General features: G+C 34.6%; 6 protein-coding genes across 8 annotated transcripts; 3 read left to right on the top strand and 3 right to left on the bottom strand.

The window, feature by feature from the left end:
- The first annotated feature begins 3,745 nt into the window (after positions 1 to 3,745).
- Positions 3,746 to 6,235, top strand: LOC140872577 (cytochrome P450 CYP749A22-like). 2 transcript variants are annotated; one of them, XM_073275460.1, is made up of 5 exons: positions 3,746 to 4,169; positions 4,291 to 4,514; positions 4,912 to 5,093; positions 5,246 to 5,624; positions 5,699 to 6,235. In XM_073275460.1, exons 1-5 carry the CDS (start codon positions 3,905 to 3,907, stop codon positions 6,125 to 6,127), a joined length of 1,479 nt encoding a protein of 492 aa, XP_073131561.1. In that variant the 5' UTR covers positions 3,746 to 3,904; the 3' UTR covers positions 6,128 to 6,235. The 2 variants fall into 2 exon arrangements, with proteins under 2 accessions (XP_073131561.1, XP_073131560.1); XM_073275459.1 differs by having other exon boundaries at positions 3,747 to 4,169; positions 4,912 to 5,144.
- A 1,332-nt stretch (positions 6,236 to 7,567) lies between these two features.
- On the top strand, positions 7,568 to 10,113 carry LOC140872571 (heat shock cognate 70 kDa protein-like). Its single transcript, XM_073275440.1, has 2 exons — positions 7,568 to 7,841; positions 8,336 to 10,113. The coding sequence occupies exons 1-2, from the start codon at positions 7,628 to 7,630 to the stop codon at positions 9,970 to 9,972; spliced, it is 1,851 nt and encodes a 616-aa protein (XP_073131541.1). The 5' UTR covers positions 7,568 to 7,627; the 3' UTR covers positions 9,973 to 10,113.
- An 800-nt stretch (positions 10,114 to 10,913) lies between these two features.
- LOC140872589 (cytochrome P450 CYP749A22-like) lies at positions 10,914 to 13,449 on the bottom strand. The gene is made up of 5 exons (XM_073275479.1): positions 13,170 to 13,449; positions 12,843 to 13,066; positions 12,194 to 12,426; positions 11,720 to 12,098; positions 10,914 to 11,594 (listed from the first exon to the last, which is right to left on the bottom strand). Exons 1-5 carry the CDS (start codon positions 13,429 to 13,431, stop codon positions 11,166 to 11,168), a joined length of 1,527 nt encoding a protein of 508 aa, XP_073131580.1. The 5' UTR covers positions 13,432 to 13,449; the 3' UTR covers positions 10,914 to 11,165.
- Positions 13,450 to 20,083: 6,634 nt separating this feature from the next.
- On the top strand, positions 20,084 to 22,554 carry LOC140872516 (cytochrome P450 CYP749A22-like). Of its 2 annotated transcripts, none has more exons than XM_073275365.1 (5): positions 20,084 to 20,508; positions 20,660 to 20,832; positions 20,938 to 21,170; positions 21,263 to 21,641; positions 21,899 to 22,554. In XM_073275365.1, the coding sequence occupies exons 1-5, from the start codon at positions 20,244 to 20,246 to the stop codon at positions 22,325 to 22,327; spliced, it is 1,479 nt and encodes a 492-aa protein (XP_073131466.1). In that variant the 5' UTR covers positions 20,084 to 20,243; the 3' UTR covers positions 22,328 to 22,554. The 2 variants fall into 2 exon arrangements, with proteins under 2 accessions (XP_073131466.1, XP_073131465.1); XM_073275364.1 differs by having other exon boundaries at positions 20,609 to 20,832.
- Positions 22,201 to 29,177, bottom strand: LOC140872515 (uncharacterized). The gene is made up of 11 exons (XM_073275363.1): positions 28,736 to 29,177; positions 28,349 to 28,512; positions 27,161 to 27,383; positions 26,633 to 27,086; positions 25,878 to 26,012; positions 25,309 to 25,437; positions 24,303 to 24,721; positions 23,539 to 23,755; positions 23,238 to 23,431; positions 22,822 to 23,067; positions 22,201 to 22,335 (listed from the first exon to the last, which is right to left on the bottom strand). Exons 1-10 carry the CDS (start codon positions 29,128 to 29,130, stop codon positions 22,881 to 22,883), a joined length of 2,517 nt encoding a protein of 838 aa, XP_073131464.1. The 5' UTR covers positions 29,131 to 29,177; the 3' UTR covers positions 22,201 to 22,335; positions 22,822 to 22,880.
- A 14,968-nt stretch (positions 29,178 to 44,145) lies between these two features.
- On the bottom strand, positions 44,146 to 47,748 carry LOC140872602 (uncharacterized). The gene is made up of 5 exons (XM_073275494.1): positions 47,611 to 47,748; positions 47,428 to 47,518; positions 45,368 to 46,066; positions 44,576 to 45,252; positions 44,146 to 44,498 (listed from the first exon to the last, which is right to left on the bottom strand). Exons 3-5 carry the CDS (start codon positions 46,004 to 46,006, stop codon positions 44,390 to 44,392), a joined length of 1,425 nt encoding a protein of 474 aa, XP_073131595.1. The 5' UTR covers positions 46,007 to 46,066; positions 47,428 to 47,518; positions 47,611 to 47,748; the 3' UTR covers positions 44,146 to 44,389.
- Positions 47,749 to 71,670: the final 23,922 nt, after the last annotated feature.

Here is a 71,670-nt window from a genome sequence, read left to right as displayed (position 1 = left end):
ACGCCCAAAATTATTTAATTTTGATCCGAGAATATTTAATTTGGGAATATTTGGAGTTTTGATTTAAATTCTAATATTCTTAAATTATTTAGGATTGAAATTGAATAAATTGAGAAATTGAGGACTGAATTGCAATTATTGAATAGTTAAGGGGCTAAAGTGAAATTTCTAATGAACTTATCAGAAATTGGATGTATTGCTCAGCATGCACGTGTATTCCATCAGACTTACTCAGCAAAAGAAAAAGAGAAGAAACCGATTGAGAGCAAAAGAGAATTCCAAGTTTCATCTTCATCTTTCAATCCACGTATCTTGAGCTACGGATATCCGATTTCGATTCTGAAAGATGTTTTGGAATCCTCTCGACAAGACCTTCGATTTGATGTAAGTTTCTTCTTTGTTCATCAGTGTTTGGTCATTTGAAAATGGCAGATATCAGATGTTGTATATGATTTGTGATTGTTGAGCTTCTATCTATGATAATCTTGAAGTTGGGTTGAAGATTGATTTGTATCTCATGTTCTTATGAATTCCCAACTATAATTTGATCCTTATACCTGCTGATATGTTGGTTGTGAAGCTTCAACAGCTGATATACATGTTAGAAATGTGGTAGATATGTTCGGAATCGCCGAGTTATACCGATATGCCGTCGAACTCTTGATTTGAAGCAATTTGCTATTGTTCTTGAACTTAGATGTTGCTGGATTATTAGCTGATGCTTCCTTTGGTTGTATGCTATGTTTTCAGCGCATAAACAGGGCATGTAAACTCGAGAACATCGCCTCTGAAACCGATTGAAGATAGAACAAGGTTGGTAGAGTTTGCCTTGAAGTCTTGTTGAAGTTTGGATTGAATTTGAGCAGATTTTGAGATGAGTTTTTGGTGATTGATCTTGTACAGACTTTGACAAGTTCGAAGACATCCTAAACACCATATTTGAAAGGTAAAAGTGGACTACTAATTGATTGGGAATACAACTCGAGATGGTTTGTATCGAGTTCCCCTAAATCACATATTTGTTTGCTTAATTGCTCTTATGTGTTTTCATTTGAGTTGTTGAATAATTTGTTGATGTTATGAATGCCTTGATGATGATATATGTTGCATTCATCTTGAAGACTTATTCCTTGATTTTGAAATGAACGGAAACGTTCGAATAGACGATTTGTGGAATCGTATATGTATGGCCTGGGTGGTTGTTTTAGCCTGGCGTCTGATTTGCATATATGATTGCTTCAAAGTCTAGAGAAGAAAGATAAGTAACCCCACCTCGATCGGGAGAGTCGGTGGATTAGTTATGATATCTACTTCTCGGGATCCCAAATGACGAAGGACGAAATGAACCTTGTTTTGAAAACATGCATTGTATTTATCTTTATATCATGATCTTGATATATGTTTGTTATGCATGTTTAGTCGCTTTTACTGGGAAATCTACTTCTCACCGGAGTTATCCGGCTATTGTTTTGTTGTATGTGTCATTGCAATAGGAGGGAGTGGAACCGGGCAAAGGCGTACTTGAAGAACAAGGGAATGAGATGAACATAACGTGATGATCCGAGTTAGATGAGTTGAGTGAGCTGTCATGATGTAGAGTTGAATTCTAAACATGAGCATATTTTAGATACTTGTACCAAGACTTGTAGATGATTTAGTTGTTGTCTTGTTGATGTTTATAGGAATTGAGATGTGATGTAAATCCTTAAAACAACATGATGTATCTTGATATTGCTATAGAGCAATGTGTCTTGCATATTTTGGAAAGTCTTGATTTATGATTATAAGGCTTGTTATGATCTAATTGTATCCATTGTATAGCATGTTAGAATGCATGTTAGATGTTGCTATGGATTAGATCATGAATAAATCCTTGTTTGAGTTGATCTTGGATGGAAATGCATGAAGAACCATTTTTGACAGCAGCTGAGCATTTTTTTTCTGGTGCAGTGGCCTGCGCACGGGCGAGCAAGTACTCGCGCGCGCGCGAGCTAGCCCTTGAGACTTCGGGCACATTGGCCGGCGCACGCGCGAGGGGCGATACCCGCGCGTGCGCAGGGCAATCCATTTTAAAAAAAAAAAAATTTATTTATTCTTTTGTTTAGACATTGATTATTGTCTATTATTGTTGATTAATGTTTATTGAGAGATTAGAACTCGGGTCGTCACATAATCAAAAATATCTTTTACAAAATATTTGGATTTCCTTTTAATTGGGAAAAGAATTAATATTAACTTTTGATATTATAAATATTTATTTTTTAAAAAAATTGTATTCATGTTATTGAAAATTATAGAAACATATAATAATTATTTTCATCATTTTATATGCGAACACGGTCCCCGCGAACATGGAGTCCTGGATCCGCCCCTATTCCCACAATATATATTTTCTAATCACAACTTGTCTGAATATGCTTCATTACCAACCGACAGACCATTTTGTTTGTTTATTTATTTTTTGATTTTTTGATTTTTAATTTTTGAAAAACCAACTACAATTTCTCTTAAATATTTGATTTTTTTTATGACTTTGATCAACTATTTTATCGAATTTCAGTTTTAGTCCCATACAGGGGCGGCCCTGGCCCCGGGGAGCCAGGGCACGTGCCCAGGGCCCCACCCATGTGTGGGGCCCCAAAATTTTTTTTTTTAAAAATTATTATATATATATATTTATTTATATATAAATATTATATATTATTTTCTCACATAAAATTCATTCACATAAAAAAAGGGTATGAGTTTTTAATTTTGAGAGTTTCGATAATACTTTGCTCTTTTGTTAGTTTGTGGTTGCGTGCGATTACGTGAATTGACTATCAATAGTTTAAAAATTCAGAAAATAGAGAAGTACAAAATTTACGAAAATACACAAACGTTGAAACGCATTCAACAAAATGATCCATGGTATGAATTACAAGACTCCTGTTCAATTTTATTTTATTTTTGAATTTTGATATATTGTTTAATCTTATTTTGATTTAATGTTTTTGTTCACATATTTTGGTTTAAGGTAAGATGTTAATATTTGTTGTAATTTCACATAGATTCTGAAAATTCGAGGATTACAGGTCTGAAAATGAATATTTTTCCTATGATCGTGGTTGCGTATCAAATTTTATTGATTATTCCTGTGACTGTACATCAGTTGAGAAAAGTTTTTTCAAGTTAAAATTATTGAAATCTTATTTGAGAACCACAATGAGTCAATAAAAACTGAATGATTTGGCGATCATCTGCATAAAAAAAACATATTGGAATATATATATATATCTTATGACGACACAATTAATGATTTTGTTTCAAAAAACATAAGAAGAGCCAATTTTAAATAATATTTTTTGTTGATTAAATTATTTTAAAGAATTATGCAAACCTTATTTCATTTGTGTACTTTATTGATTTATGTATTTTGGTTTATTTTAATTATGTTATTTGAATTTATATATATATATATATAAGTTTTCAAGTTAATACGAAAGGGTCCATAGTTTAAATTTTGCTCAGGATCTCATTTTTCTTAGGACCGCCCCTGGTCCCATACCGCCTTATTTTTTGCAATTTCGATTATTTTCATTAAAAATGCTCATGTAACACGACAAATGTCAGTGTCACATCAATGTCTAATTGATCACATCAGCATAACATAGATTAAAATTGCACAAAAAATAAATAAAACAAAAATAAGAGAAGTTAACCTAAAATTTAACAAGGGAACCAAAATCGCAAAAAGAGGAACGTGGCATTCAATGTGTGTGTAGAGTTTAGAACAACCGATGAATTATTATAAACGAAAAACAGATAAAAAGTCAAGGTGATGGATGATATATATAAGCTCCCTTCATAAAGAACAGCATCAAGTCACTTCCATTCTTTCAAACAGAAATTCTTGATCGGAGAAATGATTATCCTTTTGTTTATCTGTCTATCATCCCTTTTACTATCAATCCCTTTAATTATCCTGTACAAGTTGTGGTTGATTCCATTCCGTATTCAGCTTGAACTTGAATCCCAAGGAATCAAAGGGCCCCCATACAAGTTCATCTATGGAAACACCAAGGAAATCATCCAAATGAAGAAGCAAATAAGCAGCACGCCCATGGATCTGTCACACGACATATTTCCAAGATTGCAGCCTCACTTGTATTCCTGGTCTAAGATTTATGGTAAAAATAAAAAAAAATAAAATCATTTCTCTCGATTCGTTTCGGGTATCTTTCGATATGTCACATGTTATTTCGTGATTCCACATGTTATTGATCATGTCGGGGAATTTTATTGAATCAGGCGACGTTTTCGTATTCTGGATGGGAGCTAAACCTTTCGTTGTGGTTATGGAAGATCGGATGATTAAAGAAATACTTAGTAATAAAGAAGGCAAGTGTACGAAGCTTAAAATTGAAGGGTACTTGCAGAAACTAGTGGGAGATGGGATTGTGGTGGCAGAAGGTGAAAAATGGTCAAAGCTTAGGAGATTGGCTAATCACGCTTTCCATGGAGACTGCTTAAAGGTCAAAATCATACATGTTTTTCTCACATGTAATTGTTTTTTTCAAAAAAAAAAGTATCTATGCTACCTGCCTTGTGATTAAAAAAAAAACAGGGGAGAACAAACTTTTTGTTCATGCAATTCAACTTGCACATTTTAAATTTTTGATCTATTTTTAATCGGTTGTTGATGTGACATTGTAAAATGATGACGTGACAAACAAATATATATTGCTGACATATCTGTCATGTCTGCATTCCATTGAAAAAAAGGACTAAAGTTGAAAAAATAGTGCTAGTTGATGGATGAAAATCATGATTTGAGCGATAACATGACAAAATGACAATTGTGTAAGTTATAGGATGAATGATGCTGTTTTCCCAAAAGCCCGAAATCGTAACAATAGATTCTGGGTTCAGGATATGGTTCCGGAAATGATCTCCAGCGCGAGAACAATGGTGGATAGGTGGATGAATTATGAAGGAAAGGAGATTGAAGTGTGCGAGCAATTCAGGCTTTTGACCTCGGAAGTGATCTCCAGGACGGCTTTCGGAAGCAGTTACTTGGAAGGGATAATGATATTCGAAACACTCACAAAGTTGTATGCCTTGATCTCCAGACACTCGTTTAAGATCAGATTTTATGGCTCTAAGTATGTGGTTAATTGTTATTAATTTATGCATGGATTTTCAAAATATGAGACCCTCAGTTCCAGATTACTCAATGCTTATAAGTTATATACTAATTCTGCAGAAAGCTTATTCAGACTGAAGATGACATTGAAGCCGACCGGATTGAGAAACAGCTACGTGTTTCTATCCTGGAAATCGTCAAGAAACGAGAAGCCGAAGCTAGCAAAGGGCAAGTTAATGATTTTGGAAGTGACTTTTTGGGATCTCTCCTTAAAGTTCACCATGACATGGATCCCAAAAATCGGGTGTCGGTCGATGAAATCATCGATGAATGCAAGACCTTCTATTTCGGTGGACAAGAAACTACTTACAGCTTACTATGTTGGAGCATTCTCCTGCTTGGAATCCACACGGATTGGCAAGAAGAAGCAAGAAAAGAACTGATTCAACTGTTTGGCCAAGAGAATCCTAACTCAGAAGGCATTGCTAGATTGAAGACTGTGAGTATGAACTTGATATCAGCTGAAATTTTTAAATCACAACTCGCACACATGATTTCTTTCTTGAAATGTAGGTAACCATGATCATCTATGAAACTCTGAGGCTATACAGTCCTGTGACGACTATTACACGAAGAACAGAGAGAAAAACTAAACTAGGGAAGTATCAGTTACCGGCAAACGTCAATCTGTTGATTCTTCCTCAAGCATTGCATCGAAATCCTGAAACATGGGGACAGGATGCCCACTTGTTCAAACCAGAGAGATTTTCCGAAGGATTGGCGAAATCAACAAATGGGAATTCCGTGGCATTCCTGCCCTTCGGTTCTGGACCTCGGATGTGTGTTGGCATGAATTTTGCATTTAACGAAGCTAAGATAGCGCTATCAATGATCCTTCAACGGTACAAGTTCACTATATCACCAAACTACGTTCACTCGCCGAATATAGTCCTCACTATGCAGCCTCAACATGGAGTTCAAATCTTACTGCAGCGGCTTTAAGCATAAGCCCGCATCATCAGTTGTCTTTAACATTGAAACAGAACTGCTATTGCTATTATCTCGAGTCAAAAATAGAAACAGAAATTTTTCATTTGACTGTTGGATCCATCCCTGATCACAAAAAGATTACAAATTCTATGAAACCGAAATACATGAAGCAAATTGTTGTCCAATATATGTTGCCACAAATAACGAATTCACATCTCCCAGCAGGGAGAGTATGCTCCTCCAGGAGCTATACTCCCCCCTTCTTTATTTGTTGACATGTGTCTCATTTCATTTGTTTATTACTTTTTCTTGTTTATTTTATATCTTCTTTCTTGCTTTCCACCCATTCTTTTGGTTGTTTTCTTTCTTATTTTCTCTTCCTTTTACTAATGTTTTTTTTAAAAAAAATTATATTTCATTATTTTATTTTTATTTCTAAGTTCTAACCATTGGTCAATTGGTCATTCATACCATCATCAAAAAAATACATCATCATAATAAGTTTTAAAACTTATGATGAATTTATATTTAGTAGAAATTTTTTTTAACTTCTTATCAATATTATAATCATCCACAAACAAATCATCATTGCGTCTTTCAATTATTTGTAATGTTTTTGTTAAATTTTAAAATTTTAAAGTAAGATAGTTTAACATTAAAAATAATTATAAATTATATTCGTCATTTAATAAAACTAAAAATTTAACTAATGCTAAAATTACACCAGAATGTATATTTATTTTTAACTTCAAATTCATGTAGTTTTTTGTTTGTTTTTTTTAACACAAATTTTAATTTTTTTTGTAACTTGTAACTGTGCGAAAAAATTAATTATATGTTAAAATTTCTCCACCTAGTTTAAAGGAGTCTAGTTAATAATAATTTTTAAAATTATTTAAAATAATGTGTCGTTATACTTTTATTTTATTTATTCATATTTTTTTTATAATTTAGCTTAGATAATAATAAATAAACTGCATAAATAAAAAATTTATGTATTATTTTTAGTAAACTTTGTGTGTAAAAACAATATTTTACAAAGAGTTATTTTTTAATAAATGAAAATTCCTCGTAATTTTTAAATTTATATGTTCTATCAAATAAATTTATCATTTAAATTTATTATTCAAAATCAAATCTTTATTTTTTTAGGATATCTTGTTTATAAATATTTATGTTTAAAAAAAATTATAAGAATGATATGGTTATAAGTAAAACTGTAAAAGTGAATAAATAAAATAAAAAAATTAGCAAAAGAAGAAACAAAATAATAACCGAATGGAGAAAAAATAAGAGAAGAAAACAAAGAAGATAATTGATGGAAAAAGGGAGAGAGAACTGGAAAGAGTAAAGAAAAAGAAATAAAGTGCACACGTGTCAACATATGGAGAGGGAGTGTACTCCTCCAGGAGTAGCATAGACTCTCCCCATTTTCAAGAAAGTCCTTTCAGTGCTAACTCAGCCGATTTCAGCGCTTTTTCAATTTCACTTTCCCATTAATATTATTCTACAATGGCGGGAGAATTCGAAGGGCCGGCGATTGGGATCGATCTGGGCACCACTTACTCATGCGTGGCGGTGTGGCGGGACGATCGCTTGCAGATTATACCCAATGATCAGGGCAACCGAGTCACGCCTTCTTATGTAGCTTTCAATGAAACCGAACGCCTCATCGGCGATGCTGCCAAGAATGTCGTCGCCTTGAACCCCACCAACACTGTTTTTGGTGAGGCATTATGATTCCCAGTTTCATCCTTAGTTCACCTCTGTATCTTGCCTTGTTTCATGGGTTTCATCTTGTTAATCAGTGCTATTTCTAACTGTTCATCAATGCTCTAATATGTATTTTTTTTCCCTAGAATAAGCTCAATCTGCAAGTATATGTGATTTAAAATTGGTGTTCCGAATAGAACTAAATTGTGCTCTTTGTTTTATCTTAGATTCTGGTTTTCTCTCTCTAAAAGCATATGTGATTTTGAAAGGATTCAGTATGACAATGAATTGGACTCTTAGACCTTTGGTCGATCTCGGGATTATGTTGAGTTAAGATGTTATCGGGTGTTGCTTCTGTTTGTATTTATGTGTGCGGTAATGATAGCAATAGCAGAACTTAGGAATTCTTACTGAACAAAAAACTCTAGTCATTTGATGCATTTGGATCATAGTCTTGTTATACTGAAAAAGAAATATGATGCTTCCACAATAAAATTTACTTGGCAGATGCAAAGAGACTTATTGGTAGGAGATTTAGCGACCCTTTTGTACAAAAAGATTTGATGCTTTGGCCATTCAAGGTCGTTTCTGGTCGTAACGATAAGCCAATGATTGTGGTTACCTACAAAGGTAAAGAGAGAGAATTTGCTGCTGAAGAGATTTCTTCAATGGTCCTCATCAAGATGAAGGAGATTGCAGAAGCTTATCTTGGATGTAAAGTGAAAAATGCAGTTATTACTGTACCTGCATACTTCAATGATTCCCAACGGCGAGCAACCAGGGATGCCGGAATCATTTCTGGGTTAAATGTCTTGCGTATCATTGTCGAACCAACTGCTGCGGCCATTGCCTACAGTCTCGACCAGAAGTCTAGCAGTGAAAAAATTGTTCTTATTTTTGACCTTGGTGGTGGTACTTTTGATGTTTCTCTTCTCACGATGGCGGATAGCATCGTTAAAGTTAAGTCAGTTGCGGGTGACACCCACCTTGGAGGAGAGGATTTTGACAACAGAATGTTGAACCATTTCGTTGAAGAGTTCAAGAGGAAGCACAAAAAGGACATAAGAGACAACTCGCGAGCATTGAGAAGATTGAGGACAGCTTGTGAGAGGGCAAAGAGGAATCTGTCTTTTATGACACATACAACTATTGGAATTGATTGTTTGTACGACGCAATTGATTTTGACTCTAAAATAACACGTGCCAAATTTGAGGAGCTCAACATGGACTTGTTTGAGGAATGCATTGGCCACGTCCAAAAATGTTTGAAGGATGCCGAGATGGACAAGAAAAGTATCCAAGATGTGGTGCTTGTTGGTGGGTCAACTAGAATACCGAAAGTGCAACAATTGCTTCAAAATTTCTTTGATGGTAAGGATTTGTGCAAAAACATTCACCCCGATGAGGCCGTAGCCTCTGGTGCAGCAGTTCAAGCGGCGAGTTTGACTGGCCAAGGTACAATCAAGATTCGAGATCTGGTGTTGTGGGATGTCACCCCTCTCTCTCTTGGTGTGGAGATTAATGAGGATGAAATGTATGTAGTAGTCCCCAAGAACACCACAGTTCCTACCAAGAAGAGCAGAGGGGTAACGACCACTTATGATAACCAAACCAGAGTGACCTTCCAAGTGTGCGAGGGTGAAAGGCCTAGAACGAGCGACAACATTCTGTTGGGTAACTTTACTTTGTCTGGCATTCCTCCTGCTCCGAGGTGTGTCCCTGATATTAGTATTTGCTTTGAAATTGATTCTAATGGCATCTTAACTGTGTCTGCGGAAGATAAAAAAACTGGTAATACAAACAGCATCACAATTAGCAATATCAAGGGCATGTTGTCTGAGGATGAGATTGAAAGAATGTTGGAGGAAGCCGAAAGGTTGAAGTTAGAAGATGAGGAGCATAAAAAGAAATTTGAGGCAAAGAATTCTTTGGAAGATTATGTTTATGAGACCAGATCTATGACCAGAAAACTTGCCTCAAAATCATCGGCCAACGATGCCGAAAAACTAGAAGACGAGATCAAGTCTGCCATAGGGTGGTTGAATGAACACAAAGATGCGCAAACACACGAATTTGACAATAAAAGAAAGGAGTTGAGCATCATGTGGGATCCTATCATTACAAAATTGAAGGCTCACGATTGAATACTGCTAGTAGTGGGAGACTCGTTAGATGCTGGTTTCGAACTTTGGAGTATTATGCATGATTTGAACATTTTGTTTCTTTGTCGAGGCCATGTATAATGATTTTACTGACCCAAAAATTATTTAAATCGAGGCCATGTGAAAATTATGAAAATGAAAAGGTAAATATTGATGTTTTAATGAGCTATATAAAACGTAGTGTGGCCGCATATCAAATTGAGATATGGACAATTGAACAAAAACTTTTATAACTAATTTATTACTCCCTAGTCAAATATAAGAATGTGTTTAGCTCGGGATATATAGGGAAATGGACTTGGTCAAACATTTTTTTAAAAATTAACCTCCCCCAATGATTTGAATTACACTACAGAATTAAGATCAATTTTTTTAAAAAAATGTTTGATCAATGTTAGAAAACAAAATACCAATAAATTTAGCGATTAATTTATATTAATATAATTGTCTGGCGTATTAAAAAATCTTATATATGGATTAAGTATATCTACTGACATTTACAATTTTAATTTTTTAACTTGTATTTTAGTTTCATTTTTGGTCTTGTTACGTCTTATGATCTCGAATCGTCTCATTTTCTTCTTAATATTATTTATGGGCTTATTTTAAAATGAGCTCATGAATTAACATATATATTAATTATTTTTTTAAAAAAAAAAAAAATTTTGGTGCCCCACTTTTTTGGCATGAGGCACTTGCCTCATTTTTTATATTACGGTCCGGCCCTGGGAGGAGGAATCAACCGATTGATATTTTGCTGGCGACTGGTACTTCCCTTGTATGCTTTTTCTCTTTGATTTTGTTTTTCTTGTAATTTTGAAAAAATTTGAACATGATAGCAATTCCCGCAGACAAATATGAATTTGTCTGGGCGACATTTTCGTGACGGTGGTGGTTTTGCTCATTATTTGGAAAGTAGAAACAAACAGCTTGCGAAAATCAAACGAAATATATACATTGATTATTTATTCTTAATTTTGTTATTACTAGTTTTGACTCCTGATGTCTGGGGCTCTTTCAGGGAACCACCCATCCCATCATGCATGATAATCACTCTCAATGACTAAACAAGATAGATCTATTGGTATGACTCCAAATAATAGCAATAGCATTATTGTTTCCTGATTCTTGATTCCAACATTGTTCATAGCAACTGATGATGCAGGCTTATATGCTTAAAGTGGCTGCAGCAAGATTTGAACTCCATGTTGAGGCTGCATAGTGAGAACTATATGTGGCGAGTGGACGTAGTTTGGTGATATTGTGAACTTGTAGCGTTGAAGGATCATTGATAGCGCTATCTTAGCTTCGTTGAATGCAAAGTTCATGCCAACACACATTCGAGTTCCAGAACCAAAGGGCAGGAATGCCATGGAATTGCCATTTGTTGATTTCGCCAATCCTTGGGAAAATCTCTCTGGTTTGAACAGGTGGGCATCTTGTCCCCATGTTTCAGGATTTCGATGCAATGCTTGAGGAGGAATCAACAGATTGACGTTTGCTGGTAATTCATACTTCCCTAGTTTAGTTTTTCTCTCTGTTCTTCGTGTAATAGTCGTCACAGGACTGTATAGCCTCAGAGTTTCATAGATGATCATGGTTACCTACATTTCAAGAAAAAAAATCATGTGTGTTATGCATAGTGAATAACAATGTTTCGTCTAGTGGTCAATTTGTAGCCCTATATATGTAAAGATAAAATATCTACGAAACATGATTAATTACTTACAGTTTTCAATCTAGTGAGGCCTTCTGAGTTAGGATTTTCTTGGCCAAATAGTTGAATCACTTCTTTTCTTGCCTTTTCTTGCCAATCCGTGTGGATACCAAGCAGGAGAATGCTCCAACATAGCGAACTGTAAGTAGTGTCATGACCCGCGAAATAGAAGGTCTTGCATTCATCGATGATTTCATCGACCGACACTTGACTTTTTGGATCCATGTGATGGTGGACTTTCAGGAGAGATCCCAAAAAATCATTTCCAAAATCGTTAACTTGCCCTTTACTAGCTTCGGCTTCTCGTTTCTTTACAATTTCCAGGATAGAATCATGGAGCTGTTGCTCCATTCGGTCTGCCTCAGTGTCATCTTTACTCTGAATAAGCTTTCTGCTACAATTAATCTCTAAGCATTGAATAATCTGGAATTGAGGTCTATATATATTATATTATTGGGAGAAAGAACTATAGGAAAGAGCACATACTTGGAGCCGTAAAATCTTATCTTAAACGCATTTCTGGAGATCAAGGCATTCAACTTTATGAGTGTTTCGAAGACCGTTATCCCTTCCAAGTAACTGCTTCCGAAAGCCGTCCTGGAAATCACTTCCGAGGTAAGCAGCCTGAATTGCTCGCACACTTCCATCTCCTTCCCTTGGTAATTCTTCCACCTATCCACCATGCTTCTGGCACTTGAGATCATTTCCGGAACCATAACCTGATTCACATATGCAAATCCAGAATGTATGGTTATGTTTTAGGAAACGAAAAACAGTATGTCTATATCGGTTCATATATAACCGAAAACATAATTTTTATCATTGCTTCTATACCATAAAGCAAGAGGGCATTGGTGTAACATATGTTACCGTGTTTATTTATCTTTATCTATCTATATCATTAAATTTTTTTGATATCATTCATAATAATAAACTGAAAATACGCATGCACTGAGGCACTCATATCCTATTAAAGTTCAGAGGTTTAAGTTTGTTTGGGAGAGCTTTTGAGAAGCACAAATTTTGTAAAAAAAAAAGTTGAAAAGTGTTTCTTAGAAGCGTTTCCTACTATAGAGTAACTATCTTTGATGTTTACAAACAAAATTAGCAGAGATTTTTTGTTTTTTTGGTTTACTTTTAAACTGACTCCATGGAAAGCATGGTTAGCCAATTTCCTCAGCTTCGACCATTTTTCACCTTCCGCCACGACAATCCCATCCCCAAATAGCTTCTTCACGTAATCTCCATCATTAATTTTTGAAAAGTTGCCTTCTTTATTATTAAGTATTTCTTTGATCATCTGCGGTTCGGTAACTACAGTAAAAGCTTTAGCTCCCATCCAGAAAACGAAAACATCACCTGCAGATCAAATTAAATTCCAGACATGCATGAATTAAATGATAAAAGCACAAAGCATGCATGCAATTGAAAACGAAAGGAAGTAAGTATATTTTCTAATTACCATATATCTTAGACCAGGAGTACAAGTGAGGCTGGGATCTCGGAAATATGTCGTGCGACAAATCCATGGGTGTCTTGCTTATTTGGTCCTTCATTTGGATGATTTCTTTAGTGTTTCCATGGAAGAACTTGTATGGGGGACCTTTGATTCCTTGGGATTCAAGTGCATGTCGAATGCGAAATGGAATCCACCATAACTTGTATAGGATGATAATTGAAGGGATTGATATAAGTAATAAACAGATTGACAGAAGGGTACTCATGGCTTCAATCTAGGCTTGTTCGTGTCCGAGGAAAACTAGTACACATGCACGCATTTATATATAACAAAATATGACGAAATTGGAAGGATAAATTCGATCATAGCTATGACATCATCAGACTTATCAACATATCGATCATCTCATGATTTGGCCAACTCATCATTGGGGTTACGAAAAAGTATATTACGTGAATGTGTAGCCATCGAAAATGAGGTTATAATTAAGACAAATCGAAGTTTGGAGAAAGTACATATATTACGTGGATGTGTAGCCAACTAAAATGTGGTTATAATTAAGACAAAATTGAAGTTAAAAAAAGGTATTATTACGTGAATGGGTAGCCTACTAGTAATAGTAATTAATTCGAATAGCTCATTTGTGCTACCATAATACCATACGTGGCAGCAATCTTATATGTGGTTCTAATTTTTATTTTTTTAAATCTAGTCGTGTAAGTAGTTATCAATTTGGAAATGTGAATATTTTCGAAAGGATGAAATGCGTAAAATTCCAAATGCTGAATTTTCTTTTTGACGTGTATCAACTTCCTTTTTATTTTCTAGTAAACAAGAAATTTGTTTGATAAAGGAATTGAAAGACTTGATCCATTAATATATCCTTCCATATTAATTATTATGTGATTGAGATATTTTTTTAATACTTTTATCGGTATCCATGCATGAGAGCAAATCGTGTTTGTGTTTGCGGACCTTTAGAAGCTATCGATTTCTTTGTTCCGGCCAAACTTTAGCGGGTCTGTCAAATGTTGAGCTATTTTACTAATACTATGTTGGCAAATAATGGTGGAAGAAATATAATGAATGTTACTCTTACGAAACTATGTAATTTTTTTTATTTATTATGTGTATGTATGCAGTAATTTATTATAATGGAGCACCAACACACACATTTTTTTTTATTATTATTATTATATATTATGAAGATGCATTTCATTTGATATTTATAGTTTCCAAAAGTTCAAAATTCATGACCTATGCAAAATGGAGCCTACAACAGAGGCAACCTCAACCGGATAGACAATCATATGAATTCTTGAATTATTTAAGTGATACTTAGCATGTAATAAACCCAACCATGAAATGCACATTTAGCTGATGGCATCATAAGTCAAGCGGTTGAAGATTTTTAGAGTTATACTTAGGTGTAGGGGTGAGCATTCGGTTAATTCGGCCAAAAACCGAACCGAATTAACTAAAACTGAATTAACCAAATTATTTTTAGGCTAATCAAACCGAACCAAATTTATGATAAAACCGATTTAACCGAACCTAATTAAAATCGGTTAATTCGGTCGGTCACCGAATTAACTGATTTTTTCACAAAATAAATTAAAAAATACAAAATTTTATAAAATTAATGATTGAAATATGATATTTTTATCATAATAAATTATATTAAGCTTAAAAAATTAAAATAACAAAAACTAAATACAATATTAAATATAAACACATTAAAAATATATTATAAATTATATGTAAAGCCTAATAAAAAAATTTAAAATTTAATTATTTATTATTCGGTTAAATGAATTAACCAAATTTTTTTTGAAAAAAAAAAAACGAAAACCAAACCGAATTAACCGAAATTTCCTAACACTAAACCGAATTTCCGAATTAACCGAATCAAATTTTCAAATTCATTCGGTTCGGCCGGTTAATTCGATTTAACCGAAATATTGTTCACCCCTACTTAAGTGTGAGAATTTGTTTAACTTATTATGCTAAAAGAAAAAAAATGAATAATTTCTTTAACCTTCTACAACCATCATTTATTAAAATATATTTATATGAAATTGATGCATGTTTTGTGTAGGTGCTTTAAACTCAGAAGATGATGGTTTAGTGAATGATGTTTCTTTGTTTGCAGAAGACGGTGAGATTGAGCTCAATGTTGGAATGAAATTTGAAAATGAGAATGAAGTTTTTGAATTTTACAAAACGTATGCATATCATGTTGGTTTTCCGTTTAGAAAAAAAACTTCTCAGAAGAATAAAAAAAAGGTTACCACATACATTGTATTCACATGTAACCGAGAAGGCCGCAGAGATAGAAATACAAGCACTGCAATGAAGCCCCAACCAACTGATCAAACAGGTTGTAAAGCTAGACTGTCAGCTTGTTCAGATGCTGCTGGAGTAAGGAAAATTACCGGTGTCCATCTCGAGCACAATCATCAAACTAGTCTAAATCTTAGCTCATTTCGATGCTATCGTCAGTTGAATGCTCATGTGCTATGACAACTATAAGTGAATGATATAGCAATTAGTAGGTATTCCTCTTCATACAATTTTTAACTCAATTATTGTTGAAACAGGTGGATATGAAAGATGACTTTCATTGAAAAAGATTGTCGAAATTATATTGAAAAGGTCAGGAAATTAAAACTTGGAGTAGGAGATGCAGCTGCCATTCAAGCTTATTTCTAAAAAATGCAGTCACTTTCTCCTGATTTTACTTAGATTGGATTTGGATGATGAGGGTCGATTAAAGAATGTTTTGGGCAGATAATATGTGTAGGCAAGATTATAAGAAATTTGGAAATGTAGTTATAACTTTTGATACAACATACTTAATTAATAACTACATGTCATTTGCTCCTTTGGACACTCAATACTACTTGGTTGTGGTCTACTTCCTAGTGAGGATACGTAGACATTTGTCTAGTTGTTTATAATATGGTTAGAGTGCATGAAATTTAAGGCACCTCGGGGATAATCATTGATCAAGATAGGGCAAAGCATAATGTAATAATAGCAGTATTTCCCAACATAAAACATGGGTGGTGTTTATGGCATATACTTATGAAATTATTTGGAAAATTTGGATATCATTATTGTCAAAAGGCTTCTATACTCTTGTCTATACATGAAATGGTGTATGAATCACAAAGCGCTGATGAATTCGAACAGGGTTGGTTTTCTATGCTTGGTAGGTATGAATTACAAAATAACGATTGGTTGATTGGATTTTTTAGGAATAGAATTTGTTGGCTTCCATGTTTTCTTATAACTTCATTTTGGGCCGGAATGTCAACAACTCAACGAAGTGAGAGTATGAATTCTTTTTTCGAGTGGTATGTCCATTAAAAAACATCTTTAAAACAATTTTTTGGAGCAATATGAGTGATCTCTGAGGAGTAAAGTTGAGAGAGTATCAAGCTGATTTTAAATCATTCTCCCAGATAATCCCTTGTGTTACTCGATTTGATATAAAGATACAATTTCAAAGTGCTTATACAATTGTAAAATTTAAAAAATTTCAACAAGAATTAACGAGAAATATGTATTATGACATTGAATCCAGTGAAGATGGGTCTTTTGGTAGGAGATATGTGACTACAGAAGACTTTAAGGTGTATGAAAGAGTTCAGGAACAAAAGTTTGAAATTATGTTTGAGAGAGATAAATGAACCTAGTTGTCATCTATTTGAACTTAGGGGAATAATTTGTAGGCATGTTATTTATTGCAGTTTTGATCTGTAACAAGTTTTCTGTCGTTCCTGAGCAATATATATTTCGACGTTGGAGGAAGGATGTGAGTAGATTGTATATGAGAGTGAAGATTAATTATAATGGATGGATAACTACTCCTAATCAATTAAATTATGAGAAGTTGTGCGAGACATTTACAAATATTGTAGACATGACTGCAAATAATGATGAAAAAACTCAAAAGTTTCTCGAGTGGATTGAAAATAAAGCAAATGATCTTACTAGTCATCTATTCAAAGTCTTATGAAAGTACAGTGATATTCTCTAAATTATTTGTTAACCTATTTCTAGAATTAATAATTTTATTTTTGTTTTATCATTTCAAATATTTATATTTAGAGTAACACTCATGTGCAACGGTCTCATTCGTGAGACGGGTCAACCCTATCCATATTTATAATAATAAGTAATACTTTTGACATAAAATGTAATACTTTTTAATGGATAACCCATATAAGAGACCCGTCACACGAATATGACCCGTGCAACGGTTGCATACAAGTGTTTGCCTTATATTTATAGGACAAATGCTTTCCACTTTACCAATAATAAAGTTGTAAATTATTCAAATTCCTCATTAACCCAAATTAAGACATGATCATCATCATCATTTATCATTTATCATTTATTATTAGTCCATTTGAGACCAACCTTTTGACTACCCAATTGTTACTCAACCCAACCGAGTGCTCAATCATATACTACAGTCTACATATAAATGAAACATTGGAAACATATGGCAAAGATAACAATTACTTATTAATTAATTTAATTTAAATTCACACAGATAACTTAGTAAATACCCTAATAAAATAAATTATATATATATATTCGGGTCGCTTTCAAATTCCAATAATCGTTTTAGTTTTCACTATCAACTTTCGACCAATTTCAAAAAATAAATGATTCTTTTATATCTAACTTTTGACTGATCTTTTCTTAAATATTTTATATATGTGATAAGTTTACCTTGCCCACCATGAGATATATAATAATGGGTATCACAAGTAGAGCTGTCAGACGAGCTAACTCATAGTGGGATGAGCCGGCCCACTAAAAACTCACCCTTTGGCGGGTCAAGAATGGGCCGGTTCACCAAAAACCCACCGTTTGGCAGGTCGAGGGCGGGCCGACCCACCATCTTGACGGGCTGAGAATCCTCAATTTAACTTAGCACAATCCAAAGTGAGTTGCGGGTTAGGAAGGCCGGTCCGCGGGTTGATTCATTACAAATAAAAATGAATAAATAAAAATAAAAGTCATTATGATTAATTATACATTTTATTTTATAAATAAATATTAATAAAACCATATTAATAAAATTTCTAATTATTGATTTCACACGTGTAAATTTTATATAAAATAATTAATACAAAAAAATTCACAACTTTCATTTTAAAAAATACATACATCAACATAACGTAAAAAAAAAAAAAAAAAAAAAAAATCTTCAGGTTGACCTGCCTTTAGTTGGGTTGAAATTTTTTTAACCCAATGAACTTAACTTGTGTAGCAGGGTGAACCGAGTCGACGAGTCTAACCCAAATTGACGACTTTAATCTCAATATATCCGTGTCTTACAAGAATATCTTGTAAAATGTTATCGATTGTCCCTCACACTTTCTCTCAAGTAACAAGAAATATGTCATGTTAAATATTTCCAAAATGTTCGCTCGAACTCTTTATTATGCTCAAGAGATGCTAGTAATAGGTGGACAACCCATTGGACACACCAAGAATTTTATAATTTCTGAAAATCCATTTATCAATACACAATAAAAAGTGTGAAGAATATTCTACAATGTCGTAGTAATATCAAGTTGAAGCATTTTCGTCACAAGGCAAATTCAGTTGCTCACAAACTTGCTTATTTTATAATTTCTTCCCCCTACTTCTTTTGTGTGGAAGCTTGGGAATTTTTCGCTTTGATTTGTAAATTTTGTAATTGATGATACTTCTCATTCTTAATAAAATTACAAGTTTATCGTCAAAAAAATAATAATAATAATAATAAATATCTAGGAACAAAAAATAACTATCACAAGTTAAAATCTATCAATTTATAATCGGTTAATAACCCAAAAAAAGTTATAATTATGTATTTTTATATTAAACAAACTTATCACAATACAATAAAATTATTTCAATTTTAAAACATTATATTATTTTATTAAATAAAATTATGAAGAAAGATATTCATTTATCAATATAAGAACGGGTTTGACCAAATCTGATACTTGTCCCACCGCATTTTAGACCCAACTCGTTCTGTGAACTCGATAAATCTAATCCGAGTTAGATTCATTGGATCAACCAAAAATTTTATAATTTTTAAATTTTATTCAATACACAATAAAAATTTTAAAAATTAATAACTCATTAAAGTTACTCTACAACTTTAAATCAATAATATTTAAGGAAGAAAATATTAACACACATAAAATCTATCAACTTACATTCAATTAATAACAAAAAAAATTATAAGTATTTAGTTTTATATTAAACCAATCTATCATAATCATAATGTAATAAAATTATTTCAATCCTAAAATATTAAATAAATTATGAATATAGATATTCATTTTTCAATAGGCATAAAAAATATAAATACATCGATAACGTATATATAGTTTTGATCCCCTTTATCTTAAAAAATTCATGAGCAACTATATATCTAGCAGAGAAATTCATGGACGACTTCAACATTTTCCATTTCGTTATAGGAACTGTTAAAACAAACTACCGTCGTTTAGCAATCATCCACGAATTTCCTACACATTAGAAGTGGAGGGATCAAAATGATATATATCTATATCTATACTATTAATTAAGGGGATGGGTGAATAGTAATTAAATTTTAGTGAAACTTTTTTTAATATGCCAATAATACCCTCAATTAGTTTTTTTTTTGTTTTCTAAATTTTTATTTACCTTTTTCTACAAATCTTTTTATTTTATAATTTAATTACAAATATTTAAAAAACAAAAATAAATTAAAAAATAAAATTATGATTGTAAGAACATGCAACGCGCGTGACGCTAGTGTATATATATATATATATATATATATATATATATATATGGGCCCGCTTGTAAACATATGAAACCTCAAATGTTATCGTTGACAATCTCATCATGAATCACTGGAATCAAAAAATTAAAACAAATTCAAGCTGTGCAACAGTGCGTGTGTACATACACTATACACCACATGTTATATATATTTATATATATGTTCTTCAAGAACAGCGCGCATCAAGTGACTTCCATTCTTTCAAACAAAAGTCTCGGATTGAAGCCATGATTACCCTTTTGTTGATCTTTCTATCAACCCTTTTACTAGCAATCCCCTCAGTTATCCTATACAAGTGGTGGTGGATTCCATTTCGAATTCAACGTGAACTTCAATCGCAGGGGATCAAAGGCCCCTCGTACAAGTTCATCCATGGAAACACGAAAGAAATCATCCAAATGAAGAAACAAAGAAGCAAGACACCCATGGATCTGTCACACGACGTATTTCCAAGGTTGCAGCCTCACTTGTACTCCTGGTCCAAGATTTATGGTAAGAATATGCATACTACTTCGATTCACTTACGAGCGTCTTTCTATATTACAACTGGGCTCTGTGCATATTTCCTGATCCCATGATTTTGTTGAATCAGGCAACGTTTTCGTCTACTGGCTAGGAGCTAAACCTTTTGTTGTGGTTACAGAACCGCAGATGATTAAAGAAATACTTAGTAACAAAGAAGGCGAGTTTTTGAAACGTAAAGTTGAAGTGTACATGAAGAAACTATTGGGAGATGGGATCGTTGTTGCAGAAGGTGAAAGATGGTCAAAGCTTAGGAGATTGGCTAATCATGCTTTCCATGGAGAGTGCTTAAAGGTAAAAATCTTACTGTTCAAGAACTCTATGGATTGGACATGCATCTTGTTTCTACTTGTCGTGCCCGAAATCATGACAATAGATTCTGGGTTCACCGCGGTTCAGGATATGGTTCCGGCAATGATCTCCAGCGCCAGAAGCATGGTGGATAGGTGGAGGAATTATGAAGGGAAAGAGATCGAAGTGTCCGAGCAATTCAGGCTTCTGACCTCGGAAGTGATCTCCAGGACGGCTTTCGGAAGCAGTTACTTGGAAGGGATAAGTATATTCGAAACACTCACAAAGTTATATGCTTTGATCTCCAGAAATGCATATAAGATAAGATTTTATGGCTCCATGTATGTTGTTATTATTAATATTTATAATGAATTTTCACAAAAAGAGACTCCTCGGCGCCAGATCACTCAATCCTTAGAGATTATTTCTGCAGAAAGATTATTCAGACAGAAGATGACACTGAAGCCGACCGAATCGAGAAACAGCTCCGTGTTTCTATCCTGGAAATCCTAAAGAAACGAGAAATCGAAGCTAGTAAAGGGCAAGTTAATGATTTTGGAAATGATTTTTTGGGATCTCTCCTGAAAGTTCACCATGACATGGATCCCAAAAATCGGGTGTCCGTTGATGAAATCATCGATGAATGCAAAACCTTCTATTTCGCTGGACAAGAAACTACTTACGGCTTACTAAGTTGGAGCATTCTCCTGCTTGGAATCCACACGGAGTGGCAAGAAGAAGCAAGAAAAGAAGTGATTCAACTGTTTGGCCAAGAAAATCCTAACCCAGAAGGCATCGCTAGATTGAAGACCGTAAGTAATGTTGAGTAGAGATTCAAATTTCTTAAATCCTAACAGATCTCTTTTAGTTATGAACTTGATATCAACTGAAATTTTTAACTCACAAATCTAATCTAACTAAATCTAATCTAATTTAATCTATGTTTACTAAAAGCATATGTTTAATCGTCCCCAAACCTCAAAATAGACTACCAAGATCACTGACTAAATAACGGATTCCGTTGTTATTAGCTATGCATAACACGCATGATTGCTTTCTTGAAATGCAGGTAACCATGATCATCTATGAAACTCTGAGGCTATACAGTCCTGTGACGACTATTACAAGAAGAATAGAGAGAAAAACTAAACTAGGGAAATATCAGTTACCAGCAAATGTCAATCTGTTGATTCCTCCTCAAGCATTGCATCGAAATCCTCATACATGGGGACAGGACGCCCACCTGTTCAAACCAGAGAGATTTTCTGGAGGATTGGCGAAATCAACAAATGGCAATTCCGTGGCATTCCTGCCCTTCGGTTCTGGACCTCGAATGTGTGTTGGCATGAACTTTGCATTTAATGAGGCTAAGATAGCACTATCAATGATCCTGCAACGGTACAAGTTCACTATATCGCCAAATTACATTCACTCGCCAAATCTAGTTCTCACTATGCAGCCTCAACATGGAGTAAAAATCTTGCTGCATCCGCTGTAAGAATAAGCCTGCAACATCAGTTGTCATTAGTATTGAAACAAGAATGCTATTGCTATTATATGGAGTAATAACAATAGAAATATCCATTTTGCATAGTCTTTGAGAGTTATCATCATGATGGGTGGTTCCCCGAAATAGCCCGAGACAGGCAGTTTCAGCCTTTCAAGTTTCAGGAGTCAAAACTCGTATTAAAAAAACATTATAAATAAAAAAATCAAATTTTTTCATTTGATTATTGGATCCATCCTTGATCACAAAATTAGAAATTCAAGGAAACCGAAAGACATGAAGCAAATTGTTGTCTAATATATGTTGCCACAAATTCACATCTCCCAGCATATCCCGTGAATGAAAGGTAAAAACCCCACTAACAATTGCAGAAAACATAGGCATGAAGAATGAAACTCCAAAAAAATGTGTAGCCTATGTCGAGGATGTTGGAAATACTTGATATTCATTTGCAAGCATATTCAGATAAAGGATTTGACAACAACCTGATTTAGTTCCATCCATAACGATGTATAGTAAATTACTCGTGTCCTGGTAGTTGATTCTAGACTCCCATAACTTTCAGTAAAAAAGCGTACTCGAAAGCTGTCTCCAAACAATGAGCAAAATGACCACCGTCACGAAAATGTCCCCCATTCATACTTGTCTGCAGAATTACTGAAGATGAACAGCTTGAGCATGCTGCATCTCGTATCTTTGCCACCCATTTTGCCGCTTCCCAAACACCAACCCTTCAGGACGGAATAATGGGAAGTACATATATAAAAAAAACAGCAGGTTAGATTTTATAGTATGGTGGAATTTACTTAAATTATGAGAAAGAAGTGCTATCTGATCAAAATGTGGGGAGAAACTGTAGCTATAAATTTGTTGAAATGATAATCTAAGAAAGTTTGATTACCGTGAATCATTGAATGAGGACAAGACGAGCATTGAAGGACAGCAAACACCTTGAGGAATATTATCATAGGGAGAGTACTTAAGAATACAGTCAAAGCAAGACTTAGTTTGAGGATTTCCGAATTCTTCGTAATCCAAAGTAGTAAGAGGTAAATTGGGATCCAGTAGGGTGTTAAGTACATCAAGAAAGGGAACCTATCATAGAAAATGCAAAAGTATTTAAATTTTTGAGATCCAAGATGAAGGAACAGTAAGTTTAAATTACATTTAAAAGGAAAAAAAATTGGCATTTCCCTGCCTACCTTCAAAATGGCAGCACGAAACAATTCGGGATGCATATTTACAGCTGCTCCCACAAGAAGACATCCAGCACTGATACCCATTGCACCAAGCTGATTTCTATGGACTAAACCCTCGTTGATCATATATTTGCCACATGCGACAAAATCATAGATGGAGTTCAACTTGTTCAATACACGGCCAGATTGATGCCAAGAAGGATCTGCACCAGCACCACCCCTGTGCCAAGGGAAACGCCAAATGCGAAAAAATTAATGCTCGGTATTCTACCAACAGCATTTGATAATCTTCAAACTCAGTGGATCGAATTACTTGACAATAACTCAAGCAGAAGAAAGGAATAGATAAATGCTGCACGATGTACACAATTCCAAAACAAACTTGCTGTTCTTCTCAGATGGCGTATATTTAAGCATGACTACGAGTCCACCTTGCATTGAATGCTTTTTTGCTCAGTATACATGTTTTTAAAGCAAAATTTGCTCAACAAAATGCACCATAGCAAACTATAAGAAAACCTCCTTTTGAACAATTTAACAGAAATGCTGAAGTACCCCACAGCCAGTAATTTAAATTATGGCACTTTCAAAAATAGCAGCGGTTTGGTATACACTTTGAAAAGGGGAACCATTAGACATAAGTTTCTTTGAATAGGACAAAACAAAATGAAAATACATACAAGAACATAAAATGTTTCCACAAAAAATCAGATATTAAAATTAGAAGAAAATTTGGAATTACAAAATTATCACTCGACTCCGTATACCTCACATCCGCGAATGCAAACATCCAACCCTTATCAAGTAAGCTTAAACGGTCTGGACACCAGCTTTTATCCAGATCCTCACCATATGCACCATACCCATGTAGAAGCCCAGGAGACCGCCCTTTCTGAAATGCAGTGCGTGAAAACAGGACAGTTAACGGGACTTTGACACCATCATGGGAAAGAACCTCTTTCTCTTCACAAGTGTATTTCAGAGAGAAACCTTTCCATCTGTGAAATCCATTATCTTTAGCACCTTTTTCTTTCTTGTATGAGAATTCAAGAGGTTTAACTGTGTCAGGGGCACTAAATGGTGAGCTATTGTCAACTGCATTCATCAAAATATTTGTCACATCTTCCTGCTGAACAGTGGCAAAAGTTTTCCTCATCATGTCATAGTCAACGATAAGATCAGGCATCTGGAAAGTTAGTGAAAAGAAAAGCCAGGTAAGTAAAAAATTTTAAACAAGTTCAAGTGACATACAATTAAGTGCCATTCAGCCAATACGTATTTCATTTCATATATTAAAGAAGGGTTTTAGCTTCAATAAAAAATGTTTATTGCTTCATATGACGAAGCCTTATAAAGAACTCAGTATTGTGAATCGGCTAAATAGCCTTCCAGCCAAATGCAGTTTTTTTCCACCATCATATTAATTATTAAGAAAAGAAAAGGTATTTATTTATAAACTAAAACATTGCAGTCTCGTTACACCAATTAAACAACCATTGATAATCCCGCAAAACCAGATAACACACAACTCTTTCTTTACTAGGACTCAAGTTATGCATGATTCTGTCACTCCCAAAATGTCCAGACAGTTCTTATATAAAGCAAAAAGTGAAGGCACAATAACTTTTGCATCAAGAAACTCAATAATGGTGGGTCCGAAATACAGAATAAGACAAGTAACAAGCTAAGTGAATTAATCATTGTACAATCAAATGAAAAAAGTGCTAATAGACAAATTCTAAAATTAATCAGCAGGATAATCTGAAACTATACCACAGGTGAAGAAAGGACAACACGGTAGATGGAATTCTTGAAGTCGTGATTAGAACTGGGAGTGATGGTACACATGTTTGAAGGCATAGGAAAAAACCAAGGATTAAGATCACTGATCTCCATTTGTTTCTGCAAAATTAATCAAGAAAGGTGAGAAGAACATAAAAGTTGTGTCTAAGAACATGATCACAACAATAATAGCTAGATTGATGAAATTTGAGAAGGTGAGGATGGCTGATGGTCGTACGAGCCAAAAAAATATAGAGCTTATCATTGTAACTACAACATTTATACAAGAAACCAAAATTGATAACAGTGATGATTATGCTAATGATTACTATGACGTATAATTACTGTGTTCACTATCATTTATAAAGATCTTCAAGAGAAAATAGAATTCACTCATACGAATTATCATTGTAAAAGAAATCCAAGATTGTTTTCATATAATTTACAAAGTGAAAATTGTAGTGAAACTAAGAACCTTGGGGATAGCTAAAACACAGAAGTCAAATGCAACATTACCAAAATCAGGTCCTTCATTAAGCAAAAAAAGATGAAGCTAAAACCTGACTATCAACATCAAATGGCATGTGGATTGAACATATTGAACGACAACCCTTTTTGTTAAGAAAAAGGACTAGGTGTTCATTAAACATGTCCATATCTTCCAGGCAAACATCTTCACCAGGCATGATGGCATCCTACAGAGGTGATAATATATTAATATGAAAATCTGGAATGCATAAGCTGAGAACAAGATAAATAATAGAAAAAAAAAAATTCAGGATACGGTTATGTTAAAAGCAGCACCCAAATAAAAGCAAGTGAGTGCACGGTATTTAATTGACAAGCAAGCTCACAAAAAAATATCAAACCGATGGAGTACGGACATATTGTCCTCCACTCTAGTTAAAGCATGTTTCATCAAGACATAGAATGTAAGGATTTATATTCATCCCATCAGCCAAAAGTTGTAAAAATACCAAAATTTGAAAATTTTGTTAATCCAAAAACCTTTTCATTAACCAATCCTCTTGAACAGACTCGAAATATTTTTAAACTTGTCTTACAGAATATTTTAATTGAACTTCCATAACGCATTCCAAAATAATTATGTCAAAGCATAAAAGCTGCATGTTCTTGTTTAAGGACTTGAATTATCTTCCAAATGCAGCATTTGGATGTTCCTGGAAGCTGGGCCATTAACCTCTAGTAACTACACTGTTCAAGCTGAATAAGCCCATCCCCCTCAAGTCATTACGTATGAAGGACAACTATGATCTTTAATGGATAAACGTCCAAGTACTATACAAGATGTTACCTGCAAGTTAACTGATTGCACATCATCATCTCGGCATCGGGCTAGATAATAACCACTCCCTAAAAACTTCTTACCCTCACTTGTTGGAGCATTTGTAAGGATGTAAAAAAAGCCACAATGATGTTCCAAGAAGTATTGGACTCCAGAGACACGTTTACAGAACCTTTGCAACCCGTCTTGTGGATTGGTAGCATCTATGACATAAACCTGCAGTGGTGCTAAGACGTCAGTAAACCACACAAGAAGTAGAGATGTGTATAATTGTTTGATAATGAAAAAAAAAAGGAATTGAAATGGATAAGTTCCTTCCTCAGATGAAGTCCTTGAATTAGAATTCAATGTTATAAACTTGCCATTTTTGGTGTTTGCAATATCCACACAGAACCGGGAATCATTTTCTGTATATATTACGTTACCATCCACATAGTCCGATCCCAGTTTGGTGCACATGACCCTGAAAATTATATGTCAGGAAAAATATAATACGAGACACCCAAATGAACTTCACATAAAACTTGAAGAATGTACCTATAAGGCCGTTGGTTCTGCTCATGTAATGTATAGAACAAAGTACAACCATCCTGGCCCCAAGCCAAACTCATAACACCCTCGACGCTGAAATGTGGGAGAATACTGTTCGTTCCGAGATCCTTAATTTGAAGTTGAAATTTTTCTTCCCCTGTTGTGTCAAGTGTGTAAGCAAGAAAACCGTGACATGGTGATATTCTGCAAGTACCCACATGGACATATCCTATAAAATAGATAATAAAAAGCATTATTGCATATACATGCATAATTGAATATATATGAACACATTCTAACAAAAACTTGTGTTCTGTATAGGTAAGGAGAAATACATAACATATATTAAAGAGAACAGACCACACCTGATACATCAAGCATAATACATTTCCTTCCTCATTTGCAGGTCTCAAACCATTTAAACACTACCGACGAGAAAGATTAACTTTTAACTTACATTTAGATATTGTATCAGAAGACATAACTGCTATTAACAAACATAAGTATAAGACACTGTCTAAATTAACTAAAACCAGCGTTGTGATTCAGAGAAAATGTTATCCTTAATGCCCAATGTTTCTTATAAATATCTTAAGGTAATTGAAAATCACACAACTTAATCAGATACCAGACTACGTGATAGTTTCTTATAAACTAAGCAAAAGATATTGCATATAATTTGAAGAACTTTGGTCAGGCACATAAGATTCCTAGTCATGCCACAAGACAATTACGATGTGGAATATTCTCAAATAATTTAGATATTGTATGAGAAGACATAACTGCTATAAACAAACATAAGTATAAGACACTGTCTAAATTAACTAAAACCAGCGTTGTGATTCAGAGAAAATGTTATCCTTAATGCCCAATGTTTCTTATAAATATCTTAAGGTAATTGAAAATCACACAACTTAATCAGATACCAGACTACGTGATAGTTTCTTATAAACTAAGTAAAAGATATTGCATTTAATTTGAAGAACTTTGGTCAGGCACATAAGATTCCTAGTCATACCACGAAACAATTACGATGTGGAATATTCTCAAATTAACAATTTAGTCAGAGAGAGAGAGAGAGAGAGAGAGAGATATATAGTAATTCCACCCCATATGTAATGTTATTCCTCAGAAAAATGAAATGATTTAGGATAAAAGAAAATGACCGGGAAATTAAAAGCAAAAGGAACTTGCCATGCTTTTCTGCAATTTCATTCCAGTCAAGCAAAACTTGCTCCCTACCAAATCCTCCTTCGGAAGAACTGATTAAATTGTTAAACCAACCTTTCTTTTCATCAGCTAATTTCCTACACAAAACGGGATACTCCTTCCCCTCGGGAATGCACTGGTAGTACAGCCTATTCAAGCACGCAAAACAGGGGGAAAAAGAAAAAAAAACAACTAATTTAAAGAATCTCAAGAAGAGTAAATTCACTATTAAATGGGAGTTAAAGTAAAACACAGCATATAAAACACACATACTAAAATTTAATTATACAGCATATAAAACACACATAACTCCACCACACAAACACGAACATTTTGCAATTTACTGCACGGCAATAGATTGAAAAAACAGACCAGGGTCCCCAACGTTCAGGAGGGGTAGAAATCTTGGAGGGAAGTCTGGAAACCATCTCAGAATAAAGACTCCTCTGCAATTCTTCGGTGTCTCGCATGAATGCCTCGGCGTATGAATTTTCTCGGTGAAGGTAGGTGATGAAATCTGGGTCATTTGTATTAGACATCCAATGAAATGGATCTTGAAACGTGACCCCATGGACGGTGGACTCGAAAGGCACCTTCTTGGCCTCCGGAGTGCGGTGAGGCGGCGGTGCGAAGCCAAAGTTCTTGTTTTTGCAGGAGGAGGAGAAATATGCAGCGTGTAATTCGTTGCTTATTAGGAAATTCAACGGCAGAAGGGTCTTCTTAGTTGAGGAACGGAAAACGAGAAGACGGGCAGTTAAGCCCGCCATGGAGGCGGCGGCGGCGGCGGAAAGATTTTGAAACGATGCAGACGTTAAGTTCCACAGTAGCATAAGCGTAAATTCATATTATCCCGGAAGTCAATAAAGGGAAGTAGAATTTGATGGGCCGCCAGATTCTTCGACAGGCATCGTACGGTCCAGACAAAAGAACTCAGCCCACTTATTATGTTTGCTAATTGCAAATTTATTTCATTTTAAGATATATATTGTTTATGACCAAAAAAAAAGATATATTGTTTATTTTAAAAACTTTCGTATTCTATGACCTACGTAATGTTTTAACAAAAATTCTATTATGAGCTTATTTATATATACTAGTAAAAGTAACGTGCATTGCACGTGGGAACAAATTTTTATTATCGATAAATGTTGTTAAATAAATAAATTGAGATGAGAAGATATAAACATGCAATTAATTAATAATCTTCATGATATTTTAGTAAATATTAAATTCAATTTAATATGATTTTTACAACATTTTTTTATAAAATGAGTACGAATAATCTTTGTTTAAATATTTTATATGTTACAAGTCTAATTAAATTTATAGACGTTATTGCAAATAATGGTTGTAACAAATACTATAATTTTGTATAAATTAGACATGGAGGAAAATATATAATTTGATGTCATGACATATTTAATAAATAAAATTTAAGAAAAAAATATAATAAATAATACATAGTGTTGAAAATTTATTTTACCACTACTGATTTTGAGAAAATAATAATAATATAGATAATGCATTCTAAAATATAAATTAAATTACAACGTCTTTTCTTTCTTTACATAACCATTTTTTCTTCTTTCACGATTTTTTCGTTTGCCATCCATTATTTATTCTTAAAAAAATTAATTTTCTCATCATATTCGATAATAATTCTTGTGATGTTTTTTCTATCAATTATTTTTATTTTTATTTTTTTATTTTTTGATTCTTTTGTTGAAATAATTTTTTGCAAGAGTATAAATAATTTCATTGTCTTCAATCCTCATTCTTGTGTTATTATCTTCTATTACTTGTAAGTCAATATCGTTAATAATCAATGTGTTATTGGACGTTTTTTCTATTTTTTATTTCATGCTAAGTTGTTCGAAATCTACTATTGCAATAATTTTTGTTGCTAAATTTTTGCTCGAATTTTGAATGCTTTTGATTAAAAATGTTAACATTTTGTCTTGTATTTCAACCGTCTTATCCATTTTGAGAATAAATGCATATATTTTTTATTTTGTGTCTCTAAAATCTTGTAGTATATTGAAGTATATAAGACCAATCGTTTGCTGCTTTACCAAAAGCTATAACTAACGGTAATAGTGCAACTCAAATCTTTTAAACCGCACAACAACCAAGCGTCATGGTTCGATTGTGTTACCCACCAAGGACAATTATCGCATTCAACAATCTTCATTGCACTCCTTGTAATCAATGAGAATCGAACTCATGACCTTAGCTCTGATATCAATTATAGGACCGATCGCTTGTCACTTTACCAAAAGCTTACAGTTTCAATGTTCATCACTTACAGTCATCGCTATTTTATAGCTATATATGTTAACAGTTTAAAATAATACATTATCAATAACTCATGTTAGCATATAGATATAATATTTAATATAGTTTTATTTTGACACAATATTGATATTGATTCTTATGCAATTATTAACTCGAGTTTCCATCATTTGATTGATTAATATTGAGAAAGTATGACATGTTTGGTACCATGCATTTGTTTTATTTTCTTTCTTATGTATGTATGCTCTGAATCGATATAATTTATTATGTATTTGATAATAAGTGAGAAATGTAATCAAATTAAATAAAATATTCATTTTGTAATGTTCTAATTTATGTGTTAATTACTTATTTTACAAGTATTGATTTATGTAGTAATAATACTAATAATAATAATAATAATAATAATAATAATAGCAATAATAATAATAATAACATATATCATGCATTCTAAACATTAATTTAAATTATTAATAAATATTTTTACACCATATGTTGAATTTTTATCTCTTTCACGATTTTTTTCTATTTATCATGCATTATTTTTTTCTCTATGAAAAAATCAATATTTTTATCATCTTTATTAAAAGCAATTTAATTATATAGTGGGTCTGGCGAAACGCGAAGACACACCCGGACCTGTTTGTGAACACGTTTGGGCGATTCTAAACTCGTCTCTCCGGGGCAGGTTTAATACAAGGCTAAGTTTAGACACGGTCCATTATCATCCTTTTATTGAAGTATTGTCGTTCTTTAAATAAAGTATATTTTATAATAATTGGTAATATATATATACTATTTGAAAGAAAAACTATTACATGTTTAGTTATGGAATCAATATAATATTTAACATTGCAACTAATAAAAAAATTTGCAATATTTTCGAACAATGTAACCCCCCCCCCCCCCCCCCGAGTTTCAACAATTTTTTCATTTATGGTCATCATTATTTTATATCTACATTAACAGTTTAGAATAAGACATTATCAATAACTCATGTAAGATTATAAATATAGTATTTAATGTAGTTTTACCTTGTCACAATATTGATATTGAAACCTATGCTTACAGCTAGTGTTTTTTATTTTTTTTATTATTCTTGTGCAATTATGGTCTGTTTCTTATCATGAATTCGTCTTATTTTCTAACCCATGTATGTATGTTTTCAAACAATATTATTTATTCTGTATTTGTTAATAAGTGAGATAAGTTAATTAAATTAAATATTTATTTTGTAATTTCTTATCTTATGTGTTGATTATTTATTTTGTAACTACTGATTTATGAAAAACAAATGTAATATAGATAATGCATTCTAAACCTTAATTTAAATTATTGCGCAATTGTTTTTCCTTTTATATTTTGAAATTTTCTCACATTTTTTTTTTCATTTACCATCCGTTTTTTTATTTCTTTATGAAAAAATCAATATACACATCATCTTAATATAATTTTTGTGATGATGTCTTTTTCTATCAATCATTTACATTGTATGATAGGATCGAAAATGTCTTTCTCAACTGTATGAAGTTCAGATGGGTTAGTAAACGAACTCTTGTCTTTCTCGTGTGTCTATGTTAATCAATCAGTGCGGAAGAGATTGACTAACAGATCGAACACAGATCAAATGGCTTGGTTGAATTCGTGAGGTGAGTGAATGTGTTTGACAGATAAGAAATAACACAAAGACTTGTTTCTGGATGTTCGGAGCTCAATCTCCTACTTCACCCCTTCTTCCACCTCGGAAGGATTCACTCTCTTCTAGAAGACTTTGATCTTACACAAGCAGTTTGCACAAACCCGATCCAAGATTGGACTTACACCTCTGTCTATCTCAGAACTCCTAGACACTCAAGAACATAGCCCTTGCTTGTTTCTTGTTACAAAGGTAGTGCTTTACAGAACACTCAACCGATCTGATATAATCTTACAACTCGATATTTCTGACCGTGTATTCTCTTCTCTTTCTGTAGCTCTCTTTTTCTTACGCTTCTTAACCTCTGTTTCTTCTTTTCTTCTCTTCTTGTATTTATAGCCTTTAGAAAGTATCCGTTAAGGTGTCGACAAGTCTCCTTAATTTGCTCTTAGATCTTGACTTTCTGGTTCTTTGTTGGCAACGTTCAAATCTTCTTTTAATGTCTTTTGTCTTTTAGCACAAAAGCTCTCTGACATTCTAGGCTCTTCCATAAGTTCTTGATCTGTTATGTTTCTGATAATCATTCGGTCTGAATGTGGCTTTGATCTGTACTATGTGCAGATCAATTATGATCACATAATTGATCTGATCTCAAGACATCGTGAACTTGATCTGGCTTCTTTGTTGCCTCCATTGATCTGCTCGATAAATTATCTGTTCTGTTTCTCTTATGATCTGCTCAGTTGATGTATAAGTTTGTCAAACACCGAAATTTTGATCTTGAATTTCTAACATTTTACTATCGTTATTATTTTATTTTTTCGTTGGACATACTTTTTTTATTACTAAAAATTTTTAGATACAAGAATACAATAATTTCATCGTTCCCAACTACATTCTGGTATGTATCGTCTTCTATTACTTGTATGCAATATTGTTAATGATTGATGTAATTGTTGAACATCCTCTTTTCTTTTTAATTTATTGTTTTTCAAAATCTAATTATCTCCTTTTGCTTATAATGTTTTCGTTGCCAAAATTTTTGATTGAATTTTCAATGTCATTAGTTAAAAACATTTACATTTCATCTTTTATTTCAACATTTTTTTCTATTTTGAGAGTAAATGCATATTCTTATTTATTTTGGTGTATTTAATATTTCTTCATTAATTGTAAGACTATCTCATAATTATTTTAATGGTTTTAGCTTTTATGAAGAGGAAAATTAGTTAAATTTTTTTAATTTTAACTTTTGTATATATGATATGTGTGTGTTGGTGTATTTTTTATTTATTATTTTAGATTAAAACTTGACTCTACTTGAATTGATTTATTTCAACATGAGTGTGTAATTTAATTAACATATATATATATATATTAATAAATTTAAAAATATAATATTTTTTATATTTAAATATGAACTCATGATATAATTATTTATCTCAATAGGTCCTTACACAAATTAAAATATATAAGATTTTTTTAAAAAAATACGTTTATCCAGTCTACAAACAAATAAAATTCAAATATCTGGTGTTTCAATCTCTTAGTATTTAATTAAGATTTTTGTTGAATTTTTTAAAAAATATTTTTGTAAAAATATATTCACTTTATCTACAAGAAAATAAAAAATAAAGTATTTTGGTATTTCAATTTTTTTGGAAACTGAATCCTTATTATCTAATATGTACACACTTTGTCAATTTTGATCTTATCATATTATCTACAAAAAAAAATAGAAAATAAAGTATTTTGGTATTTCAATTTTTTTGGAAACTGAATCCTTATCTAATATGCACACACTTTGTCAATTTTAACCTTATCGTAATAATCAATTTTACATATAATATAAATATTGATTTACGTTTATGCCCTAACTAAAATGTTGTTTTTACTTTCATAACCCCATATATTTTTATATGGTTGTGCTTATAGTGTAAATAAAAAGACAACGTTGTTATTTCACAATTGTAAAACTTTGTCCTTATATATATATATATATATATATATATATATATATATATATTATGATGCCATCAGATATTAATATATGAGTTTGATAGAATAGTGAACTTTCATAGAGACATAGCTAACAAATATTTATCTAGTGGACAAATTTTCAATTACAATAAACGTAAAAAAGAACGTAATTTCATAGAACTAACAAATTTATTTTAAAACAAATCCACCTTGAAACTATTTGCGATAATATTTTTATAACTTAATTTATGGAAATAGATATGAGTAAATAATATCTAAAAATTAAATTTAGACCAATTTATTTGAAAAAAGAAATGCATTTAGATTTTATATTTTTTGAAAGTTCCAATCTGTACCAATGTCTATGTCCACAATAATCATAAATATTTATGATACACGAGCTGTTATATTCACAAAATTGGGCAAAAGCCCACCTTTGTCTATATAGGTTCTACCATCTTGATGTTTGGATAATGATCATGGATTTGATTCTTTCCCATCAGCATTTTCTCAAACAAACGATTTACATAATTAACATGATTTATAAGTTACTGCGTTAGAGTTTACTCAGTATCAGTATTGTAAAAATCATTGCATGATTATCGGGCGACCGCTCATTACCTAACACCTGGTTAAGATTATTTTTTTAAGTTATATATCTCTAATTTTTCTTCTTCTTCGTCTCCACATTTCTCAAACATTTTCCTATCTATTGGATTTAAACTCAAAATTTATTATGAAATATTCTTTCTCTTCATCCAATATAAATTTTTATCATCATCATGAATTCTTTTACATACTCGTCAATATTTGGTCTCGACATCTTCATGATCTCCATTCTCCACTATCAACAACCTCTCTTTGTGTCATGGTTGTTTCACTAATTAACAAGTGCCACATTCACTCTTTTTTTTCTCCCCATCTTCGAAGACCTTGGCTTTGAATTGAAGAGAGACCAAATTTTTTAATTGCATTTTTCATATCATGAACTAAAAAAATAAATTAACTCAAATATTTTGGTGCTTAAATTAAACGACCTAATTAACACCACCGAAACTCGTGAATATTTTTTGATTGTTGAATCTAAATTCTAATTATATTTCTTCAATTCATCTATATAAATTTAAGTGACTACCACTAATTAGTCGTAGATCTCTTCCTATTTCCAACTCCGAACTCTTGTTGTATCTCATCAACGGCGGTGTATGAATTTTCAGATAGTGGTGCGGTTCGTTCGAGAAATTCCTATATCTCCTGACCTATCTCTGAGATGTTTGGACTTTTCAAAACTCCATGTAAATGCAGAAGAGAAATGATATCCCCACTCAGACCAAGACAGAACTTTGAAGCCATAATTGACTTTGGAGGATAGATAGCACCCTAGTTTAATTTGTGTTTTCTTTTTATAATAACAATTAGTTTTATCAACTTGTCAAAAAAAAAAAAAAAAAGTTAGTTTTATAAAAAAAAAACAAAAGTCAAAACAAGGACCTTAATAATATTTCGATTATATATTAATGATTTGTAAAATATTTAGGTGCATCCCCGTCGGTACAGCTCTGTGTGCGTTTTGGTATTAATCCCATGTTCCTAATCATTGATCATATAAATATGATTCAATCATTGCATTATTTATTTATTTATTTGAAACAAAGTTTTTACTATACGATGAGATGTGATATTTTTTATAGTTAATCTAATTATATTAAAACTAATCACATGGATTATAAATAATATAATGGGAGGAGGGGTGAGTTAACCCATAAATAATTAAGTGACATTGAGTCCAGGAGTGAAGTCCATGAACTCTCAAGCCCATGGTTCATCTTGAAATATTTATAAATAAGAGGACATTCTTTATTTGAGGTACACTCTCATTCTCTCAACTTATGTTTTTAAAAGCTCTCTAGTTTTTGTGAGTGCATATTTTGAGTGAATCGCTGAATTGAGAGCATCAGAGTATTTTCGTCGAGCATCCTCGATGCCTCTAACCTCATTTTGTGACGCATGTGACGAACCTAGTTTTGCTGAATAAGTTACGCAAAGAGCACTTGGTTTCCTAAAGCTGTTATTTATTCTAATTTACTGAGCACAAGAAAGACCCTCTTCAGGATAACAAGGTTTTGTGCAACATCAGTTTGGCGTCGTCTGTTGGAAAAAGTCACCTCATCACCGAGAATGCAAACGCGATCACAAGAAACTCGCAACACCCGAGAGGAACTTGAACAACCACCTCCATCGATCCCCTCAGCAGAACCAAGAGTTATTGATCGCCTCAGAGGCTCTGAAGACTTTGTTGGAAGAAGCAGCATCCAGGGCTGCAGCTGAAGCTATGGCCTAGTACCTGGTGGCTAAGAAACAGGGTAGCGGGAACCAGGATGCACCTGGCGGAGGATTGCCTTTGCATCACTCGGAGAGAGTTCTGCGGGAAAAAGAGGTGGTCGGAACTAACGAAGTAACACCTATAAACACAAGAAAGGGACAATACTTCGAGAAGATGAGGCAAACAGTCACGCACCACCCCTCCGTTAGGGACTACGTTGCGCCAAGGGAGATGAGGGTTCTTTAGCCATTTCCTGCTCGTCGTAGTCCATTCACCACAGCTATATATCTTGGCAGAAGTATTGCCAGCAGGAATAAAAATAACAAATCGGCCTGAGTTTAATGGGACAGGGGATCCGTAAGATAACCTAGATAGATTATACGCAAAGGCTGACCTCTATGACATCAGCAACGCTCCATATTGTAAAATCTTCAGAACTACCCTGTCAGGACAAGCCCTTACTTGGTTCAACAAGCTACCCCCTCGGACAATAGGAAGCCTTGAGATACTTAACAATCGCTTCCTAAACCAATTTTTCATTAATCGGAAGTATCCGAAAACTGAAACATACTTATTCTCGATAGTCCAGAAAGAAGGAGAAACCCTGGGGGAATTCATACAACAATTGACCCGAGCAGTTCATGAAGTCCCGCATGTCAACCATGACTTGTTAGCTGGGATATATCATTCAACAAAACCTATGTAACAGGAACTTCAAAGAATCAATAGCTGGAAAGCCTCCAAGAACTTTGGAGGAGTTGCGGGAAAGGGAAGGAAATATATTCGTATTGAGGAATCTGTCGATCACTCTCATCTAGGAAAAAAAAAAAGAGGACGAGAATCCTAGAGTAAAGAGAAAAGAAAGGGAGAAAATGTCTCATAGTACCCACCTTCAGTACACTCCATTGACAATGTGTTTGTCGGGCATACTAATCATAGCTGAACAACAAGGCTTGCTACAACCTCCGCACCCAATGAAAGAAAATCCAAAGCATCTAAGATGTGACAAGTATTGTCATTTCCATAGAATTAAGGGACACATGACAGAATATTGCCACAATTTACGAGCTGAAATAGATAAATTGATTGAACAAGGACACTTGAGAGACTTTGTTATTAAAGATAACCAGCAGCGAGACGACATGCATCCTGAAGATCTTTGGGAAGAACACATGTCCATCGGAGGAATAATTGCAGCGATAACTACGGGCCACCTCGTGTTGACATGATGAGTACGAGAAAAGATATTGGCATATCGCGAGAATGCAGCGTGGTCCAAGAGGATTCTGTGGAGAGCAAGAGTCCCAACAACTGAAACCCCATCGAATAAATTCTACGCCATCTCTTGGAATCGATGATGAAACAGTTCAATCGTAAACATTTCAGCCCCCAGAGTGCAAGATTGAAAAGATAATTATCGAATTTTGCCCTTGTTGTTTCATGTTTTTCCTAAATCTTTTTCTTTTGATTTAGTTATTTCGGGTTTTGCTAATACTTTCAATGTAGCCTCCACTATTATGAGTTCAATGGAAAATTCCAGTCTGTATAATCAGCAAATCCCTAACATGCATAAAAATATTAACTCTCATATGTGATGCTTAACTAAAAAGTCATAGACCCGTGAAGTCGGTAAAAGTTATCCATGCATAAAAGGCCAAACTTGTCGTGCATGAAAACTATATTACCAACTCTGTAAGAGGTCACGACAATAAAATTAAGTCTTGGGATACCTTATCACCCAAGAGGTTGGATTAGGACTTCCCGTGAGACAAAATATCGGAGCCTGATCAAATCCCAAGTCCCATCACGTTAAGCATCACGATGTTACTCGTAAATCAACGGGATACATATCGAATCACAGCAAGAGTCCATAGAAGGCAACCCGAGTAAACACACCTCTCTAGGAGAACAAGTCAATTCAGGTGAACATGCTACTCCAAGGGAACAAGTCAATTTGGATAAACACATCTCTTTAGAAGAACATGTCCTTTGCAAAACAAAATCACCCAAGAGATTTTAGTACCCTGAAGAGTGATGCCAGGAGGATCTAAGATACCCAAAGAGCATAAATCACATGGAGAGCAAAAAATCGCAAGGATAATGTTATCCATACGATTTTACATAAAGTAGATCCTTTGAAGGGTTTAAGTAACCCAATAGAAAAACCACTATTAAAAGTAAGTTAGGGTCACAGTAAAGTGTGCCATAGGGGGTTTGTGGAGAGAATATATCCCCAAACCCTGGAAACTTCCACTCACAGTCAGATGGAAAACCCAGTTTGTCAGTCAAATACTCCACATCTTGAGGAGTCAGAAGGCTCCGCTCTATATCACCCGGAATGATATCTTGGTCCAAATCATCACCAAGTAGGATCAGGAGGGGCGCTCAGTAAAACATGCACCAGAGATCTGGGAATAGTACAAGACCCAAGTACATCAACAGACCTGCATTCACTAGGAGAACCCAAGTCACCAAAAAGTTTCAAGTCACCCAAAGAACCCGAGTCGCTTAGAAGAGAGGGAGTATCAGAATAAAAAGATCAAGTATCTGAAGCTTCATCCTCACTAAAATTAATCACAGAGTGAGAGTTGGGTCCACGACTAGCCATTGACAAAGAATATTTTTCCCGTGAGACTGAGTGTCGGAGGGTTTTCATCGGACATTCCCCCAGTGCCTCTAACCTCATTTCGTAGTACAGGTGACGACCTTAGTTTTGCTTAATTGGATACACAATGAGCACTTGATTTCCTAAAGCTATTGTTTATTCTAATTGACTGAGCATACAGAAGACCCTCTTCAGAGTAACAAGGTTTCCTGCAGTATAACTATTATATTTTAAATCAGTTTTTTTTCGGCTACTCTAAAATTGATACACTTCGATTTTATTTTTACAAAATATATACATGTTAACTATGATAGTTTCTTCAAAAAAAATTTATCAAGACGCATTAAATATTTATTGTGAGCACGTCTCACTGCAAGTACTGTTACGAGGTTGTACTCCAAATTCTGAAGAAACTTTTACAGCAACAGCAACTAGTCGAGGCGAGAGAATCTCTCTATCCGCAAGATGAAATTGCCCGTTAACAGTGCTCAACGTTGGCGGCAATCGTCTCTAAGATACAACGACAAACGATCTTGATATAGCAGCACTACAAATATCACGAACTTCAGCGAACGAAAATAAGTTTCAACTTTTCTTTGAGAAAGTGAGGGAGAGATCTTTCAGAAATCAAAAATCTCATTTATACGTTATCAGATGTTTCTGTATATATTTTCTGTGTTATAACCAACGTATATATAGTCTTATACATGAAACAATACGTTTAAAGGCATAAGGATGCAACCCATGACAGAAAAATCCCAGAAAGAGTCGTGACTTTTCAGAGCACAGAAGGTGCGCTCGGGCGGTAATATTCTACCGCTCGAGCGGCCAACTTTTAGCCAACCTTCTGTCTCGCACTTTTGGTGTCGCGCGCGAGCGGTAATATTTTACCACTCGGGCGCAAGCCACTTCGAACGATGCGCTCGAGCGATAATTTATTACCGCTCGGGCGCCCAACTTCTGCCAAGTTTATGTCCCGCATATGAGGTGATGCGCTCAAGCGATAATTATTTACCGCCCGGGCGCACTCAATAAAATAATAAAATATTATTTTAAACAAATTTTATCCAAAAGAATAACCGGATCAGAAAACCTCGCTTCGCTGCATCGAGCCGGCCGAGCGTGTGTTAGTTGCATCAATTAGCGTCTTGCTCCTTTACAAAATATCGGTGCCCTAAGGGCCCAATCCCATAGTCTAAAGTTGGACTATATAATGTGAACAATACATTGGAAATCTTTCAATGTGGGATATTGTTTTCCTCCAAATTATTCATCACAATTCAAATTTTTTGGACAAGCAATTCAAACTTTTGGTACAAGGCTTTCAAGCTCATTTATTCATTCAATAATTTCCAACAAGTACCTACGTCATATAGATAATTTTGGCTATCTTAATAGAAAAACAACAAATTTGGCCATGAAACTAAGTGAAAACTTGCCTCATTAGATAAGTTAGGGTTTTGTGGGGCAAATTTTCATACTGTATTCTACTTAACCTAAAAAAGGGCAGACAAATTCCAAAATTTGCTCCTTAAATAATCGTACAATGTTATACAAACTAACTAAATTACTTTTTGAAACTAACAAAACAAGAAAACCCTTGTTTTATGGGACAAATGGGATTTGCTGGTTATGTATGGGGCGTCGCCTTCTAACCCAATGGTAATCCATTGTAAAATATTCAGATTTGTCGGGGCCTTCCATCCATTCTCTCCATGTACCTTTTCTTATCACATTTTTCTGCTTTTCATGTCCTTTGTTTATTTGTTGACCTGCCACATGAATAAATAATAAAGGTGGAAAAATATGCATATTAATTTATAAATATAAACTATCATAAAGTAATTGAGAATATAAATTTAAGGTGACAATGTCGAAATATGTCAGCTCCATCAAATCATGGGATTTTTGTTGCTATCTATGCACTCGTACGTGTAGCTCCAATTTTTTTAATCTAAATATGTAATTATTTTCTTTTTACTTTAGAAATGAGTAAGGCTCTTCAGTTTTTCAAGGTTTTGTTTATTATTTGGGAAATTAGTTTTTTGGATTCACTAAATTGTTTGATTTTGCATTCTAAGTTTTTTATTTTTGGTTTTGGTATACTTATGTGGTTGTAGTAAACCCCTTCATTTGTTAATTGAAATAAATTAAATTTTTATTTCTTGTATTAGTAGAAAAACGAGTTACCCTCTTCATAAATTCTTATAACACCACATGATCATTGTTATTCAGTGCTCGTTATAATGTCTATTCTAAAAATCTTTCAAAACTTTTAAATTCCAGGTACATATATATAAGTTAGTTTCATAAGCTATAAATCCAATTCATGTCGAGCGAGGCATACAATTTAAATATTTTAAATCGTGCATATTTCATTTGTAGCCTAAAGATATGAACCCCTTGTGATCTTGAAATTCGCAATATATATATCCAACAACATTAATATATTAAGTGTTGCATCATTTACGATCTGAAAATTCTCAGAAGCTAGCTAGCTAGGAGAAAAAATTGATGCATGCATGCGTAATTAATTATTTACCCGATGAAGCTTTTATCAAGTACTTTTTGTGTGGCACTTCTTCTTTGTGAGTCGAACTCTTCAACTGTCAGAAATGATAGAAAAAATAAGAATATATATCAGGAAGAAAAATGAGAATAATTAAATGCATGCATATAAAGACTTTTTAATTAATGCTCAAATTTAATGTCAAGTAAAATCAATTAGATTATATTCCGACAAAATCATACGTACGGTCATTGGTTGTTCTTCCAGTATGAGTTTTCTTGGTACTGAACACCAAAACTTCAAGTGATGATCATCTAGCGCATGCATAAACATTCAATCAAAAATTATATAAATATATATATATATATATAATTAATATAGATATAGTGAAGTATTGTGCTAAATGAAGTTGATTAATTACCAGCTTGTTGAAGATGATCAGATATTCGCGGAGTTACCGCGTCAGAAGCACAGTGTGCAAGCATCAAGGAGAGAGTTACACAAAATGCAGCTGAAAATGTGGAAACATCCATGGCAAGATCTGTACGTGCTTAATTATAAAATGAAAGCGCGCAATTTATTTCACATTTTATATTTCCCTTTGAAACTTCAATTTATAGCAATGGAGAAGGAATCCAATTACACTTATTGGAGAAGAAAATAAGGGAGAAAAAGGTAGCAAATAGTCAGCAAGAAAAAACACACACAAAGCACAAAATCCACAGTCCAACAACAAGTACTACACAAAACCCCTTATAATTGTTTTTTTTTATATATATATAGTACTTTTACTTTTTAGGAACCTTCGCAAAATTAATTAATTTGTAGTGATTCCTGGACACCCTTGCATGATATAATTGGGACCACGCGTATGACGCCACAAGCTCGCATCGATCGGCATAAAACGTCGTGCAAAAATGGTTTGACATATCTCGAATAGTGGTAAAACTTGGATATTTTCAAAACAATTTCCCTTCAAATGTTAAATGTTTTTATTCGAAATAATAGGCGAATGCCACTGATCCTTGGCTCTCACTAGCGTGGATCTCTAGTTATTTGATAAGTGCACGTTTTGAGTATTGCCAAAGATATATATTATTATAAATAATATGTTATTAAAAATTTCATTAGTGCGTATTTAAATTTCCAACAAAACAATGTGCGTCTCTCATATCTGTTGGAGGAATATCGAATATGATCTTTATCCTAACCAAATGTGTTATTATCATCAACAATTGCGTTTTCTCAGATTTGCATTATTTCGACGAGTTATTTTCCAAATTCCTAAGAGACGGACAAGGAAACATATTAAAAATAAAAAATTAACATCATAGACCAAAAAAAATGCATTGGAGAACGATTATGGTGGTGAAGATAGAGATAGTACGTAAAATATTAGAAATAGTTTATCCAAGACAATTATTTATTCATAAAAGACAAGCGTAGGAATAATTAGAATGTTGTTAATACATTGGTGATTGTATGCAATGGTGATACATTTTAGTTATTATTAATTATTAATATTATAAGTGAAAATAATTTTTTTGTTCAACTAACTCTCGCTATTTTGGATATGTTTCACTAAGTTTTATCGTAGTGCATTAGCTTTCATTTTTTTTTGGATTGCACTCATATTTTACAAGAGTGTAGACGTGACAATGTTAATGATAACGTGACATTAAAAAATTGATGTTACATTGAAAAATGTTGACATAACATAAAAAATTGTTGGTTTGTTCTATTTCAAGTCAGCAATGGGACCAAATTTTTCGAATATTAGAAGTTAGAAATCAATATTTAAAAATTTAATGGACCAAAAAAAACACACAAAAAAAAAAACAAGTTAATTGACTAAATAGCTTATTTTCTCTTATTCTAATGTATGATAATGTTCTCATACTTTTTCCGCACATGCAACATGAAGCCAAGATCAATGATGAGGATCATTTTTACAAATCAATTCAATTGATTAGTAAAGAGATCCGGCCGTCCAATTGCCCTTCGGACACCAGGCCCTCAGGGCAGCATGGACAAGGTCCCATTTTGCCCCTGATCGTTCGTTCTAGAAACTAGAGCATAGAGAAGTCTAGCTAGTTGAGCATCTCCATTGTCTCCCCTCAACAATTTTTCGAGGTCTCGAGCTGATTATATGTTACATTATGGTATTTGAAAGCATGCATAAGAAGTGAAGTTTAAATCAAGGGCATGCATCAAGAAATTAAGGGTTGTAATAAAGATTTTGTGATTTATAACTAATTAAAATTTTATACAATTTATGATTCCTTGGATATCATTCCATTAAAACAACAATAGCTAGCATCTCAAATCATAACATGTCCGAATTTCATATAAGAGGCCGAAAATTCTTAAACGCCCGAAACCCAATCTGAATATGCCTACAGATCAACGATACTCTGCACATTAATTTACACGATTTTAATGGAATTTCAGCACATATACCAAAAAATGAAAGACCCTATATATACATATAGTACTACCACACATATGTAGTAAAAGAATAAACAATATATCAGACACAATGTTCGCAAACTCGGACCGATGCAGACCGAGCCTCAGAAATATGGAAAGCCATAATTACAATTACTCAAACGTTAAATGAGAAAATATAGGAGCCTGTATATGTCTTAGCAACACCTATAAATGATATACACAAGGTTTCAGAATCTACAGCAAAGAAGACCTGATCTCCAACCCTTGTGTTTCCGAAAATGTCTCCTATCGCCTTTCACCATTCTTGCCGGACTGCTATTCCATTCAGATTGTAATCTGCAAAACAAAAGAAGGAAAACTAAAGAAATCTGATGTGGGAAGGATATGATAGTGGTAAAGTGACGAAAGTTCACATTGGGAAAGCGAAAGATCTGCCACTGGTAGCGCTGCTATCAGACCGAAGGGAGAGGTTCCCGGAATGTGATATTGGCCCCGAATACGTAGCAAGATCTCCTGCAGAGAAGCTCGACTCTCCTTCATCATATTGTACTGGGCCGACAATTGAAACAGCATCCATGCTCTCGTGGTTTTTCTTGGTGACGTGCGGATCAACGGTTCGTATAGAAAGATCATTAGAGTTCACACGCTTGTGGTCGAGGGATTCTATGCTAGAAATTTCAGTTTTCAAGCCCTTGTACTTAGGTCCTTGAACCAGGATTAATTCAGAAGCATTATCGGAATTGACGTTTTTAATGTTAAGGTCTTGTCCATGGACATCTCCTGTGTTGTCCATCTTGCTAGAGCACTGAACTACACTGGTACTTCTAGTATATGATATATCGTCATCATGAATGTTGGTATTATCAAGAAAATTACTTGATTCATCCAACTCCAACTGTTGCTTAATATTTTCCATCCTCCCATTCATGATTCTTGATTCTCCTGGGGCAGGGTACTTGAAATTGAAGGTAATGCTTCCATGTTCGATCTTACTATCATACGGTATGTTGGCAGGTTGGTTCTCTCCTTTCGGATTCGCTTCTGCTGATAAGGTTGCAGGACTCTCAGAAACTTCATCTTCGGAAAAGCCCTGCATCCCAGAAAATTGCACCAACCATTTTTAAATATTTACTAGGTTCAAAATATAGTATAATTGTAGTTTATATGAAAAGGAGCATGAAGCAACAAGCAAAGTTGTCACATACTTGTTGAAGCAGTTGCAAAGGTTTATTTCCCTGATCCTCAAACGAGCTTATAAAAGATCTAAGGAAACTTCGTGTACCAAACTCTTCAACCGGAAGCTTTTTTCCTACGAAATATTCCTCTTCTGAAGCCTCGGTAAGAGTCCCGACCTTGCAACTTTCCATCAAAATTTTCTCCTTCACATTCACCACTTCATCGACACAGATGTCCTTCACAACATGGCCATTACTCTTCTCTTTGTACCAAGCTGACAACTGAGGAACTTCACATTCCAACACATTTTTATCGGTGTACGAATCCTCATCCGCCTCAAACAAGTCAGAAATAGTAATTTGCACTGAGCTAGAAAGGCGAGATTCTCTTTTTTTACTGCTCTGCAAACTTCTACCTTTTGTTTCATTCGAATCTTCGCTTCTCATAGAATCCATACTTACACTTTCATTATCATCAAATAAATCTTGCAACACATTAGTTTGGCGATGCTCGTTTTCACCATTAACCTCAAATGCTAATGGGCCATTGCCTCTTCCAGAATCATTCAACCGATGCATTTCTTTACCTCCAATGTCCAGTGGATCTGCTTCCTCACCAATAGTTCTAGAATCATAAAATGTATTTCGCCAGTTTTCCTTCGTGTTCATGTTTCCCTTAGCATGTCAAAGACACTGTCGGTTGCATTAAATGGTTCAGCAACAAGAGTTCTGCGATAAAAAAATAGCTCGTAACAAAGTTCTAAAGAACACGAAAAGAGCTCTGTAACCTAAGATGAATCCATAGCTGAAATAAATAAATTCAAGCAGCACAAGCATCAATATGGAATTAACCGTGGAATGTATGTATTGCTGGTTGCAAAATATAAACAAAACACCATTTCCGCTATACAAATCGAACAGGGACCGTCTCAAGTTATATCCATTGGAAAAGAAAGAACTAAATACAAGAAATGTTATTGACTTATATTATTCATTTGAATAATGATTATTTAGCCTTCTCAACATCCTACTTCATAATTCTACCAAACGAATTTTTTTTTGAAGATATTGTCCACCTCGTAACTACACCTAGTAAATCAAATCACAGTAGAAGTTTAAAAAATTCAAAAAAGGAAAGCTCTTGCCTAACAAAGACCTCCAAAGGAAATCATATCATTACCAGTTTAAATTCCTGATTTCATGGAGTAAATTCAAGGTAATAAAGTTAAGAGTATTGAACCGGTTTCTTGGAATTCCATTTAGAATCATAATAAACCTCGGAATTATGTCATGAAAATAAACAAATGAAGTTTCAAAATAGGTGAAGCAGAACTGCACAAATCCACAATGTAATAAAACAGGGCAACGGTTTCAAGCAAGAACTTTTAGAGAAGAGAGAAATTAAAAAAAAAAACGACATTTTATTGCCTTTCATTTTTGTGTGAACAGTAGAACAAGCTTGGAATCTTCCCTTCGTCCCAAGATGAAGAACAAGACAAGAAAAGGAAACACCTTTTCAGACATCACAACAAAACTTTAGCACCCAAAATACTCACATTTCAACCCCTTTTTTCCTTTCTCAAAAAAAAAAAAAAAAAAACCCCTTTTTTCCTCAACTCAAAAACCCCCAATGCCCACTTGATCATTTGTCCCCCCATTTATATATTATTTTCTCCAAAAGTTGAATCTCTTTGCATTGGTACCGCTTACCAGGAGCCCATGTTAGATCTAAACAAACCCATGATTTCAAATGTTTATAATTAATCTTTTAATCTAACCTTTACATGATCTCACTTACATACAGAATTCTCCCCAAAGTCTGACACATTTTCTTGTACCAAATCCCCAAAAATATAAAATACCAAAGTTCTCACAAAACCAAGAAAGAAAATTAAGACAAAAACCTAAAAAGAACAGAACAAAATCCTGGCAATTCATTCATGATAATCAGAAATGATGGTTAAAACTTAAAACACAGCTTAAATTTGAATTACCTCGACTAAATGACGAAAACCCTGTAAAGAAGAGACCCAAAAATACAATAAAAACAGAAACGGCAGTGAAAAAACAAGGAGCTTAAAATCGATTACCTTGGCATTCTCTTCAATCAACATCAAAAGGACAAAAAAGCGCAAATTTCCCCTTTGAGAATCAACAAAAGATTGCGAAAAATCCCTTCTTCTGTAACATTTCAGCAATGTGGATCAGCTTTACAAAATCGAAAAGAAACAAAGTAACCCACGAAAAAGAAAAGGAAAGATAGAAGAGTATACTTTTGCAGCTGCGACTCAGTTCTGCATCGACGTATCGTAATCATAACAAGAAATTCGTATGAATTTTGTACAGTGTTAAAAGAAATGTTAAGTTGGTAGAGAAATCTCAGCCGTATAAACGACACATCTCGCCGTTTGACTTGCCACACGTGTACACAACAACTTTTGTTACTCTGATCTTCTACTCAATCCGTCAAAAATATTATTTTTTTTATTCATATGTGAATCGATCTGTTTTGATATATAAAATGTGAGATCTTTTTAGAAGTTATATACGAACGCAATAATAATAGGCATAGAAAAGATAAGAAATCCAACAATAATTATTTTGTTAAATAAAGATTTTTATAATAACATTTCGATTCTAATATCTTATCTCACCGCTCATTCGATATCCATAAAATTTGTGTATGCTTTGGGGTTTTGACCATGTTGTTTTCTCCCTCAGGTTTCTGTCTACTCGTGCATATCTCTCGATTTAATTCCCGCATGAGCTAATGAGTCTCTGACTCATATGGGATGGGTCCCTTCGACGTCAACCTTTTTTAAATGAAATTGTGTACCTTGACACCGACAATATTTTTAAAATTTCTTTACCAAATCTCAAACTATTATTAATTGATACCGTTCAAATTCCATCAAATTAATATACAATGTATCTACGTGGGAAGTTTAGGAAACAATGACCAATGTAGCACGATTTGATCTTGAATTTTTATTTTTTATATATATAAAAATGGGAATTTCAATTATTCGATGATCATGATATATGTTGAGACTACATGTAATTTGTAAGTAGCATATACTATTGAATAATGAATAGTTGTCACTCTCATATGTAGAATTGATGACGATGTCCAAAAATTGAGTTCATGGGGAGATATATAAATCGAACCAAAAGTACTTTTCTTTTATTTTCTTTCTTCTTCTTTTTTTTTTAACATGAAGCACTTGTTTTTCATTTTTCAGTTTCTTTTTTGAAACGATAAAGAAATTGAAACTAGTTCAAGGTGAATCCAAATCCTAGATTTTTTTATTATTAAATATTATTTTTATTGCAGATAACACGTAGTAATAATACGACTCAAATATTTTAAATATATAGCAGTCAAATTAACATGTTGTATTACAATAATAATCAGTCCAAATCTACTTCGACATTAATGATACTCGATTGATTTATTATTTCCTTGTCCTCACATATATAAGGAAGGGGTCAAAATGGCTTACCATTGGTACCATGAAAACTAACCCCCTTCAACTTTAATTTGACAAATTTTTTGGATTTACAGTTTTGACTAATTAATAATTATATTAATTATTAGGATAATTAATGAAACATTGAATTAGGATCATGTATTTTGTTTACCGAAAATGGTTACTCTGGATACCTCGTATTCTTTTAATATAAAGGGTACAGATATGTAGATGTGTTGGATTTATATACATCACATTTTCGTATTTTATTTATTGTTCACTGGTTTAAAAGTATTAATATTACAAGAGGACTAAATAACTACACTTTAAATTATAGTCAATTGCAACTATATATAATTAAGTAGCTAGACACAAATGCATGGATAATGTCTTAAATTTTCGCATAAGAAAGCGTAGATAATCGAGTCCGTCGACTAATGAAATTTGTGCATTCTGAGAAATTGACTCATTCATATAAGCATAAAACTTTGACATATATGCATATATAATTTCAATGATTAAATATGAAATCATTTATAAATGTGGATAAGGTGATCCTCTTCCATTTGTTTCTCGATTTTGAGAGAGTTTTTAGTTCAAAATTTGTGTCTCATTAAATTAAATTTCATCAACATTGTTCCATTGTTTCTTTGCATCCTTCTGATACAAAATATTTGATTCAACATCTTTATTTGTATATCATCTCAAGTTTGATTGAAGTTTTACAATTATTAGAGTTAAAAAAATGAATATATTATTACCATTATCTTTCGATATATTCAGCTCGTTTGGTATCCACAAATTTTTTTTTAAGCTCTAATCTTGGCCTTTTGAAAAAGTTTAGCATAAATAAGTGCTTTTTTAAGCACCAAAAAGCCCACCCAAACACGTAATAATAAATTAAAAAAACACTTTTTTTGTTTGGCTTTTGATACCTGATGTAGCCAAAAATCACTTGTACTCAACACGTTGTTTTCGCAAAGTCCGGAGTATGAATAAATCCTTGTACGTTTCCTTGGAAAATCTTCAGTGGGTTGTTCCTACGTCACAAAAAAAAGTCAGAGGAGCCGGGAGGGTTCCCGGCGAAGGCACTCCGACGCTCAAGTCAGTTATTACTCAAGGAATAATAATCGAGAGTAGAGCGATATAGTGCTAAAAAAAGTGTGTACCTTAATAATGAGGTGACTTGAGCTATTTATAGATATTCGGAGAGTTTCACGGGCTTGAGCCTTGTATGGACTTTTTTAGAATTCAAAGTCTGCTTGATTTAAATATATATAATATTTAAATAAGCTTGGGCCTCAAAAATATTTGGAATGAACCTTCATGATTGGGCTCAGGTCCAGTTGAATTTTTAGGTGTAACCTATCATAGGCCCCCCACTCTCGGGCATGTCGCGTGTGTGGAGAGCTCCGAGAGTAGAATTTTTATCGAAGTATTGTCCGAAATTTAATTGCCGAGAACGAATATTGTTTGCCACTGCGAAAATTACGAGGATCGACCTGGATATACCATGATGGAGAAATCGTAGAAGGACTGTGATGCAATAGAATTAAAATCCCAGCAGAATAATAATTAGAGCGTAATTGATAGGAATCAAAATTCTACTAGAATATTAATTGTAGACTTCCAGTAAAACTCTATCAACTACTATCATTATAAATTCAGCACCGCAATATGGTTTCACCACAATTACTAACGCAATTCGATTTTTCTGATTTGTGATTGCAGCACGTTTCGTCACGTTCAATTGAAAATAAGCAAAGGAAAAAATCAACATGGCAGGTACCCATCAATGTGCCTTCACGTGTTGGCCTTAAAATTGACCAGACATGTGCTTATTATTTTAGTTTATTCTTTGCTGTTCTCCTCTCCCCTACCTTTATTCATTGAAACATATTATTCCCAAGTTTCTTCCTTGTTTTGTTTCGTACGCTTCGTCCCTTATATGTGAGATTATGTGCGTATGAATATGTCGAATATATGTGTGTATACGAGTAAATCCCTATCGATCTATCAATCCACCATCTCCATGGATCGTCGGCCCACTATCTGAGAGGCTTACCTCCTGAAAAAAGGAACCAACAGCAACGGCAGTAGCAGATCGAGAGAGAAGAGGCGACGCGCAACTGTTCCAGAGGGTAGGAGACGGTGATGTGATGTGAAGGAGGAGAAAAACTCACGTGGTCGATGCTCTGCAAAGAAGAAACAATACGCTGCAACTCCAGATCGGGAACAGAGGCGGTGGCTTTGGACCTGCTGAGATGCAGCTGCGATGAACAATTCCAGAAGAGGAGGAGAAGCAGCAGCGACCTATCTTAAGGAAGAACGAAACAGCAGCAACAGATCCATCCGTTGTGAGATGACGACAACGAACAGCGGGTCGAGATCTACAAAGAAGGAAGAGTGGCGGCCCGCGATTGTTTCTGGCGGTGAGATGTCGGCGAGTCAGCGCAAGGTGGCTAGATGGCGGGCGGTGATGAACTCTGTGGGCCGTGCGAAAGATAGATGGATATACGGATACCCGCATACATATATACGCATATATATTTCTTATTCTGCCATATAATTCTTACGTGATCTGTGAACAATAATTATGCATGTTTTTGTTTGAATGTATTATTCAATGTTAACATAAAATCGTGATAACCTTGTGTTTCCCATTCCGATTTCTTTTGCCAAAATATTAAAAATATTACGACTTGACTAATCGCATTGATTGGTAGCAGCATATGATATAAATATTTTGTTAATATATATATATATATATATTTGTGCCGGGTGTCCACCTCGGGGTAAGATACTGTCCTTATTAAAGGCAAATCGGAGCGATATACCTCCTTATTCGGAGTTCAGTGACCATAGTGATTCTGACGGCTGTTTTTCGCTTTTGAGTGATTTAGACGTTCCTTTGCCACGTGATCCGGAGAGTCCGACCCCCTTAAAAACTTTTAGTAGACCTGACTATTATGAGAGGAGTAGACCCGAAGGTTTATCGGAGTGGGTTGAGGAGTGTGTATTGGAAAATTCGAAAATTTCAACCTCATGCGAGAAACTTGAATTATTGACAAAACATATTATGAAAATTCCGAAAAAAGATTATTCTTGCCAATGCCCTCCTGCGGGTTATTTCACCGCTTACTTGGAGTATTTTAATTATGGACTTTCGCTTCCTCCTAATGCCATTTTAATAGAAATTATTTGTAGGCTTGGTGTGAGTTTTAGTCAGTTGACCCCGGGGGCTATCCTTGTTTTTTCGTGTTTTCTTTGTAGAATAAGCAAAATTCAATTGATTCCGACCGCGGAGCTATTTTTCTCGCTTTTCGTGGTGCGTCGTTCCATGCCCGACTCTTATATTTATTTTCAACCTCGTGTGGACTGTAAATTTTTTTTTTATCCCGTTTTTTGTCTCCAAAGAGTGCGTGGAGAACAGAATTTTTTTACGTTTGGGATTATAGTGGGGGGGTTCCCACGAGTTGGAGTCCAGGGCCTAGAAAAATCATACTTGGCAAAACTCGTCGCACTTTGCAGCTTGACTGTCGATCCTTAGGTCTTTTTGACGAAATAGTCGATCCTAGGAGTTTGGTTCCTACTGGTAATGCTTTGTCCAAGTTGAATTTTGATAACTGTATTTTGCGTCTTCTTGGGATTCTTCTACTCGTGTTAATTTAAAATTTATTAAATTTATTTACTAATCATTGTCTCTTTTCTCTTTGTGTTTGTTTGTAGGTAACAAAATAAGTTTGGCGGAGGTTCGCGCTTGCATAGAGAAAAATGAGAAGACTCCACAAAAGATGTCGAGAAAAGAGTCACCAATGGATCGAGGTAATCACAATTCCCAAGGGATTCCAAGGAGGAGGAATTCTCCCGGGCCATCCGACCGTGTCAATCGTTCTGGTCCTCCATCTAAAAATACTGACACTCGTGACCGAAGAAATGGTGGTAGAAGAAATGATGCTGACCGTGATACCCGTATTAGAGAGAATGATAATGGTAGAATAAATCCAAAAAAAAGACGTGATGATGAACGAACAGTTCCTCCCAACACTCGTGAGGGTCGCCACTTGTTCTTGGAGGGTGTGAATCATAAAAATAATGCTGGCTCTTTTTGGGATTTGAAGGATCTAGAGATTGGTTAGAGAACCGGAGCTAATCTCATTGGAGATCATGACAGGTTGCATCTACTGCCTCAGCCTACCGAAGTATTAACTCGGTCTCTTGCCTCGTCTGCCTTCCAGGTATATTATTATATGTTTGTTACTTGTTATGATTTTTATGTAGTAAACAATACTCTTTATCTATGGGTGTTTGCAGATTTTATCGCTTGCCCAAACTTTTTAATTTCGAGAAGAGAGGTCTCGAAATTCCGGGAAAAAATTTGATGACGAGCTGGCGTCATTAAAGGGTGAGTGCAAAAGAATCGGCGAGGAAGGTGCTAAGGCCCGAGATGATTTTCTCAAGTCGCAAAAGGAGCTTGAAGAGAAATCCAAAAAGTATGATGCAATGTGCAAGGATATGGAGCTACTTAGGGGAAAATATTCCCATGAATCGGAGACCGGTGAGACTTTTCTCAATTCGTCAATAGGCAAGAATCTCTTGCGAAGTACCGAAGAAAAAACAATTGAAGGCTATCGAGCATCCACAACTTTTAGAGATGAAGTGATTCAGCGGGTGATTGTTATTCATGATGAAGTTGTCGTGGATTGTCGCAAAGAACTACGGGATACTCAACTAGTTTCGGAGGAAATTATTATGATGATTCACCCTAAAATTCCGGAGCCTAGAACTGCAAGAGTTGAGGATGACTCGGATCCTCCCTTAGGAAATTTATTGGGAGGTCTGGGTAACGAGGAGATGATCGAAGCTTTGCGTTCGAACTTCTAGCTTGAATAACGACGACGGGTGCATGTCGAATCTACATGGATAGTACTCTTAGGAGCCGTGGAGCAGTTTAGTTTATTATTTTTTTGCCACTTTTGGGCAATATTTTTTATTTGTAATAAAGACTTTGAAGTCTTATATTTTGTTTGCTCTTTTTGAGTGCGTAAGCAGTTGGTGGAGGAGCAAAGGAAAAACAATTATTTCCCCCTTTTTTTTATATATATTCAATTTTGTCAGTTATCATATCTCTTTGTTTTCTGAAGTTGCTATTGCATACTTGTTTGATGAATAAAATACTAACGCTTTAATATTGGAGTACTTGGGAGGGGATCAGTCTTCCAAGATTTTGTCTCATGGGGAAGATCTAAACCCACTTAGTACGTGGTGAGGTATCTCGGGACTTATAATATTATTATGTTGTCCTGACCTCTTACAGCGTCATAAGTTCAAATGTCCCATGGGGCTGGCCAAGCCTTTTATTATTGGGAATTTTTTTTTATGATTGCTAGGGTCTATGACGTTTACATCGTAAGTAAGCGTTGGTATAGGAGAGGAGATATGATAAGCTTTCAAAAAAGTAATCTGCTTGTATAACAAAATAATCAAATTAGTTGAAAAATGTATCACAAACTTGTAATATGAAAACATAAGGAAAATATGCTAATAGCAAAAAAGGTAAATTTAGCCTATTATTGGCGAGAGTTGCAGTTTATGCATAAAACTTCTTCAGGTTGGCCACGTTCCAAGGTCTGGGAAGTATTCTTCCATCTGAATGTTGGATGCGATATGTTCCCATCTTCACAATCTCAATTACTTTGTACGGGCCTTCCCATTTTGGGTCTAATTTACCCACAGACTTCATGATGTCGGATTTTCTCAAGACCAGGTCTCCTACTTGGAAAGATCTTGGTTTGACTCTGTCATTGTATGCTTTAGTCATACAAGCTCGATATCTCTCGGCTCGTGTCGAAGCTTCATCTCTCAGTTCATCCACCAAGTCCAATGAAATTCGGAGGGCTTGGTCATTCCCAGATGAAGTGTACTATTTCACTCGCCATGATTGCTCTCCGATTTCGGCAGGAGCCACAGCTTCCGCTCCGTAGGCCAGGTTGAAAGGAGATTCTCCAGTTGAAGAGCGTGGAGTGGTTCGATATGCCCATAGAACACTTGGCAACTCATCCACCCATTTTCCTTTGGCATTGCCTAGGCGTGTTTTGAGGTGCTGTAGAATGGTCCGGTTGGTGACCTCGGTTTGCCCATTTGCTTGAGGATTCCCTACAGAAGTGAAGAACTGCCTGATAGAGAGTCCTTTGCACCAGTCTTTTATCTTCTCTCCAGAGAATTGAGTTCCATTGTCTGAAACCAAGGTTTGAGGAATGCCAAATCTGCATATTATATTCTTCCATAAGAAATTGATTACATCTCTCTTGGATATTTTGGCCAATGGTTCAGCTTCGACCCATTTGGTGAAATAATCCACAGCTACTATCAGAAATTTTCTTTGTCCGGTAGCAGGAGGAAAAGGACCTACCAAATCCATTCCCCATTGAGCGAAAGGTAGAGGACTTTCCAGGGGCTGTAAGATTGTAGCCGGTTGGTGATGGAAGTTAGCATGCTCTTGACATGCGTGACAATGTTTTGCTAACTCAATAGCGTCTTGCTTCATCGTTGGCCAAAAGTACCCTTGGCGCAATGCTTTCCCCGCGAGAGCTCTGCCAGCTAAGTGATTTCCACATATTCCTTCATGAATTTCACAGAGCACATAGTTTCCCTTAGCTGGCGTTAGACACTTTAGGTAAGGTGAAGAGAAACCTCTTTTGTACAGTTCTCCGTCAATGATCGTGAACCGAGCAACTCTCACTCTAAGTTTTCGAGCTTCGACTTGGTTAGCAGGTAGTTTCTCTTGCTTCAAATAGTCGATTATTTCATCTTTCCAACTAGGCTCTTTGCTGTCAGCACAGAAGATTGTAACATCACTTCCATCAGTTTTTTCCTTGCCATAAGTTAGGAATGTAATTTTCCTATTATCAATGTTGGCCAAGGAGCTTGCTAACTTGGCAAGGCGGTCTGCTGACTCATTTTCCCCTCTAGGTATCTGCTTTATATCATAGCTGTCCAAACGCGAGAGAAGCTCGTTCACTTGAGTGAGGTATTCAAACATTTTATCTTCCTTCGCTTCATAATTTTCATTAACCTGACTGACGATAAGTTGGGAGTCACTGTGTATCGTCAGTTTTTTTGCTCCGACCGACAGGGCCAATTTAATTCCCATGATGAAAGCTTCATATTCTGCCTCATTATTCGTTGCAGGGAATAGAAATTTGACGGCATATTGAAATTTATCTCCCTGTGGGCTCTCCACAACTATACCTGCACCGCTTCCTGTAGAGGTTGATTACCCATCGACATAAACCATCCATGTTTGGGTGGAGCTTTCTTCTTGAGTTACTGTCATTTCTACTAGAAAATCAGCCAGAATTTGTGCTTTTAATCGCTGGACGCGGACGATATTCAATTCCATATTGGCTCAGTTCAACAGTACACTTAACCATTCTTCCTGATGCTTCAGGACTCGAGATAATTTGTTTGAGAGGATGATTGGTGAGTACAATTATTGGATGAGAGTGAAAGTAAGGACGTAATTTTCTCGCTGCAATTACCAAAGCCAGTGCCAGTTTCTCGATCTTTGTATATCTTAATTCTGCTCCGTGTAAAGTTCGAATGATATAATAAACTGGTTTGTGCTCACGTCCTACTTTAGAGACCAATACTGCACTTACCGCCTCCGCAGATATTGCCAGATAAATTAACAGGGTGTCACCTTTGTTTGGTTTTACCAACAACGGCGGAGAGGTCAGATGCACTTTCAACTCGTCAAATGCTTGCTGACACTCTTCTGTCCATTGAAAACCTTTCCCACTCCTCAACATTTTGAAAAATGGTAAACCCTTTTCTGCGGATCTTGAGATAAATCGGTTGAGGGCGGCCAAACGTCCTGTCAACTCTTGGATGCCTTTTACACTCTTCGGAGGATTCATGTTTAAAATTGCTTTGATTTTTTCAGGGTTGGCCTCTATTCCTCGTTCTGACACCATATAACCGAGAAATTTGCCTCCTCGTACACCAAAAGTGCATTTATCCGGATTAAGTTTCATCCTGTATTTTATGAGTATACTGAAACATTCCTCAAGATCTTCCAAATGATTAGATGCTTGAATACTTTTGACGAGCATGTCATCTATATAAACTTCCATGTTACGCCCGATCAAGTGTTCGAACATGGTATTTACCAGACGCTGATAGGTAGCTCCAGCATTTTTCAACCCAAACGGCATTACATCATAACAATAAATTCCTCGATCAGTGATGAAACTTGCTTTTTCCTGGTCTTCTGGCGCTAGGCCGATCTGATTGTATCCTTGATATGCATCAAGAAAAGTGAGCAGCTCGCATCCTGCTGTCGAATCGACTAACAAGTCAATTCGAGGGAGTGGAAACGGATCTTTGGGGCATGCTTTGTTGAGATCAGTGAAATCTATACACAAACGCCACTTTCCTCCAGGTTTCGGTACTAAAACCACATTTGCAAGCCAATCTGGGTATGAAACTGGCCTGATGTACTTTGCCGCTAAGAGTTTCTCCACTTCCGCGGCTATATGCCGATTTTTCTCTGGACCAAATGCTCTTTTCTTTTGCTTCACCGGTCTCATTTTCGGATCAACACAGAGGTGATGAAGCGCATATTCATGAGGTATTCCTGGCAGATGCTCATCACCCCAAGCAAACACGTCCAAATTGCGACCAAGAAAATTTTTCAACTTCTCTTCCAGCTCAGGAGGTAATTCGGTCCCGATCTTTAGGGTTTTCTTGGGATCAGTTGGAATGATTGCCACATGTTTCAGAGTTTCGGTTGCTGTTATTCTATCTTTGCTCTGGGCTTCTTCATCCACCAAATGTATTCCGTTTTCACGTAAAATTTTTCCAGGTTTCGGTGCTCTTTCCTCACTAGAAACTTGTCTTTTACGATTTCCTGATGAACCCCGCAATGTCACCGCATGACATTCTCTGGCTAGACGATGGTCACCAATGGCTTCTCCTACTCCTCCTGGAGTCAGAAACTTTAGCTTCATGTGATATGTCGATCCGATGTCTTGGAATATATTGAGACTTGGTCGTCCCAATATCACATTGTATGCAGATGAAGCCTTTACTACAAGGAATTTCATCATTTTAGTAGACCTTTTGGGGTAAGAACCCAAGGAAAGAGAATGCGTTACTTCTCCCAAAGTTTCAACTATTTCTCCAGAAAATCCAACTAGTGGAGTGTTGACTGGAGCTAACTGTGCATTACTAATACCCAACTTCACGAATGCATCATGAAAAATTATGTCGGCTGAACTTCCTGAATCCACTAGAATTTTCTTTACCCAAAAATTGGAGATTGTGGCTGAGATAATTAAAGCATCATTATGGGTGCCCCGAGGGTTCTCCAGATCTTTGTCACTGAATGATAATCCCTCTTGGATGGTTCCAATTTCATATATCGACAAGGATGTGGGGCTAGATAAATTGTTGGTTCCTTTTGCTGCCCGCAGAAGAGCTTTTCTTGCATTGTTCGAGCCGCCACAAGCAGGCCCCCCAGTGATTACGGCGATTACCCCTCCTGAGGGCAAATTTTCATCAGCTCGTTCATGTTGTTTCCCAGTTTCATCATGTCGCTTTTGATAGTCACGTTTTGGTTATTCGTCCCGACGCCTGTCATCTCTCTTCTCACCGCGGGACTTGTCCACAAAATTTCCCAAATGCCCACGTTTTATGAGTTTTTCAATTTCTGCTCGCAAACTGAAGCAATCTTCTGTAGTATGACCTTTATCTTTATGAAAATGGCAGTACTTGTCCGAACGCTGGCGCTTTGGGTTATTTTGCATTGGGCGAGGGGGACGCAACAACCCTTGTTTTTCAGCCACTACTAGTATATTGGTCAGACGTGCATTGAGGGGTGTAATTTGGAGGCGGGGGCTGTGTGTTGTTCGTTTCTCGTCTCGCTTTCTAATATCTGATTTATCTTCTTCTCTCTTTCTTTTATTCAAGTAGTGTGGCTCTACAGATTCTTCAACCCGTATGTATTTCTCAGCTCTTTCCAATAATTCCTCTAAGTTTTTGGGCGGCCTTCCCGCTATTGATTCTTTGAACTTCCGATGGCGCAAGTTTTGTTGCATTATTCCAGCTAACAAATCATGGTTCACGTGTAAGACTTCGTGCACCGCATGAGTAAATCGCCGAACATAGTCCCTCAAACATTCTCCTTCTTTTGAATGACTGTGAACAAATATGCTGTTGTTTTTGGATATTTTTTGTTAATTGAGAATTGCTTGATGAAGCAGTCAGTAAGTTGCTCCAAACTGGCAATAGATCCAGAGGATAACTTGTTGAACCATGTGAGTGCTCTTCCTGATAATGTTATTCGGAAAATTTTACAGTATGCAGCATCTGTGATATCATACAAATCCGCTTTCGCGTAGAATTTGTCAATATGGTCTTGGGGGTCATTCGTTCCATCGAACTCAGGTAAGCTGGGGATTTTGACTCCCTTTGGTAATGCTTCAGATAATATGTCATCAGTGAAGGGGCTTCGACGTGACGGCAAAATTGCGGACATATTCTCTCCAGTTACATGTGTGCGAGATCCATCCTTCCGAGCTGGATTAGTGATCTTGTTTTCGCCAGAAATGTCATGAACTGTGTGAACACTTGCTTCACCGTCTTTTTGAGTAGTATTTTTCTTGGTCCCCCCTTGATCTTTATCATTCACTTTAGACTTATCTTTATTTGGGTCTCCGTTATTAGGGTCAAGAGATGACGAGCCTTCAGTCTGAGCCTTTTTCTTGCTTCTTTTGCGCTTGCGGGTTTCTAGGTACTGAGCAACTGCATCTTTTGCTGCGAGTGCTGCTGTGTTTTTCATTAGCGCAGTCAAGTCTTCACGGGTGAGAGTAATACTCGGCGGTGCGTTTCCATTGTTAATATTTCCTTGAGACATTTTTGAAGTAATATGTGTTCTCAATGACGTAGTGAACGGTTTCCCACAGACGGCGCCAAGCTGATGTAACCAAAAATCACTTGTACTCAACACGTTGCTTCCGCAAAGTCCGGAGTATGAATAAATCCTTGTACGTTCCCTTGGAAGATCTTCAGTGGGTTGTTCCTACGTCACAAAACAAAGTCAGAGGAGCCGGAAGGGTTCCCGGCGAAGGCACTCCGACGCTCAAGTCAGTTATTACTCAAGGAATAATAATCGAGAGTAGAGCGATATAGTGCTAAAGAAAGTGTGTACCTTAATAATGAGGCGACTTGATCTATTTATAGATATTCGGAGAGTTTCACGGGCTTGAGCCTTGTATGGGCTTTTTTAGAATTCAAAGTCTGCTTGATTTAAATATATATAATATTTAAATAAGTTTGGGCCTCAAAAATATTTGGAGTGGACCTTCATGATTGGGCTCAGGCCCAGTTGAATTTTTAGATGTAACCTATCAATACCAAACAGTCTCATCATCTAAGTTTTCATCTCAAGAGCTAAAAACATCTCCAGCTGATGCTCTATGTTGGAGATATATATAAGCCAATTTAAAGCAAAATTTTCCTCCAACTTAGCTCTATTCTTTGCCTCATATTTGTGTAAACTTATAAAGCTGCACCAAATTTGATGTAATATTGTAGTTGCGCAATCCAATTATTATTATTATTTTTATTATTTACATTTTCAATTAAAAGTATTCTGTTTATTGTTTATTATTTCATAAATAATAATAAAACTGAATAACTTATTTATTTTCAAAATAATCACATAGATATTTTTATAAAATTAAAATAATAATCTTATCATAAAAAATTTATAAAAAGACAGGTGTTAGATAATTATATTTATTATAATTAATAACAAACATATTAATTTTTTTTTTATTTTAGTTGCTATTCTATTGATTTCATTCACTCTTGTGATGTGAGTTTGACAAGGCAACATGTTGAATAAGTGAACGGTACTAGTCGGTAGTAGGTAATGCCGTAATGGAAATGTCTCAAATTGTGGGATAGAAGGTAACATCACATAAAATTGTATATTTTACCCGATGCCTATTCAATTCTTAATAAGCATTTAATATAAATTGATGGAACAACTTATTCATTTATTGATTAATATTTAATTTATTTTTTTAAGGAACCAACATTATTATTTTTTGAGTTGACGGAATTGGTTTGTTTTGTAATTTGGTTTTGAATCCAAAACATCATCCTAAATTTGAGATTTTAGTGTGGGATGAATATAAACACCATAGATTAATTGATTTATTTTCAAAGGAAGGGCCGAAAGTATGGGAATTTATGAACGACGTGGGCATCATCATCTATGTAGGTAGGTCATAGGTGGGCTTGAGCATGGTTTATATAACTTTATCCTCCAATTGTACATGGACAAATTGTTTTAATATATTCTTCTAGTGTTAATCAACTTATTATTATTTCTTATTTTGTTATATTATCCTTAGGACTTCAAATTGAAATATCTAGGTATATATTTACGCATATATTTTTTGAGATTAAGCATCATTTCGGGAAAACTTATTTTTATTTTAAGAGTACGTTTGATTACATAAGTTAATTAATTTTTTTTTTTAAAAATAATCGATTTTGTCAAAAAATGAAGTGTGGTTTGAAAATTTATTTTAAAAACGCACTTTAAAAATGCTTTTTTAAAAGCTAGAATTTCTATATTTTTGGCTTCTGCTTCTGCTTCTATTTAAAAATTTAAATAAAAGCACTTTTCGACATTTATCAAAACGTCAAAATTGCTTCTGTTTTTTTTAGTAAAAGAATTTTAAAAAGCTGAGCTTATTTAAGTGTTTTTTTATTTACAACTTCTGTATCCAAACTGATCTTAAGTGACAAAGTGACGTGTAGTTTTATTATTCGGTCAAAGAATATCCGAAAACATTTAAATATAATCAACATTAGGTTTTTTAAGAAATATTTGTTGAAAATATAATCTCTAAAGCTGAATGTTGGAAAATGATGACATATCTAGTCCAGCATTTTTTAAGACGCATGTCAGCAACACTTCATACGTGAGCACATTAGGTCAACGACATGTCGATGCTACATTGGTTCCATGTAGGACATTTAAAATATGAAATTTTTTTTAAAAATCATACATGAATATTAATTATAAATGACATACATATTTAAAAATCCATTAACAATAAAGAAATCATTATAAATAATATAAAATTTTCCAACCCAAACCCAATCAACTTGATTTTATTTTTTATTTTTATTTTTAACAAAATAATTAAATAAAAAATAAAAAAACACAATGATAATAGTAATATTTTAATTTAAACACATAATAACAAAATTATTCATATATAATTTAAATTTAAAAGTATAATTGTAAAAAATTTAAAGTATATTTACTATAAAAAATAATTTTTTTTAAAAAATCAAAATTTTACAAATATTAAATAATTAAAATATATTATATGAATATATAATAACTTTTTTCATACCTACTATTTATGAAATGTAATCAATATTTCTTATAAATTATATATAAAATTAGTAATTTAAAATAATTCGGGTCATCTCGGTCAAGAGTTGACAAACCCAATCCAAACCCGATTATTGTTTTCGGGTAAGCTTTCGAGTCCAATCTGATTTGACCAGAACCCGAAAACTTCAACCCTTATAACCCGATATTTTTTGGGTGGAATCATGTTGGACTGTTAAATTTGAGTTCATTTTGAAACCCCTAATTCCATATAACAAATCATGCAATACTTGAGGAGATTTTTTTAAACCAAGAAGTTGTATCTTTCCTCCTTATATTATTATTATTATTTAGGTATCTTTTCTTGCATACAACAAAGAGAGTACTTAAGATTTATAACTTTGACATAACCTCACTTCATATCATAACATCACACCATAAAAATCATATTTTAACGTTGTATCACTTATATCTCAATAATCTACAAATGAAAAAAATACATTGAGAATATAAATTTAGAAATTAATAAAATTTTTGACAAAAAAGGTTAAAACTGATAAATATATTTAAACAAACAATACATACATAATTGAAATAATATTATCAAAATCAAATATAATATGGAATTGAAATTGATTATATGGTTAATTTTACAAAAAATAAAAATATAATATTCTAAAATTTTACACATTTTATTCAATAATTTATTATAATTCTTAGCATAAATTTAGAATTATAAAAAATATCAAAATATACATAAATAAAACATTTATGGAGAATAAATTGGAGAATGAACGACTGACTTTGTTAAGACGTTATTACGCGGTATTACACATATATCTAAATATGTTAAACTGTAAGACATCGTTCTGTTCACCATATTACTAATATATGTATAACTCATCTCATCTCATCTCACGTTCTTCTCATCATATTATTCATCTATATATTAACTATTTATTTTACATCAATCAAATCATTAATTATTTATCTCACATCAATCAAATCATTGGATTCAAATTACTATATTACTCTTTATAAATAATATAAATTTTATTTTATTTATTATTAAAAGGACAAAATAGTCATTTAACATTTTTATATAAAATTTAATCAATCAAATCAAATAAACCATAATCTATCAATCAAATCCAATACTATTTTAACTATCATTTCTTATTTATTTTTATTGCATTATATTACTTATCTATATATTACTTATACCATAGCTCAAACCAAACGGTAATAAAATAAAATGATAGAAACTATGCAGACTTTAAATGGGGTTTTTATTTTCAAGAAGGGTTTTTAAATTCAATTTTTTTAATTTGACATTTTCAAAAGACAAAAAAAATTGATGGTAAATGACTGAATGTCAGTTAAGTTATTATGCGGTACTACATGCACGTATAAATATGTTCAAATGTAATAAAATAAAATGATAGAAGCTATGCAGACTTTAAAGTTTAAATGTGATTTTTATTTTCAAGAAGTGTTTTCAAATTCAATTTTGGGATTTGATATTTTGAAAAAGAATTCGGAAAGACATACCTAATTTACCGTCACAATCCAATTTGGAATATTATTAAATATAGGAATAATTATCATTAATGTTTTAGTAAATAAATTAAGGATTTTCAAATTTCAAAATTTTACATTTTGAACATAAATTTGAAAAACCATGCATGCCTAAAATGCCATCAATCTGAAATAAAAAAATTGGACAATTATTAAATACAACATTAACCATTATTATTTTTATTTGTGGTAAGTACATTTTGACGGGAACATACCAAAAATAACATACAAATCTACTTATATATATAATCATAGGAAAAATTGCTTTTTTGGTCCTTTATGTTTATTACTTCGCGATTAAGTTCTTTATATTTTCATATTTTAGTTTTAGTCCGCTATCTTTATTTTTTTGGCAATTTTAGTCTTTTTTCCGACGTGGCACCAATTCAATGCTCATGTGGAGCTGACGTGTACAGTATCACGTAAGCATTTTTTAATAAAAAGGACCGAAATTGCCAAAAATCAAAACACACAGGACTAAAACTGAAATGTGAAAACATAGAGGACCAAAATAGCAAATTGACAAACATACAAGACCAAATTTGCAATTTTTCCATAATAATAATATTTGAAAATATATAGTACTAGTTTTGATGAATTTTTAGGATATATGATGGTATTGTAGGCTTGTAAATAATGAAATCGAACCAATCCAAAATTATACCGAATTGGACGCGTTCCATATGTATCAAATTATTTTGTAGTTCAATCCAAAATAGTAGAGCCATCAATTTGGGTTAGGCCCGCCTGATCGGCCCGCCCCGCCACATGATTTAAGTGGGTTGGGTTGAAATTTTTTCAGCCCAACTAAAGGTGAGCCTAGATGGGCTAACCCGCCTAGGCCCCCGACCCGCGCGGGTTGGCCCGCTGCGGGCTTGCAGAATTATTATTTTATTTTAATTTTTATTGTGATATATGTATTTTTTTTATGAAAGTTGTGATTTTTTTTTTGTATTAGCTACTTTATATAAAATTTACACGTATGAAATCAATATTAATTTAAATTTTTATTAATATTTTTTATTAATATTTATTTATGAAATGAAATTTATAATTAATTATAATGATTTTTATTTATTTTTATTTGTAGTGAGCCAACCCGCGGGTCGGCCCGACTAACCCGCAATCCACCTTAGGTTGGGTTGGGTTAAGGATTTCCAGCTCGTTGAGATGGTGGGCCGGTCCGCACTCAACCCGTCAAAAGGTGAGTTTTTGATGGGCCGGCTCGCCCCGCCATGGGCTGGCCCGTCTGACAGCTCTACAATAGGATTTGCTCACGATAATTATCGAATAAAAATATTTCTTTATTTTAATGTTTTTAAGTGGATTAAAAAATTCTCCTTCATTAATGCAGATTTGTCTCATAGGGTTTCTCTGCCGGCTCTAGTGGGAGTCTTCATAATCATCCTACATTAGGTTGGTTTTCATAACACAAAGCATTCAATCGAAGCGAGGAGATCTCAAACCCGTGACTATCTAACATGCATATATGGATCAATATATGAAGTGGCACGACTGGTCGATGAACTCAAATGATCACAACAGCCTGGTGAAGTCATTGGAATTTTATCATTCGGACCATAGACTACTCATTCTACTTGAACTGCAGAGGGCAAAAATTATGCAACATCCTTGTCATGATAGAATATTTTGATTTGAGCCTCATTGGACTACCGAAACAGATTGTGCTAAAGTAGTAGAAAAAGGGTTGGTGCAAAAAAGAAGCGCTGTGTTGTCGGTCTCCCAGCGAATCTCGATCGAGGTGCAAAAGTAAACTAAATCAATGGGCAGGCGACTGGTTTAGACAACTTCTCGCAAAATTAAAATTAGCATGAGAGAACACTGGCTTAATCGAATCATGACACATTTAAAGTGGCGACACTCAGCAGCCCAAATTCATATGTTGGAGATACAGATAGAAAGTGTTGAGTTTGGGAAATATATAAATAATTAAAGCGTGTTTGAGTTTTAGCGTTTCTTTGTACATATAAATAGGACAGGAGCTTTGCATTGTATAGAACAATTTAATTTTTCCTTCCAACAGAAAATGATGAATATTTTCATCGCCAATTACTTGTTCCTCTTTCTTCAGTTTTAACATGGTATCAGAGCCCAGGCCCTCCGTGTGTGTTAGATCGCCCATAATTGGGCTGCCTATAGTTAGACCACCCTTTAATATCTCCACGCTCCAGATGTTCATTCCTGGGCGTGTGTGGAGGGGGGGGGGGTGTGTTGAAATATTGTCCCACATCGGTAGGATAGAGTTCCTGGGAGCCCTTAATATAGACAAACGCAACCCTCACCTCTTGAGCTAGCTTTTGAGGTGAGTTAGGTCTTAGTCTCAATTTCTAATATGGTATCAAAGCAAGGTTGATCGATCATAGCTGATCAATTTTTTTTTTCCAGATCTGCATCTGCATTCTTCTGTTCTTATTTCATTCAATTTCTTCCAACAAATTCATCAATACAATGATCACAGGAGGTTTTGATGCCGCGGATCCGCTCTACATAAATCCATCTGATACACCAGGACTCAATTTGATCAATGAACACTTGATCGGGACTGAGAATTACGGAATCTGGAGTCGTGCAATGTTAATTGCGCTTCGCGCTAAAAATAAGATCGCATTCATCAATGGAAGTTGTAAGAAGCCAGATCCTGAATCAGACACCTTATTGCAGTGGGAAAGGTGTAATGCGATCGTTCTATCATGGATTATGAACTCTGTTTCTAAGGAGATATTTGCTGGAATTGTGTATTCAACAGAGGCGCTGATAGTATGGGAAGATCTACGGAAAAGATTTGACAAAGTAAATGGATTGAGGATCTTCATACTTCATCGAGATATTGGACGTCTGGTTCAAGGTAATAGTACGATTTCAGTCTATTACTCGAAACTTAGACAACTGTGGGATGAGTATTCTTCTATGGTGACATTGCCGTCGTGTAAGTGTGAATCTGCAATGAAATTTGTTGAGTATGAGCAGCAACACAAGTTACTTCAATTCCTTATGGGACTGAATGAGAGTTATGCTTTGATTCGTAGTCATGTTTTGATGATGAATCCACTTCCAACTGTCAGTCATGCATTTGCAATTATCTCACAAGAAGAGTCGCATCGCAATCTATCTAGTGTATCTCCTGACCTCCCGACATCTGTCTTTTACTCTGCTCAAGATAAAAGAAAGAGCAATGTTCGCTGTGAACATTGCAATTGGCCTGGACATAATAAGGAGAATTGCAACAGATTGATAGGATATCCTCCTGGACACAGATTGCATAAAGGATCAGGTAAAGGACATAATTCAAGACCTGGTAAGGATGGAATGGAACGTGGTAGGCAGTTTGGGAAAGCTAATGTTTCTGTGGCTAAATCTGAGGAAGAAGAACCACCTAGCTCCTCCCAATTGGCAGACACATTTTTTACTGCTGATCAATATGCTGCTATATTGAAGCTTCTGGAAAAGGATCATATGGAGAATCATGAGAACATTGTCTCTGCAAATATGGCAGGTAATCATTCCTCTTGTGCCAACAGTTTAGATTCTCAATGGATTATTGACACAGGTGCAAATGATCATATGGTTGGCCAACAAAGTTTGCTATGCAACTCTAGATCCTATGCTGATACAACAGGGTCAATTCAATTGCCAAATGGTAGTTCCACCAAGGTCACTCGTATAGGTACTGTTGTTTTAAATGAATCCATATCCCTATCCAATGTCCTGTTTGTCCCTGAGTTTCAATATAATCTACTTTCTGTTTCTAAGTTCACTAAAGCTCATCACTGCTTTGTCACATTCTATCCCCATTTGTGTGTATTTCAGGCCCTATCAAGTGGGAGGATCCTGGGGATTGGTAGAGAGAAAAATGGTCTATACTTCCTCAATTGTTCGAGTTTCCAACCTTCTGCTGGCAATCTTAGTTCTTCATCAAAATACTTAGTTCTTCCACCTTGTACTTCTTTACTATCTGCAGTAAATAATACAATTTGTAATGATGTCAATAAAGACACTCTTTGGCATCAAAGACTTGGCCATATATCTGTAACTCGAATGCGTTTATTGCCATTTATGTCATCTCATTTTGATTTGCAACATTGTTCTGTTTGTCCTATTTCCAAACAAACTCGTGTTTTATTTCCTTCCAAACGATCCAGTGATTCTAGTCATATTTTCCAGCTAGTTCACATGGATGTATGGGGTCCTTTTCATAATCCAACATATAATGGGGAGAGATATTTTCTTACTATAGTGGATGATTACACGAGAAGCACTTGGGTATACCTCATGCATTCCAAGTTAGATATGCTTTCTAAAATAAAAGGCTTTCTGGCTCTCATTCGTAATCAATTTTCTACCACTATCAACACTATTCGAACTGATAATGCCAACGAATTTTTTCAAAGAGAATGTAAAGAGCTATTCTTGTCCTTGGGGATAATTCACCAAAGTTCTTGCCCATATACACCTCAACAAAATGGGATTGTTGAACGCAAACATCGTCATATTCTCAATATTGCTCGTTCTTTGAAGTTTCAAGCTTCTCTTCCACATAAATATTGGGGAGATTGTGTTCTCACTTCTGTCTATCTTATCAATCGTACTCCAACACCTCTTTTATCGAATAAGACTCCATTTGAAGTCTTAACTGGTCATTCACCTTCTTATTCTCAACTTAGGGTCTTCGGTTGTTTGTGTTATGCTTCTACTCTTCCTCGAGGTGACAAATTTTCTCCTCGAGCTGCTGCTTGCGTCTTTCTTGGGTATTCTCCCACTCAAAAGGGATATAAGCTACAGAATCTTAGCACACACAAATTCTTTGTTTCCAGAGATGTTCATTTTTTTGAGACTATTTTTCCTTTTGCACAGTCTGCTCCTTCTTCTCCCATATTTCCTGAGGATGCTCCTGTTTTGCTTGACCATGTCCAGCCCTCTGCATCCCTACCTATTCCTTCTGTTCCTCCCTCCACTTTGCCTCCACTTTCCCCTCGCCGTTCCACCCGAGTTCCTAAGCCGCCTCTTTGGACTCAGGATTTCATTTGTTCTACTTTGCCCCATTCTATTTCCAATTATCTTTCTTACTCTCATATTTCTCCTTCTTATAAAGCTTTTCTCACGTCCATTTCTGCTAACAAAGAACCTTCCACCTGCCAAGAAGCATTGCTTGATCCTCGTTGGATACAAGCTATGGATCATGAGTTGCTCGCTTTGGCTAATAATCATACTTGGGAGATAGTTGATTTGCCACCTGGTAAGATCCCTATTGGAAATAAATGGGTTTACAAAATTAAGTATCATGCTGATGGTCGTGTGGATAGATTTAAAGCCCGGCTTGTGGCTAAGGGTTATACGCAGCTTTTTGGTGTTGATTTTCATGATACTTTTTCCCCGGTTGCTAAGCTTACCACTGTCCGTTGCTTGCTTAGTGTGGCTACAATCTTTTGTTGGCCTTTATATCAAATGGATGTCACCAATGCCTTTCTTCAAGGTGATCTTGATGAGGAGATATATATGGTCTTACCTCCTGGTCTTCGAATTCAGGGGGAGTCTCATAAGGGAATTCGAAGTGAGGGGGAGTTTGGGAAGCCCAAAGTGTGTAAGTTGGTGAAATCCTTATATGGTCTTAGGCAAGCATCACGACAGTGGAATATCAAATTTGCTTCTATTGTGACAAAAGCTGGTTTTCAGCAGTCTTTTCATGATCATTCCTTGTTTGTTAAGAAAAATGGCACATTCATCACACTGTTGTTGGTCTATGTTGATGACATAGTCATAACAGGAAATCATGAGGATTCAATCATTACTCTGAAGAAGCATTTACATTCCAATATCAAGATTAAGGATTTGGGAACTTTGAAATATTTTCTAGGTATCGAAGTGGCTAGATCAAAGCATGGAATCTGTTTGAACCAACAAAAATATGCCTTAGAACTTATAACAGATGCAGAGCTATTGGGTTCAAAGGTTAGTGATACTCCCATGGAGCAAAATGTCAGATTTACATCTAAGGAGTTTGATGATAGCTCTGGTCAAGAAGATACGGTTGATCCTTTGTTGGATGATCCAAGTTCTTATAGAAGATTGGTTGGTCGTCTTATATATCTCACGGTTACTAGACCAGATATTTGTTTTGCGGTGCAAACCTTGAGTCAATTCCTGAAGAGCCCAAAGGCTTCTCATATGGATGCAGCAACAAAGGTGTTGAGATACTTAAAATCAACACCAGGCCAAGGGATTTTATTATCAGCAGCCAGTAAACTTGAATTATCGGCATTTTGTGATTCTGATTGGGGAACATGTCCTATGACTAGAAGATCAATTACAGGTTATTGCATTAAACTTGGAGAGTCTTTGGTATCCTGGAAAACAAAGAAGCAAACGACAGTCTCAAGATCGTCTGCGGAGGCAGAATACAGGGCGATGGCCAATGTAACATGTGAAGTAGTGTGGATAGTTGGAGTTCTGCGTGACATGGGAATTCAGTTAGCACAACCTGTGGATTTATATTGTGATAGTACAGCTGCGATGCACATTGCTGCAAATCCGATGTTTCACGAAATAACGAAACATATAGAAATTGATTGTCACTTGGTTCGAGAGAAGATTCGTGAAAAGTTAATCAAAACTTCGCACATTACTACGAAAGAGCAACCAGCTGATCTGTTTACTAAAGCCTTGGGCAAGCAGCAGCATTTATATTTATTGTCCAAGCTTGGGATATGTCACTTATTCCAAACTTGAGGGGGAGTGTTGAGTTTGGGAAATATATAAATAACTAAAGCGTGTTTGAGTTTTAGCGTTTCTTTGTACATATAAATAGGACAGGAGCTTTGCATTGTACAGAACAATTTAATTTTTCCTTCCAACAGAAAATGATGAATATTTTCATCGCCAATTACTTGTTCCTCTTTCTTCAGTTTTAACAGAAAGTACTCTAATTTCTTCCAAGGAAGAATTATATATATTGAAAAGGACAGCTAAAAATTATATGATAAATGGATCAGTGTCGTCGATTGGTGCTCCAATAACAACAGTATGACATAGATTATATTATTGTAGATTATTTCTCACACTTGTTTAACTCGAAAAATCCCTCAGAATCAGATCAACAACATGTGCTTGAATGGGTGGAAATGAAAATTGATTGGAACATGAACTAGATATATATTATGCACACCATTCTCGGATGAGAAAAATTAAAAAGACAGCGTATAATTGATATGCATCTAAATTAACAAAACCCCATGCCTTAATTAACGCTATGGAAGTAGCGAGATTGGTCAGGAAGTAGTATCGACTATGCTCAAAGTTCTAAATGATGGGGAGTTGCGTGCTGATTGGAATGAGACTATTGTCACTCTCATTCCAAAAATTCAAAAACTTCCCTATGACCATGAAGGATTTCATGCCAATTGGCCTATGCAATGTTTGCTACAAATTTTTTTGCCACATTAACCTTGACCAATATACTAAGACCAATTCTGAATTTTCCAGTTCATGAGCCCCCTAGAGTGCATGTGTTCTAGGCCTCTGATTACAGATAACATCAATATCTAATTGGGATTCAAAACTATTTGCTGAACTGGAACAGAAAATGGGAAAAGAAAGGATACGCAACACTACTAAATTAAGCTGAGCAAGGGTTATGATCGAGTGAAATGGAGCATTTCTGGAAAAAATGGGGTATCATATTTATCTCCATATTTATTTTTTCTATGCGCCCATGGGCTCTCATCTCTATTATATGCCCATGATGCTCGAAATTTGTTCTTAGGTGTTCGTATTGTAACATCTTGTCCCTCGATATCTCAATTAATTATTTATTTTTATATGATAGTCTTATATTCTTCAGGGCTACA

Source organism: Henckelia pumila, unplaced genomic scaffold (genome assembly GCF_033568475.1).
Source record: "Henckelia pumila isolate YLH828 unplaced genomic scaffold, ASM3356847v2 CTG_466, whole genome shotgun sequence".
Taxonomy (NCBI): Eukaryota; Viridiplantae; Streptophyta; class Magnoliopsida; order Lamiales; family Gesneriaceae; genus Henckelia; species Henckelia pumila.
This window is presented reverse-complemented; position numbering and strand designations above follow the sequence as displayed.

What these genes read in the sequence shown, in the direction of transcription:
- LOC140872516 (XM_073275364.1), top strand. Translation starts at nt 20,244, where the DNA reads ATGATTACCCTTTTGTTGATCTTTCTATCAACCCTTTTACTAGCAATC. An exon ending in CTCCTGGTCCAAGATTTATG is followed by an intron (nt 20,509 to 20,608) that starts GTAAGAATATGC and finishes TTGTTGAATCAG; the next exon opens with GCAACGTTTTCGTCTACTGG. An exon ending in GCATCGCTAGATTGAAGACC is followed by an intron (nt 21,642 to 21,898) that starts GTAAGTAATGTT and finishes CTTGAAATGCAG; the next exon opens with GTAACCATGATCATCTATGA.
- LOC140872577 (XM_073275459.1), top strand. Translation starts at nt 3,905, where the DNA reads ATGATTATCCTTTTGTTTATCTGTCTATCATCCCTTTTACTATCAATC. An exon ending in TCCATGGAGACTGCTTAAAG is followed by an intron (nt 4,515 to 4,911) that starts GTCAAAATCATA and finishes TTCTGGGTTCAG; the next exon opens with GATATGGTTCCGGAAATGAT. An exon ending in GCATTGCTAGATTGAAGACT is followed by an intron (nt 5,625 to 5,698) that starts GTGAGTATGAAC and finishes CTTGAAATGTAG; the next exon opens with GTAACCATGATCATCTATGA.
- LOC140872589 (XM_073275479.1), bottom strand. Translation starts at nt 13,431, where the DNA reads ATGAGTACCCTTCTGTCAATCTGTTTATTACTTATATCAATCCCTTCA. An exon ending in TCCATGGAGTCAGTTTAAAA is followed by an intron (nt 12,427 to 12,842) that starts GTAAACCAAAAA and finishes TATGTGAATCAG; the next exon opens with GTTATGGTTCCGGAAATGAT. An exon ending in GCCTCACTAGATTGAAAACT is followed by an intron (nt 11,595 to 11,719) that starts GTAAGTAATTAA and finishes CTTGAAATGTAG; the next exon opens with GTAACCATGATCATCTATGA.
- LOC140872515 (XM_073275363.1), bottom strand. Translation starts at nt 29,130, where the DNA reads ATGGCGGGCTTAACTGCCCGTCTTCTCGTTTTCCGTTCCTCAACTAAG. An exon ending in CATTTGATGTTGATAGTCAG is followed by an intron (nt 25,438 to 25,877) that starts GTTTTAGCTTCA and finishes TTAATTTTGCAG; the next exon opens with AAACAAATGGAGATCAGTGA. An exon ending in TTTGCATTCGCGGATGTGAG is followed by an intron (nt 23,756 to 24,302) that starts GTATACGGAGTC and finishes CCCTTGGCACAG; the next exon opens with GGGTGGTGCTGGTGCAGATC.
- LOC140872602 (XM_073275494.1), bottom strand. Translation starts at nt 46,006, where the DNA reads ATGAACACGAAGGAAAACTGGCGAAATACATTTTATGATTCTAGAACT. An exon ending in CTTTGCAACTGCTTCAACAA is followed by an intron (nt 45,253 to 45,367) that starts GTATGTGACAAC and finishes TCTGGGATGCAG; the next exon opens with GGCTTTTCCGAAGATGAAGT. An exon ending in AGATCTTTCGCTTTCCCAAT is followed by an intron (nt 44,499 to 44,575) that starts GTGAACTTTCGT and finishes TTTGTTTTGCAG; the next exon opens with ATTACAATCTGAATGGAATA.
- LOC140872571 (XM_073275440.1), top strand. Translation starts at nt 7,628, where the DNA reads ATGGCGGGAGAATTCGAAGGGCCGGCGATTGGGATCGATCTGGGCACC. An exon ending in CCCCACCAACACTGTTTTTG is followed by an intron (nt 7,842 to 8,335) that starts GTGAGGCATTAT and finishes TTTACTTGGCAG; the next exon opens with ATGCAAAGAGACTTATTGGT.